This window comes from Hylobates moloch, unplaced genomic scaffold (assembly GCF_009828535.3).
Source record: "Hylobates moloch isolate HMO894 unplaced genomic scaffold, HMol_V3 SCAFFOLD_14, whole genome shotgun sequence".
NCBI lineage: Eukaryota > Metazoa > Chordata > Mammalia > Primates > Hylobatidae > Hylobates > Hylobates moloch.
The window spans coordinates 85,628,531-85,700,619 of NW_026652289.1; the positions used below are offsets into that span (position 1 = coordinate 85,628,531).

At 42.6% G+C, this 72,089-nt stretch overlaps 1 protein-coding gene, 1 non-coding gene and 1 pseudogene across 2 annotated transcripts; 1 reads left to right on the plus strand and 2 right to left on the minus strand.

Annotated features, from left to right (window-relative positions):
* The first annotated feature begins 31,769 nt into the window (after nucleotides 1-31,769).
* On the plus strand, nucleotides 31,770-31,871 carry LOC116482826 (small nucleolar RNA U13). Its single transcript, XR_004252087.1, has one exon. It is a non-coding gene; the product is annotated as a small nucleolar RNA U13 (small nucleolar RNA).
* Nucleotides 31,872-47,767: 15,896 nt separating this feature from the next.
* Nucleotides 47,768-48,673, minus strand: LOC116481981 (large ribosomal subunit protein uL18-like; annotated as a pseudogene).
* A 1,050-nt stretch (nucleotides 48,674-49,723) lies between these two features.
* Nucleotides 49,724-49,984, minus strand: LOC116481983 (small ribosomal subunit protein eS27-like). The gene has a single exon (XM_032175074.2). It carries the CDS (start codon nucleotides 49,976-49,978, stop codon nucleotides 49,724-49,726), a length of 255 nt encoding a protein of 84 aa, XP_032030965.1. The 5' UTR covers nucleotides 49,979-49,984.
* Between the last annotated feature and the right edge of the window lie 22,105 nt (nucleotides 49,985-72,089).

Genomic DNA, 72,089 nt, shown 5'->3' on the forward strand with positions numbered 1-72,089 from the left:
GGGGAGGGAAAGGGAAGACGAAACAGTGTGTCTGGCACAGGTCAGGGCATGAGATAAGGGCAGTGGGTTGGAAGGATTGCTGGGATGAGTAATATATGAGGAAGCAGGAGCAGGAAGGACAGACCATAAAGGGCCTGGGCAGGGGAGGGAGGACAGCTCTGGAAGTGATGCAGAGGCTGCTCCCTGAGGACTGCATTCTGTGGGGAGGAGTTCGAATGCCTTTTCTTCTTTTAAGTGTTACTCACAGTCCATGAGATCTACCGACAAGGAAGACAGTTGGAACAAGTAAGGATAGTCCTTGTTTGATGGGAAGGAGCAGTAGCATTACCAGGAGGGGTTGGTGTTGGGGAGGGGCAAGGGTGGGGAAGGGCAGAGAAGTTTCTGTCCCCTCAGCCATTTTGCAGATGTAGGTTGGATCACTGGATCACAAATGCACAGTGGCTGGCTCATGGCCACCTTGCATCAGAGGGTGAGAGCAGCCTCACAGGAAACTGCAGATAAGTGGGGTTCCCAGCTGCACAGAAGAAGGACCCCAGGTAACTTTCAGTCAAGGTTGGCAGGGGGCTGCAGAGGTGGCAGCAATGATGACGGTGGGCAGTGTGCAGCCTTGTAGGGCACTGTCTCCATGAACATACAGATTTGCACGCATGTGTGTCTGCATGTCCTCTTCGGTGTTTTGACATTCTTATAAAATCCTCATGAATTTCTCATTGTTCTGAGACCATAACATGTATTTTGACTTTTTTCTACCACATGTATCCTTTCTTGTGTACCTAGCAAAATTTACCTAAATTCCTTATTCGTGGATTAGTCATAGCTACAGTACTTTCCAGCTTAATAACTAAATGAATTGCCCTGCTTTGTATGCTTTTGCTTAATCATTCCTGAAGATTCATGTCTCCTCATTTCAGGGGGAGCCACCCCTGCATGTTGATAAGCAGGAGTTCAGTTTAGGGTGTTCTGTTTTCCTTGTTAACTGTGGACATTTCTATGTTCTGGAAACTATTAAACTCTGAATACTCATTTGAAAATTCCAGTTGCTTTATCTTTTACTTAGCTTTCACTTTATTTACAGTACTCTCTCTTTTCTCCTGCTTACTTTGGATTTAGTTTGCTCTACTTTAAGTTTCCTATGGAGGAAATTTAGATTATTGATTTTTAGATGTTTTCTTTTTCTTTTTAATTTTATTTATTTATTTATTTATTTTTAATTATTTTATTTTATTATTATTATTTTTTTTTTGAAACTGATTCTCACTCTGTCGCCCAGGCTGGAGTGCAGTGGTGGATCTCGGCTCACTGCAAGCTCCGCCTCCCAGGTTCCTGCCATTCTCCTGCCTCAGCCTCCTGAGTAGCTGGGACTACAGGCGCCCGCCACCACACACGGCTAATTTCTTTGTATTTTTAGTAGAGACGGGGTTTCACCGCCTTAGCCAGGATGGTCTCGATCTCCTGACCTCGTGATCCGCCCGCCTTGGCCTCCCAAAGTGATAGGATTACAGGTGAGAACCACCCCGCCCGGCCCTTTTTTTTTTTTTTTGGTGGAATTTTGCTTTTGTCACACAGGCTAGAGTACAATGGTGCAATCTCTGCTCGCTGCAACCTCTGCCTCCCGAGTTCAAGCGATTCTCCTGCCTCAGCCTCCCTAGTAGCTGGGATTACAGGTGCCTGCCACCATGCCCAGCTAATTTTTGTATTTTTAGTAGAAACGGGGTTTCACCATATTGGTCAGGCTGGTCTCCAACTCCTGACCTCAGGTGACCTGCCTCCCAAAGTTCTGGGATTACAGGTGTGAGCCACTGTGCCTGGCCAATGTTTTTTTGTTTGTTTGTTTGCATTGTTTTTAATAGATACATTTTCCCCCTACGCTCCCTCACTGCATTCTACAAATTTCGATAAGATGCATTTTAATTTAAACTTAGTTCAAAATGTTGTTTAGTTTTCTCTTGAGATTTCTTGCATCATGTGTTATTTAAAAGTTTGTTAGTTAATCTTCATGTATTTTGAAGTTTACCAGTTATGTGCCTTTTATTGATTTCTATCTTAATTTTATTGAGGTTTTAGGATATATATTTGTTAACATAAAAATAATGAGATCTATAAACTTGGAAAGAAAAAGAACTATAAATATTCTTGAAGGTAGCCCTACAGCATGTGTACTGAGCAAACATGCATGTAACCTATGACTCTTTTTTTTTTTTTTTTTGAGACAGAGTCTTACTCTGTCCCCCAGGCTGGAGTGCTATGGCACCATCATGGCTCACTGCAATCTCTGCCTCCCGGGTTCAAGCGATTCACCTGCCTCAGCCTCCCAAATAACTGGGATTACGGGCACCTGCCACCATGTCCAGCTAATTTTTGTATTTTTAGTAGAGACGGTTTCACCACGTTGGCCAAGCTGGTCTTCAACTCCTGACCTCAGGTAATCCACCCGCCTTGGCCTCCCAAAGTGCTATGATTACAGGTGTGAGTCACCACGCCGGGCCAAGACATAACATTTAAATGTATTACATTTAGGCCCTACACACAAAAGCCCCTTTCAGGACACAAAGGCAGACAAGTACAAAATCTCTATAAACCAGTCAGACCCAGTCCATGTTTGGTGGGCTCTTATCAGGAGAAAGTTACTGAAATCAGTCTCTTGTGCAATCAAGGCTGTAGCTATGGCTGGTGGATCAGAGGCTGGAGTCAGCGTCTGGCGGTGGATGAGCTGCAAATTGTTTTAAGATTGTTTATGTGGAAGTCAGTGCTTGCTTAGCTGCTAGAGAAAATGATAAACCTCCTGTCAGTTAGAACATAGTTTATTCTTCAAGTATAGGGGTGAGTGACTTAACCCTTGCCTGGCATGGCCTTAGGTCTTGTTTATAATTTGGTATCTTATTGCCACCAAGAAGAGTTCATTCCTTCATTCTTATGATCTCTATTTTAACATGAATGCTGGTCAGTTGTTGTGTCTAAACTGCAAAAGAGACAGATGATAATGAGGCATGTCCTACTTCCTGTCCCATCATGGCTGGAAGCTCAGTTTGTATGGCTTCCCTGGGGTCCTGTCTGTTCAGTCAGTTGGGGGCCTTAGGATTTTATTTTTAATTCTCATAGAGGAGTGTTGAAGTCACTGACTATAATAGTGGATTCATCTATTATTCCTGTTTTAACCATTTCTGCCTGATAGTTTTATGTTCTGTGGCTACATGTTAGAATTACTATATCTTCTTGGAAAATTGACCCCACTATTATTATGTAATGCCTTTCTATTTCCCTGATAATTTTTCTGACTCTATAGTCAGCTTTTTCTGAAATTAATATAGCTACTCCTGCTTTTTCTATTTGCTTGCTACATTTTGTTCCATCTATTTACTTTCAGTTAATATGTGTCTCCATTTTTATTAAATAACAGATAAAATGAGATGTATGTACTATGTATAACATGAGGTTTGAATAATAACGTGCATTGTGGAATGGCTAAACCCAGCTAATTAACATGTGTATTACCTCACATAGTTATCATTTTTGCGGAGAGAACATTTTCTATCCACTTTTTAAGCATTTTTTTTAAAGACACAGGCTCTCCCTCTGCACCTAGGCTGGAGTGCAGTGGTTTGATCATAGCTCACTGCAGTATAGACCTCCTGAGCACAAGCAATCCTCCCGCCTCAGCTTCCTGAGTAGCTGGGACTACAGGTGCACACCACCATGCCCAGCTAATTTTTAGCATTTTAAAAATAAGACTGTATGTTTTTAACTATAGAGACCATATTGTACAATAGATCTCTTGAAATTATTCCTCCTTTCTGACTGAAATTTTGTATCCATCCACAAACATCTGCCCAACCCCACCCCCAACCCCAGGCCCTGGTAACTACTGTTCTATACCCCCACTTACACGAAATCACATTTTTTACATTTCACCTGAGTAAGATCTTGAGGTATTTATCTTTGTACGCTTAACATTTCAGTTAACATAATGTACTCCAGGTTCAGCCATGGTGTTGCAAATGACAGGATTTCCTTTTTATATGCCTCAGTAGTATTCCATTGGGGATATATATATATATATATATATCATTTTCTTTATCTGTCAACGGACACATAGGTTGATTCCATATCTTGGCTATCGTGAACAATGCTAAACACTTCTCATTGAGGAGTGTTGAAGTCACCAACTATAATAGTAGATTCATCTATTTTTCCTGTTTTAACAGTTTCTGCCTCATAGTGTTTGAACAATACTAAAATACATGAGAGTGTGGATATCTCTTCAACATACTGATTTCATTTTCTTTGAATATATAGCCAGCGTTGGGATTGCTAGATCTTATGGTAGTTCTGTTTTTAATTTTTTGAGGGGCCTCTATACTTTTTTCCATAATGGCTGTACCAATTAACATTCTCATCAACAGTGTGCAGGGGTTTCCTGTACATCCTCACCAACACCTGTTATCTTTACTCTTTTTGATAATAGCCTTGTAACAGGTATAATGTGATATCTCATTTTGATTTTAATTTACATTTCCCTATATCTGTCTTTATATTTAAATAAGTTTTCTTTAGAGAGCATGTAGTTAGGTCTTGTTTTTTTATCCACTCCATCAATCTGTGTCTTTTCATTGGTGGTTTTGGACCATTGACAGTCAACGTGATTATTGATATAGCAGATTGATATCCACCATATTTATTTCTGCTTTTCATTTGCTGCCCTTGTTCTTTGTTCTTCCTCCTGTCTTCCATTTGTTTGCTTCCCTTTATGGTTTTAATTGAGAATTTTATATGATCCAATTTTCTCTTCTTAGTATATCATTATATTTTCTTTTTATTTTTAAATATTTTAGTAGTTGCCATATGAAATAAAAACTTTTTCATATTGTAGTTGATATAACAAATAAGTTTGCTAAAAACAAAAATTGTAACCATTTATTTGATGAGGTATTCTTATGTTTATAGTTTGAGTGTGTGTGCATATATATGGGTGTGTGTGTGTGTGTGTGTATATATATATACAAATATGCATGAATTCTCATATATAAATGCAATGAATGACAGCAATAGTACAAATTACCAAAGGTACAAATTAGGATTGTTTCCTTATTAAAAGCAACTCACACTACTTGTGAACTGATAGAGTGTTATTTGAAGGGGAGTTTGAATTAACTGTAAATTTAGGGACTGGCTATTGGATTAAGGTCCTCCATTCCTTGGCTGGCTGTTGTCCAGAGGCTACATTCAGCCCCTTCCCATGTTGGCTTCTCCCACATGGCAGAATGCTCCATCAAAGCTACAAAGGGAGAGTTTGCCAGCAAGACAGAATTAACGATTTTACATAGCATAGTTACCCATGTGACATACCTTCAGCTGGGCTCTATTCTCTTGTTTCAAAATAAGTCAAGGTTCCTGCCCACACTTACAGGGAGAGGATTAGAATGCAAGGTTGTGTTCACCAGCAGGTAGGAATCATTGGGTGCCAATCTAGGGTCTGCCTGCTCTGTCAGATCTTCTCCAACCTGCAACAGTTTCTCAGCATTCAATTATTTTGTATAACCTGAACTCTTTTGAGAAGTACCAATCAGGTATTTTGTGGAATGTCCCACAAAATGGATTAGTCTCATGGGTCTCATTATTACAATAGAGATATACAGTAATTTAGACACATGTATCTAAGTGTTAAGAAAAACTGAACAATATATTACTTAGAAATACAAAAGGAGAGGCCAGGTGCAATAGCTCACACCCATAATCCCGGCACTTTGGGAGGATGATGTGGGAGGATCACTTGAGGCCAGGAGTTCCAGACTAGCCTAGGCAACATAGCCAGACCCTATCTCTAACAACAACAACAACGAAAGTTAAAAATTGGCCAGGCATGGTGGTGCACGTCTGTGGTCCCAGCTACTAGGGAGGCTGAGGCAGGAGGATGTCTTGAGCCCGGGAGGTCGAGACTAAAGTGAGCCATGATCACACGACTGTGCTCCAGCCTGAGCTACAGAGTGATACCCTGTCTCAAAAAAAAATGGGGATATGCACTCAGGGGTATTCAACAATATTGACAAGGTTTGGCTTATTGTACCAGGAAGGGAATTTATAAAAAAAGAAACTTGTTAAATTTTAGAATAGTTTAGATTTACACAGCAGTTGCCAAGATAATACAGATCATTTCCTTATGCCTGGCATATAGTTTCCCTTATTATTAATCCCTTACATTAGTGGGTGATATTTGTCACAATTCATAATTCAATAGTATACATTATCCTTCTCTATGATTCACATTTTATTTAGAATTTTTCATCTACTTAATGAACACTTTATGTTCCAGGATCCCCTCCAGGAGACCACATCACATTTAGAAATCCCATCTCATTAGGTTCCTTCTGCCTGTGACAGTTTCTCAGACTTTCCTTGTTACTGATGACATTAACATGCCCAATTTGGGATTTCTCTGACATTTTTCTCATGATTATACTGGAGTTGGGTTTGGGGAAGGAAGATCACTGAGAGAACCACATCATATAACGGGTGTCTACTATCAACATTGCAACCACATCATATAACGGGTGTCTACTATCAACATGATTCACGCCTGCTGATAGCAATTTGATTACCCGGACAAGGTAGCTTTTGTCAAATTTCTTTATTGTAAAATTATTTCTTTCTCTACTTTCCCTGTTTTACTTTTTGAAAATAAGTCAGCATACATAGCACATACTTAAGAACAAGAAATTTATGCTCTACCTCCTTATGAACTGAGTACCTAAAACAAGAGTTGAGAACTCTCTACTGTATACAGTTGGCCTGTTCTCCACCATTATTTCATACCATTTATTTATACCATATTGAATATGATATGAAATTATATATATTCACTTTACATCTCCCTTATACTCCTTTATTTCATTGCTCAAATTGTTCCATTGTTGGCCATTGGAAGGTCTCTCGGTTGGCTCCTGTATCATTTTGAAATAGCCACAATATTTTGGTTAGATTTTGCTTGTTTCGTGGTTCAATTGTAATGTTTCATATTTTCTTACTTTCAGGCACTACAGGGTCCTCCAGGCCAATTGTGTTTATTTCATGCCCAATCCTGGTACCCATCATTTCTTCAAGGGTCCTAGTTTCTTTTATTGGAAAACGGCTTTTAAAACAAAGATACAGACCCAGGTACATTCATTGATATTGGGTCATCTGTCGATTTGAGGAGTAGTCAGCTGACAAAACAATGAAACATACCTGTGTATACTAACCCACACATATACACATATGTGTAAATATTTCCTCATGTGTTCATATATAGCTTGATTAACTTAAACATAAATTCCTACTAATGTCTCCAGCACTACATGAATATAATATAACTTGAATCAATCTCCCCATTCCCACTACTTGGTTGTAACCCCCACTCTAACAGTGAGTGAGGTGGCCTTGTTAACTTAATCACCAAGTTACAGGCTACATGCATAGTGGCTTCAGAATTGTTAATCCACACTCTCATGAAGAACAACATTACCAACTAAAGTACAGTGCTCATAGACAACTCCTTGAACCTTTAGATGCAGAATCTTCGCTTTGTACCCAAGTTACTTAGGGCAGCTTCCTTTAGTGAGGTTGTATCATACATTTCTTATTCATTTTTCTTATTTTCTCTCTATTCCTCCATGGGATCCCTCAACCTACAAATAATTTTTATTTTTTTTGGTTTTTGTTTGTTTGTTTGTTTGTTTTTTGAGATGGAGTCTCACTCTGTCACCCAGCCTGGAGTACAGTAGTGTGTGTTCTTGGCTCACTGCAGCCTCCGCCTCCTAGGTTCCAGCAATTCTCTTGCCTCAGCTTCCCAGGTAGCTGAGATTACAGGCACGCACCACTACGCCCAGCTAATTATTTAGTATTTTTAGCAGAGATGGGGTTTCACTATGTTGGCCAAGCTGGTCTCATTCCTGACCTCAGATAATCCACCCGCCTCGGTCTCCCAAGTGCTAGGATTACAGGCATGAGCCACCACGCCTGGCTTACAAATAATATTTTTAATTTCCGTACATTTAGGTTCATGTTTGTATTACAAAGTTATGCAGGGTTTCAAAAACAATATGATGTAGCGACCATGCAGGAAGATTTTATTACCCTAAAGAAATTCCATCGCCGGGCGTGGTGGCTCACGCCTGTAATCCCAGCACTTTGGGAGGCCGAGGGGGGTGGATCACGAGGTCAGGAGATCGAGACCATCCTGGCTAACACAGTGAAACCCTGTCTCTACTAAAAATACAAAAAATTAGCCGGGCGTGGTGGCGGGCGCCTGTAGTCCCAGCTACTCAGGAGGCTGAGGCAGGAGAATGGCATGAACCCCGGGGGCGGAGCCTGCAGTAAGCCAAGATCGCGCCACTGCACTCCAGCCTGGGCGACAGCGAGACTCCATCTCAAAAAAAAAAAAAAAAAAAGAAATTCCATCTACTTCACCTATTTCACTGTCCTCCTTGGAGAGTCCCTAGTTAGCATTAATCTGTTTACTATCTCTATTATTTTACCTTTCCCAGGGTATCATATACATGGAATTGCAGTCTGTCATCTTTTCAAACTGGCTTCCTTAACTTAAAAATATGCCTTTAATTTTATGAAGTATATCTTACGGTGATTTAGATTTGCATTGCTGAAGGCCTAATGATGTCGATCATCTTTTTATGTGCCCTTTGGGGATACATATTCTTTGAAGAAATGTCTATTTATACAATTTACCCATTTTTAGTTGGTATTTGTCTTTTATTTTTTGAGATGTGACAATCTTTTATATATTCTGAGTAGTAGATCATCATTATCTATATGACTAGCAAATATTTTGTCTTTTTTTTTTTTTGGAGACGGAGTCTCGCTCTGTCACCCAGGCTGGAGTGCAGTGGTGCAATCTCGGCTCACTGCAAGCTCCGCCTCCCAGGTTCACACCATTCTCCTGCCTCAGCCTCCCAAGCAGCTGGGACTACAGGCCCCCGCCACCACGCCTGGCTAATTTTTTTGTACTTTTAGTAGAGACGGGGTTTCACCGTGTTAGCCAGGATGGTCTCAATCTCCTGACCTCGTGATTCGCCCACCTCAGCCTCCCAAAGTGCTAGGATTACAGGCGTGAGCCACTGCACCTGGCCTTTTGTCCTTTTTTAGGGTTGTTTTATACTTCTTGATAGTATATGTTGAATGACAAACATTTTAAAAAATAGATCAATTTATCTATTTTTGCTTCTGTTACTTATGTTTTTTGTGTTGTATCTTTTTTTTTTTTTTTTTTGAGATGGAGTCTCGCTCTGTCACCCAGGCTGGAGTGCAGTGGCGCGATCTCGGCTCACTGCAAGCTCCGCCTCCTGGGTTCACGCCATTCTCCTGCCTCAGCCTCTCCAAGTAGCTGGGACTACAGGTGCCTGCCACCACACCCGGCTAATTTTTTTGTATTTTTAGTAGAGACGGGGTTTCACCGTGGTCTCGATCTCCTGAACTCATGATCCACCTGCCTCGGCCTACCAAAGTGCTGGGATTACAAGCGTGAGCCACCGCGCCCGGCCTGTGTTATATCTTAGAAACTATTAATTTCAGACCATGAAGATACGTCTTTAAAATAACTTTTTTTTCTGAGACATGAGTATCACTTTTGTTGCCCAGGTTGGAGTGCAGTGGCACAATCTCAGCTCACTGCAACCCCCGCCTCCCGGGTTCAAGCGATTCTCCTGCCTCAGCCTCCCAAGAGGCTAGGATTACAGGCGCCTGCCACCATACTAGGCTAATTTTGTATTTTTAGTAGAGGCAGTGTTTCACCATTTTGGACAGGCTGGTCTCAAACTCCTGACCTCAGATGATCCACCCACCTACCATATCCAGTCAAAAATAAATTTTTTTTTGGAAAATATACTCTAGGCTGGGCGCAGTGGCTCACGCCTGTAATCCCAGCACTTTGGGAGGCCAAGGCGGGCGGATCACCTGAGGTTGGGAGTTCAAGACCAGCCTGACCAACATGGAGAAACGTCATCTCTACTAAAAATAAAAAAAATTAGCTGAGCGTGGTGGCGCATGCCTGTAATCCCAGCTACTTGGCAGGCTGAGACAGCAGAATCACTTGAACCTAGGAGGCGGAGGTTGTGGTGAGCTGAGATCGTACCATTACACTCCAGCCTGGGCAATAAGAGTGAAACTCCGTCTCAAAAAAAAAAAAAAAAAAAAGGCTGGGTGCGGTGGCTTACACCTGTAATCCCAGCACTTTGTGAGGCTGAGGTGGGCGGATCACACTGCACTCCAGCCTGGGTGACAGAGCAAGACTCCGTCTCAAAAAAAAAAATAGTTTTCCTCATTGAATTGCCTTGGCAACTTTTGAAATCCATAGACCATAAATGTCAGGGTTAATCTTTGGACAGTCACTTATATTCCATTGACCTTTATCACTGTCCTTATGCTAATACCACAGTGTTCTTATTACTATCACTTTATATTGTTTTGAAATCCCATAATCCAACTTTGTTCTGCTTCTCATTATCAGTGTGGTTCTTTTAGATCTCATGAATTTCCATATGAATTTTAGAATCAGCTTACCAATTACTCCCCCCTCGCCCGCAAAAAAAGAACAGGGATTCCCATAGCACAACGACATCACTCTGCTGGACAGCAAGAGGTTGTGTTCAGGAACCATACCTAGTCTACAAAGCCATGGGACTACATACCACACTCCCAGAGACAACCACAAAATCAAGACTCTTCTTTTGTTTTTGTTTTTGTTTTTTTGAAACAGAGTATTGCTCTGTCACCCAGGCTGGAGTGCAATGGCACGATCTTGACTCACTGCAACCTCTGCCTCCTGGGTTCAAGCAATTCTCCTGCCACAGCCTCCCGAGTAGCTGGGACTACAAGCCCCCAGCACCACGCCTGGCTAATTTTTTGTATTTTTAGTAGAGACGGGGTTTCACCGTGTTAGCCAGGATGGCCTCGATCTCCTGACCTTGTGGTCCACCCGCCTCGGCCTCTCAAAGTGCTGGGATTACAGGCGTGAGCCACCGTGCCTGGCCGACTCTTCTTTTTATGGTCTGAAATCACAGAGTATATTCTCCACATCTCATTCCTACCTTCAATGAGTAAATTAGTTTCTGGGATCTGATGACCTGGAGTGAGAGATGCAGCTGATCTAGACCACATTTCTCACTTCTGAGATCAGAATAGCAAATATGTATGTACTAGTAATTTGGACATTTGCAATTCAGGAAACCTCACACCTCCCAGAGCATACTTCATTCACTCTATGAGAATAAAACAAACTCACTTAAATATTCATCTTCAGAAAAAAAAAAAAAGGGCAGCTGGGCGCGGTGGCTCAAGCCTGTAATCCCAGCACTTTGGGAGGCCGAGACGGGCAGATCACGAGGTCAGGAGATTGAGATTATCCTGGCTAGCACAGTGAAACCTCATCTCTACTAAAAATACAAAAAATTAGCCGGGTGTGGTGGCAGGCACCTGTAGTCCCAGCTACTCAGGAGGCTGAGGCAGGAGAATGGCGTGAACCCGGGAGGTGGAGCTTGCAGTGAGCTGAGACAGCGCCACTGCACTCCAGCCTGGGCGACACAGTGAGACTCCGTCTCAAAAAAAAAAAAAAAAAGGCAGAGTGGCAGACCAAAAACGAGCCATATGTCAATCTGGAGTAGGAGTGACCACTGTCAGAGTGGAAAATGAGGGCTGATGAGTTTTGGTTCTCAGACTTTAGAGTAAGGGTGGTAGATGCAAAACTTGTCTATCCACCATGGGTTTATACTGATAAGTGGGCAGTAAATGAAAGAATAGTGTAATCAGCTGATGTTAGAGTGCACCTTTTAACAACGTTCAAGTACAGATGCATCTTAAAATTGACATTGTAAAAACAAAGTTTGCCAGAATCTAGACATAATATGGCTGTCCTTGTCTGCACATGCATGAACTTGATCTAAAAAACCTTTGATTGACGTCTTCCGGTGATATGATCACCACCAAAGCTTACAGAGGTGCTGTCAGTAGGTTGAATAGATAATCTCACAAATAGGAGAGTAGGACTCTGTCAAGAAATGTGATGTCACCAAAGTTCCTGATTAGCAAAGATGATGATAATGTGGGGAAAATCATGGACAGGGTGTATTGTGGTGATTCAGAAGAGTTTGATCTGAGTGACAGGAATTTTAGGAATGCTGCTGTTAGTGTATTCTGCTTATATTTTCCATCTTTGTCATCATAGAAATGATATGACTAATACCTGCATTTATAGTAGTTGAAAGTTTTTTTCAGTAATAATATAAAATTATAAGTGATAAGATGTATTTGTCCTATAGTCTACAAATTTATTCCTATATTGTGACATAAAATAATGATGCATTTTACAATTGACTCAAATAATAACTATTTCAATTCCTTAGAAAACATTGTATTAGAAAATGCTGACTTTGTGTTTAGTATAGATGTGCTATTAGTCTACAGGTTTTAAGTATTATTAGTTCATTCAATTCTCACAACATTTCAAGAGGTAGGCAATATTACCACTCCCAAGTTCCAGTTGTGAGTATGATCTAAAGCCTTACAGGAAAGGAGTAGAAGAACCTGAGCTTGACTTTGTCTGTCTCCAGAATCTTTGTTTACATCAACTATGTTAGCATATCTTTTATATGATAAATGCATCCTAAGTCTAGTTTTAGAAATCGCCCTTTACACAATAGTCATGAAATTATATTTCTCAATTTCAATCTAAATGCTACATTACATTGTTTTTATGTTCAGGTCAATGAGCCATCTGGTGATCATTTTGTATGTAATGTGAGGTCAAAGGTCAGATTTTTATTCCCCCCTGCCCCACAGAGGGATATTCAATTACCTAGAACATTGATAGAAAAATCAATTTTCCCCCCATTGAACTTTCTTTAATATGTATGTATAAGAGTTTTCCACTGGGAATGGTAGCTCACACCTGTAATCCCAGCAATTTAAGTAGCTGTAGTGTGAGGTCTGCTTGAGCCCAGGAGTTTGAGAAAGGCCTAGGCAACATAGTGAAACACTGTCTCTACAGAAATAAAAATTTTAGGCCGGGTGCGGTAGTTCATGCCTGTAATCCCAGCACTTTGGGAGGCTGAGGTGGGTGGATCACCTGAGGTCAGGTGTTTGAGACCAGCCTGGCCAACATAGTGAAACCCCGTCTCTACCAAAAATACAAAAACTAGCCAGACATGGTGGTGCATGCCTGCAGTCCTAGCTACTCGGGAGGCTGAGGCAGGAGAATCGCTTGAACCCGGCAAGCAGAGGTTGCAGTGAGCCGAGATTGTGCCACTGCACTCCAGCTTGGGCGACAGAGCGATACTTCTTCTCAAAAAAAAAAAAAAAAGAAAAATTTAAAAAATAAGGAATGTTTGACACTCATTCTACTTGCTAACAGTATGCAGCTTCAAATCTTGCCTTTTAATATTTGTTTTTAATTTGTCTTGCAGACTAATGTCTTTATCACTTGTGTACATTTTCTTTCCTTTGGCCACATAAATATCATCTACAACCCAAAATACATTTCTCCTTTATTTAAAGCATAAGTCAAGCAGATGTTCAACAAATAGGCAATAAAAATCAGATTAAAGATACTGTAGGTCCAGGAGCTGTGGCTCACACCTTTAATCCCAACACTTTGGGAAGCTGAGGTGGTGGATCACCTGAGGTCAGGAGTTTGAGACCAGCCTGGCGAACATGGTAAAACCTCTTCTCTGCTAAAAATACAAAAATTAGCTGAGTGTGCTGGCGCGCACCTGTAATCTCAGCTACTCAGGAGGCTGAGGCAGGAGAATCGCTTGAGCCCAGGAGACGGAGGTTGCAGTGAGCTGAGATTGCTCCACTGCACTCCAGCCTGGGCCACAGAGCGAGACTCCATCTCAAAAAAAAAAAAAAAAAAGATGCTGTAGTAGGAAATGTGCATTACTCTGTTGAAATCCACAAAATGCATGAGCATACAACCCAAATTTAAGTGGTAATTGAAGGTTTCCTGGAAGAGGCAGTTTGTGATTGAATAGATGAAGAGTAAGTAGCTGAAAACCATGTAAATTAGAGCTAATAAATACAAAGGATGATTAGTATTGAGGTAGAGAATGGGAATGTATAGAGTGCAAAAAAAATTGAGACATCGCAAGGAGAGCAGCAATTTCAGCACACTTGAAGGAAGCTGGAAATATATACCAGGGCTAGATTTTTAAGATATTTAATGCCGTGCCAATGTGTTGGTATTTTATAATTTTCTGTTGTTCCGGACATTAGCTAGGGTGTGCTCACTTAGGAACACAGCTGTTGAAGTTGTAAAATGAGAATTTGGGTCTCATACATTTGAAGAAAAAAATATATGGGGTTTAGGTTCAGATTCTGTATAGACAAAGGAAAAGTATGGGTGGGGAAAATGTGAGACAGCCTGAGGTCCAGGAAAAATGGCCACAGAAAATTTTCGTATTTTCAGATAAAATCTACTCTTCAAGTTAGACCTCCCTATGAAAGATGCTGGTTCGATAATGAACTCTCCACCTGGAAAAGTACATTTCAGCTCCAAGTCCAGGTTGCTTTCATGCCTTAAAGTCACCTTATTTGTATTTCAGAAGCACATGCTACACTAGCTTTAGGGAATGAGGAACCGTGTGCTGACAGTGCCATCTAGCATCAACAGAAACAGGAACCAATGACAACTTTAATAAGTACAGAAAAAAAGGTGGGGTCCAGGAACCAAGAATGACTGCTCATTTGAGCAGGATTTTTACAATTTATTTTAAAACTTAAACATAATGCATAGATGCTGTGGAATTAAAGAATGCAACCTAGGCCGGGCGCCGTGGCCGACGCCTGTAATCCCAGCACTTTGGGAGGCCAAGGCGGGCGGATCACCTGAGGTCAGGAGTTCAAGACCAGCCTGGCCAACATGGTGAAACCTCATCTCTACAAAACACACACACACACACACACACACACTAGCGCGCGCATGTAATCCCAGCTACTCGGGAGGCTGGGGCAGGAGAATCGCTTGAACCCGGGAAGAGGATGTTGTGGTGAGCCAAGATCGGGCCACTGCCTGCCTGGGCGACAGAGCGAAACTCCGTCTAAATAAAAAAAAGAAAAAAATGCAATCTAATAATGTCCAGCAATGATACGGGGAAGCCTGGCCATGCTCACTTTTCCAGTCACCTGCTCTTAAGTAATGCACGGGTTAAAGAACGATGTGAGTGCTAGTGGCTGATTCTTTCACTGACAAACATGGATCTACACGATTGTGTTACCATGGACAAACACATAAAATTTGATTGTAAAACTATTTGACTCTTAACTGTGACACATTAAATCCTTGAGTAACTGAGTGTGTGTTTCCATACATATACTCAGTACCACTACAGTTCACAAAATGAACGGGACTTCTTAGGTTAAAGCCTTGTTAAGTTATTCTTTAAAACGTTTTCCAATCTGATAGACAGCTCTGGCGTATTCGCTCAAGTCTCCGTGGCGGGTCCGGGGCTCCTGAAGCCCCGCGGGTCTCACTGCCGCCCCCATGGCTATTAGCGCGACCACAGCTGCTAAGCAGCCCGCAGGAAACGCGCCATCGTTCTGAGCTGCTGACAAACCCACAGTGCGCTATCGGAAGGTCACCTGACAGTTGGGGAGAACGGCAGCCCGCAGGGGCCGATCTTCTGCGCTCCTGCACAGCGCAGGCGGAATTGTGACGCCTCTTCTCCTTCCGGTTTCCGTTTCCGCGCGCCCCGAGGGTCTGTTCCGCTTATGGCGCCCGCCAGAAGTCTCCCTTTCGTCGCAAGCGTTAACCTGCGTTTTACCCGTAGAAATTTCCTCTCTAGGCTTCGTATAATTGTTCTGGTCTTGCACTTTATGTATGCATTAGCCTTGAGTTTGCTTGTTGTTTTCCCATGAAAAATTGTATTTCTATAACATCCCCTCCTCTTGTTATATAAACATTGACCAGTAATTGTATATCCTTCCCTCTCAATATTAACAATTTTATCTTTTTTGCGTTCTTTGAAAAAAACGAAATCCTTTTCAAAAATACTGAACTTGTCATTTTTAAGAAATGAGATACTACTTTAATCATTTCTGTATTGTCCTTAAGATTCTCTATATATTCTTTATTGTTTATCTTTTCCAGTAATATACCTTTAATATGAGAGGACTTGTAGAGGCTTCAGGGTCACACTTTCGAAACCCAGAGTTTTAGTATCTCATTATAGAATATTTGTAATTTAAAAAAAATTATACAAGGTTGAATTTTCAAAAATATATTTTTAAATATAGTCCTCCAGAATGCATAAGGACAATACTACTTTCAGCTAGTACTTTTTCAGTGATTATTTTCTGCCACGTATTCTTTTGAAATTATGCATTTAGGCTGGGCGCGGTGGCTCACGCCTGTAATCCTAGCACTTTGGGCGGCCGAGGCAGGCAGATTGCCTGAGCTCGGGGGTTCGAGACCAGCCTGGGCAACACGGTGAAATCCTGTCTCTACTAAAATACAAAAGAAATTAGCCTGGCGTGGTGGTGGTCGCCTGTAGTCCCAGCTATTCGGGAGGCTGAGGCAGGAGAATTGCTTGAACCTGGGAGGCAGAGGTTGCAGTGAGCCGAGATCGCGCGACTGCACTCTAGCCTGGAGGACAGAGCGCGATTCCATCTCTACAAAAAAAAAAGAAAAAGAAAAAAAGAAATTATGCATTTAATTGAAGCTCAGAAAATATATGTGTAATGTGTTCTATGAAATGAAACATTGTTTAGATGAGAAAATAAACGTAAAATGCATTTGCCTTTTCAAAGCAGCAATTAGTGGTGAAGTGTGAATACAAAACCAGTCTTCTTTCTGCAGAGACCATGTCTGTCACCCTTGTGCTGGAATGAACAACATCACATATTTTTTTTTGTTTGCATATGGCCTGAGGGTCAAATTCTGCCCAGCATGTTTGCTTTCTTTTTTAAATAAATATTTATTGGAACACAGCTATGCTGTTCATTTTTGTATTGCCGATAGCTGCCTTAATGCTACAATGGCAGTAGTTGCAAAAGAGACAAAATGACCCATAAAACCTAAATTACATAGTCTTTAGCCTTCCTATCACCCACTGTTCTGTCTGGTGTTGGGGCAATTCAGTCTTTGGTATGCTAATCTGGATGAGATTCACACTTGGGCTGTTGGAGAGGAGTGGGTGAACCTGTGAGTTAATCAGCAACTCCAAGAGGTCCATTTCCCAAGCATCTTTCCTTCCATAACTTCACAGTAATTTTGGTTTCCTTTTGTCTCCTCTGGCCAATATTTTTCTACTTCTGGGGTAGGCGGTCAGAGGAAAGAGAAAAAAAGGAAAATGATGAAGTTGGACCCACTGTCTTGGACCTATGACGACTCCTGGCAGAGAAAGGTTTTCCCACTTTTAGTTTTTGTTCTGGTGAACTCCCCTGAGCAGCCACTGTCATGACAACATGATGGCCTGAGAGGTGGAGTAGAAGAGATTGGAGAAAAGGGCGACAGAGTGAGACCTTGTCTCTAAAAGAGGGGGATGGTGGTGAAGGGATGGGAGGAAAGGGGGATTCTTCACTCTGAGTTCTGTTTTCAATCCTTCAACTTTTCCTGGAGCCCTCAGTCTGCACCACAGACTCACTTCTGGGTTTCTGCCTGTCTTAAATTCAGGCCTGGGGATAAGTGAGAGGCAAAAATTAAAATTCATCACCAATTTAGTAGTATTTCACAATCCAGTGTTATTCCTTCATTTCTGTTACTACTTAGTCCTCAAACAGCTGTTCCATACATTTTATCCAAGTGTTATGGCTATATTCAGTAGGAGAGACGGCAGAATATACTTTATCTTTCCTGAAAATGGAACCCTAATGGGAGCCTGATGAATTTTTTAATTGAAGCCAAAATAAGAAACAAAAGAAATTAATATGTGCTCATAAATTCATATTTATACTCATAAAATATGACATTCAACCCAAGTTCTTCATTTTAACACTTACGTCTTTTTTTTTTTTTAGACAGAGTCTTGCTCTGTTGTCCAGGCTGGAGTGGAATGGCACAATCTTGGCTCCCTGCAACCTCCGTCTTTAGCGTTCAAGCGATTCTTGTGCCTCACTACCGGGTCTTACTACATTGCCCAGGCTGGTCTTGAACTTCTGGGCTCAAGTGATCCTCCCGCCTTGACCTCCCACAATGCTGGGATTACAGGCATAAGCCCCCACGCCTGGCCCCAACGAATTTTAATCTACAAAAAAACAAAATTATATTTGCTTTACCTGTGTGACATTTGAATAATGACGGTTCATGCAGGCTTTACATTTCACTTTTATGAACTAAAAAAAAAATTGAGCTTCCACAGGGCAAGTCCTCTGCTCTACATGGAAGATAGGCAGGTGTTCAGAGCATAGAAAGGTACTGCTGCCCCAGGTAATGCAGTCAAGAGGGAATTCAAGCATATGGAGGTGATTTTCATTGCTATCAAGAGTGTGGTTTAAAAAGTCACAGTAAGGGCTGGATGTGGTGGCTCATACCTGTAATCTCAGCACTTTGGGAGGCCAAGGTGGTTGGATCACCTGAGGTCAGGAGTTCAAGACCAGCCTGACCAACATGATGAAACCCCGTCTCTACTAAAAATACAAAAAAAAAAACAATGAGCTGGGCATGAGGGTGGACACCTGTAATCCCAGCTACTTGGGAGGCTGAGGCAGGAGAATTGCTTGAACCTGGGAGGCAGAGGTTGCAGTGTGCTGAGATTGTGCCATTGCACTCCAGCCTGGGCAACAAGAGCGAAACTCCATCGAGAAAGAGAGAGAGAAAGGGAGAGAGAGAGAGAAAAGTCACAGGCACCCTAGCAGAGTGAAACAAAAACTAAAAAAAAAATTGTGTTCCAGCATAGGCCTGAGCATTTAAAAATCGAAGAACCGTGGAAATATTAACAATTACATAAAGCACATCTAGATTTTGAAGTCATTTCATGCAATATTCATGAGTTCTGGGTTTATCAATTATTCCTCAGCTTTATTTGGTGTATCAGTTTTAGGAATGTGTATGTATAATTGTCAAGTCTTCTATCTGAAAGGTGTCAAAACAAAGCCTGGCTTTAGGGTCAGATCCTGGGCAGGCAAAAGAGAGCTAGAGGCACAACAAGATATCCTTCCTATCTGAAGTGGCCATGAGTTTTCAATTGACAGCCTTCTCCTCATCCACTTCCACCTTCCCCTGATGCTCTCAGAGGTAGACTGCTAAGGCCTCTCCCTAACCACATTCTAGCTGCCTCTTCATATCCTTAGTGTATCATTTCTCCAAGCTGTAGGTGTCCTGCTAATTGATTTTGAATTTTTATGTTCTTCTGTGTGCGAATGATTAAATATTAAATACAAAAGTCGGTTCATTTGTTTGTTTTTTCCAGGCTCATAATCTCTAACTTCTGTTTTTGCTACAAAGCCTTTAAAAAAAAATTCAGTAACTCTAGATTCAGATTTTAATTAAAATTTATTTTTGAAGGTAAACATCTTACATAAAATTAGGCTAAAATGGAAGAAAAAAACTAAAGTTTATGTGGTCATCCTACTTGCAATATTTTAGCAAGCATGATTTTTATTTAATGAGTTTCAAAAATTTTGACAGTGAATACTGTTACAGAGACTAAGAGTGTGTGATTTCTTCCACTTTCATAGCACAGATGCTCCTCGACTTACAATGGGGTTATGTCCCCAATAAACCCATCACAAATTGAAAATATCGTAAGTTGGCCAGGCGCGGTGGCTTATGCCTGTAATTCCAGCACTTTGGGAGGCTGAGGCAGACCGATCATGAGGTCAGGAGTTCGAGACCAGCCTGACCAACATGATTAAACCCCGTCTCTACTAAAAATACAAAAATTAGCTGGGCGTGGTGGTGTACATCTGTAATCCCAGCTACTCAGGAGGCTGAGGGAGAAGAATCACTTGAACCCAGGAGGCGGATGTTGCAGTGAGCCAAGATCACACCACTGCACTCCTGCTTGGGCGACAGAGCGAGGCTCCATCTGAAAAAAAAAAAATACATATATATATACATATATATGTATGTATATCATAAGTTGAAATGCATTGAATATACCTAATCTATTGAATATCATTGATTGGCCCAGCCTTGAGCACTTAAATTTGCTCAAAACACTTACATTAGCATACATTTGGGCAAAATCATCAAACACAAAGTCTATTTTATAATAAAGTGTTGAATATCTCATGTAATTCATTAAATACTGGAAGTGAAAAACAGAATGGTTGTGTGAATTCTCAAAGTTCAGTTTCTACTGAATGCTTATCACGGTCACACCATCATAAAGTTGAAAAATTGTAAGTTGAACCATCTTAAGTTGGGGACCATCTGTACTGTGAAATTCCAACTTCTGGACAGTCAAGAAGGAAGCCAGGAAAATCGGAAACCAGCGGCTTTGCAGCCAACTAAGCAGGGAGGCCAAGCGTGTTCCTTGGATGGTCTGCGGTGGGCAGTCTCTGCCAAGATGTGCCCACTTAGCACGCACAGCCCTGTACATCAGCCTGCAGGAAAGACACCTTGGCCACAGCCTCGGGCTCACCCTAGAGCACTATAGAAAGGTCATCTGGCTGTGTGGGAGGACAGTAGCCCACAGGGGCTGAAGCTGGCCACACCCACTGGGTGTAGGCTCAGGGCCAGTTTTATAATCCCTACCCCCTCAACAAACACACTCCACTCTTGACCACTGCATTCCAACCCCTGTCCCTGCATCCTCCACCAGGCTGTACACCTGCAATTGCACTTTGGATAATAACAGGCATCATTGGCAGAATCTTACACTCTATCATTTCAGATAAAGGCTTGAAAAATATATGTGCAATTATATCTGTGCTTCTTTGTGGATATATGCTTTATTATATTCACTATATGATTGTAATAATATTAGTTACTGCTAGTATTTATCAAGAATGTAGGGCTGAAGCTGGGCGCAGTGGCTCATACCTGTAATTCCAGCATTTTGGGAGGCTGAGGCAGGTGTATCACTTGAGGTCAGGAATTCGAGACCAGCCTGGCCAACATGGCAAAACCTGATCTCTACTGAAAATACAAAAATTAACTAGGCTTGGTGGCTTATGTCTGTAGTCTCAGCTACTCGGGAGGCTGAGGCACGAGAATTGCTTGAGCCTGGGAGGTGGAGGTTGCAGTGAGCTGAGATCGTGTCACTGCACTGCAGCTGGGACAACAGAGCCCCACTCTGTCTAAAAAAAGAAAAAAAAAGAATGTAGGACTGGGCATGGTGGCTCACACCTGTAATCCCAGCATTTTGGGAGGCTGAAGCAGGAAGATTGCTTGAGCTCAGGAGATCAAGACCAGCCTGGGCAACATGGCGTAACCCTGCCTCTACAAAAAAAAAAAAAAAAAAAAAAAAAAGATCTATATACACACACACACGCCAGGCATGGTGACACATGCCTGTGGTCCCAGCTACTTGAAAGGCTGAGGTGGGAGGATCGCTTGAGCCCAGAAGGTCGAGGCTGCAGTGAGGCATGATGGATCCACGGCACTTCAGCCTGGGTGAAAGAGCGAGACCCTGTCTCAAAACACAAACAAACAAAAAGGGTGTAGTGTATTCCTGGTATTGATTGTGCTTTTCATATTTTAAAAGTAAGACTTGATGTAGGCCAGGCGCGGTGGCTCAAGCCTGTAATCCCAGCACTTTGGGAGGCTGAGGCCGGCAGATCACGAGGTCAGGAGATTGAGATCATCCTGGCTAACATGGTGAAACCCTGTCTCTACTAAAAATAGAAAAAAATTAGCCGGGCGTGGTGGCAGGCGCCTGTAGTCCCAGCTACTTGGAGAGGCTGAGGCAGGAGAATGGCGTGAACCCGGGAGGCGGAGCTTGCAGTGAGCCGAGATCGTGCCACTGCACTCCAGCCTGGGCGACAGAGCGAGACTCCATCTCAAAAAAAAAAAAAAAAAAAGACTTGGTGTAAAGGTATGCATTGTGTAGTATAAATGCACAGAGAGGGAAGGAGAGATTGGGTACAAATTAAGGAAGGCACGAAGTGTTGATGTCATGACAGCCCATCCTTGCTCTGCACAGACCACGTTTCTCACCACTGTGCTGGTATATTGACACGGCATGATCTTCTGAAGCCTCGGATAATTTGGTGTGGACAGCTTTCTTTTGGATTCTTTTATTTATTTATTTATTTATTTATTGAGACGGAGTCTCGCTCTCTCACCCAGGCTGGAGTGCAGTGGCACAATCTCCGCTCACTGCAAGCTCTGCCTCCCGGGTTCACACCATTCTCCTGCCTCTGCCTCTCCGAGTAGCTGGGACTACAGGCGCCCGCCACCACGCCCGGCTAATTTTTTGTATTTTTAGTAGAGACGGGGTTTCACCGTGATCTCGATCTCCTGACCTCGTGATCCACCCGCCTCAGCCTCCCGAAGTGCTGGGATTACAGGCGTGAGCCACCACGCCCGGCCGTATTTAAGTTTTTTAATGTAAGTGTCTTGTCTATGTAAAGACTAAACTAAGCTGTCTCTACGTGCAGATGGGTTGACAGCATGACAAAATTTACTATTCTGTTGATTTAAAGAAAGTGGTCCTTGACATTTTAGTAATTACATGAAAGCCATAACTGTAAGTAACTTGAAAGCATATATTGTTATGGGTATTGGGACATCTGGATTTTGCGTTTTTGTAGGAGTGTGTCCTTGCACGAGTAGCCTAGGTATTGTTAAGCTGTTTCCTCAATTATAAACATGAATATGGGTTGTGACCAGCAAGGAATGTGCCTTAGTTAATCTCAAGAGGGAGCTGAACTTAAAATGCCAAATGCCATTACTTTGTCTCTAACCAGCTCCTGCTTCCCTAACAATAGGGTCAAAAGTGTTCCTTTAAAATCTTCCTAGACACTGCCAAATTGCTTTTGGAAACTTCTCACCTGGTGAGATGGCATGATTATCTTTGGCTCATTTTTCTACATAGACTTGGAAACAGTTTTATGTTTATAAAATATGTATCATCTCATTTATAAATTTGTTTGAATAATTTAACCATTTTGCTTTTATTAGCTATTTTGCTACTCTTTGTTTTCCTTGCCTGAGTCTTTCCCACATCTCTGCAACATTGTATCATTTTCCCACACCTAAAACCAAAGAGGAACAGGCAAGCCAGTGGAGAGGGCAGAGGTTGATGAGAAGGAAGGATTTTCCAGGAAGGAATCTGAGGCCGTGTGTGTGTGTGTGTGTGTGTGTGTGTGTGTGTGTGTGTCTGGGTGTGTGAGTATTGTTATTATTAGAGTGTTGCCCACGTGTTGCATGGCCATATTTTTACTATCAGGATATAAAACACACTTACACACAGCTGCATACAGATGCAATGAGTTTATTTTTCATATGCATTTCAAAATAATAGTGTGAACAGACCAGAACTCTTCTTCAAAGTTGAAGAATGTCCTCATGGATCCAGCATCCGTCTGGTTTCTGTTTCTGCATTCTCAATAGATAGCCTCACTTCTCTTTCTCCAATTTTGGAGGATGTGTAAAAAAATTTATTCTTAACCAAACATTAGTCAGGCTCCGGAACATTCTCTTAACTCCACCCATGCACTTTCTTGTAAAATGCAATTTTAACAAGAACACTGCTAAGTTAGTTTAGCAAGACCCCCACACCTTAGACATCTGATCACCTTCTATATCTTATCAGGTTCCTCATCCTCCACCATCCCTTAAGTGATCATCCCAGCTTGTCTTCAGCAAGAATCCTGTTAGATCAGTTTAGCCAGAATCCCTCTTGCCCCTGATGTTAATTCTTAGTAATTTTCCAACCACCAGTCCCCACCCTGTTCCTTGGTTATAAATTGCCACTTGCCCATGCTGTACTTAGAGTTACTTAGAGTTGAGTCTAACTCTCTCCCACACTGCAAGGCCCCATTGCGGCGGTCCCTAAATCTATTGCAGTGTTCCTGGATAAAGTCTTCCTTACTGTGCATTAACACATATCATTGAATATGATTTTTTCTTTAACAGATACTTTGACGAAGGTAATTGGGACTCCCATCAAATCTCCACACAGCTAGCAGCCACGTGGGGCACTTCTCCAGGTAAGGATTGTCCCTGTTCCGCTTACGTTCCTGTCAGTAAAATGGTAGGTTCAGTGTCGGGCTTTACCATTTTCTTCAGAAGAGACCCATCTGATGTTCAGTCAGCCATCAGATGGGTCCAGCCATAGCACACATTAGCTGTGACATGACATCGTTTATGACCGTGACTTTGAGCAGAGTTGCACACCTAAAAAGGGACAAAATTTAAATTATCATTCATTTTAGTTATTTCTCACATGCATTTATTATTTCCATTTTCCAAAACCCTTAATGTTACATTTCTTCTTCACATGTTAGATATGAACAAAGTAAGACTAACTGTGGCCACATCCTCTTTACTTGGGACCCTACCCAAAGTGGCAGGAATGGGATGTAAAGTGACATAATCAGACACAGTCAAACTGGCTTTTAATTGTTAAGTATCATTGTCATCTCAAAGCACTTGGCATAGTTATTGACCCCTTAAATGTCCTTTCTCCATCTTATCTTCTCCTTTGTTCCCTGTATCATCTTCCGGTCCTATAGCAATATATCCCCATGAGCACACACTGCGGTTTTTTTTTTTTTTTTTTTTTGAGACAGCGTCTTGCTCTGTTGCCCAGACTGGAGTGCAGTGGCATGATCTCGGCTCACTGCAAGTTCTGCCTCTCGAGTTCAAGCGATTCTCCTGCCTCAGGCTCCCATGTAGCTGGGATTACAGGCATGCGCCACCATGCCTGGCTAATTTTTGTATTTTTAGTAGAGACAAGGTTTCACCATGTTGGTCAGGCTGCTCTTGAACTCCTAACCTCAGGTTATCTTCCCGCCTCGGCCCCCCAAAGTGCTGGGATTACCAGCGTGAGCCACCGCACCTGGCCTCACTGAGGTCTTAATGCTGAGTTGAACTTTGTCTCTGGCCATGAGCATCAGTCCATGTATTATAATAGGTTTGGGTTGGGTGTGGTGGCTCACACCTGTAATCCCAGAACTTTGGGAGGCCAAGGCAGGCTCACAGGTAAACAATTTAGACAAAGTTTTCATATTCTCGGCCGGGCGCGGTGGCTCACGCTTGTAATCCCAGCACTTTGGGAGGCCGAGGCAGGTGGATCACGAGGTCAGGAGATCGAGACCGCGGTGAAAGTCTGTCTCTACTAAAAATACAAAAAATTAGCCGGGCGTGGTGGCGGGCGCCTGTAGTCCCAGCTACTCGGAGAGGCTGAGGCAGGAGAATGGCATGAACCCGAGAGGCGGAGCTTGCAGTGAGCCCAGATTGCGCCACTGCACTCCAGCCCTGGGCGACAGAGCAAGACTCTGTCTCAAAAAACAAAAAAAAGAAGTTTTCATATTCTCTGAGATTTGTGTACATTGAAGATTCAGAAAAATGTAACCGAAAATTAAACTATAGGTGGATTAGCTGCCTTTGGGGGCTGAGAGGATAGGCATCAGACCCGGGATAGACAAGGGAGGCCTCTTCTTCCTTGAAATGATACCCCAGCCCATGAGGTCTGCATGCCAGGAAGCCAAATGAGTGAGGATGGTCTGTGTCCACTGGGGAGGTCCCTGGATGTTGCCAAGAGGGATAGGGTCTGGGAAAGAGTGAGGGTGGAGTCACACAGAGACGACCCCCCAGGCTTGTGGATGGACCGACCTGAGGACTTATATTAAGTCATAGGACAGTAGAGAAAGTAAGAGCCAAGCATAATGTAATCCCAACAATGTAAAAAGTATGAATCATGTTATTATTAGTTAATGTCACTGAACTGTACATTTAAAATGGCTAAAAAGGTAAATTTTAGGTTACATATATTTTACCATAATATAAAATGACAAATATATTAGAAATGACTTTTTTTTTTTGAGATGGAGTCTTGCTCTGTTGCCCAGGCTAGCATGCAGTGGCACAATCTTGGCTCACTGCAACCTCTGCCTCCCAGGTTCAAGTGATTCTCCTGCCTCAGCCTCCCAAGTAGCTGGGATTACAAGTACCTGCCACCATGTCCGGCTAATTTTTGTATTTTTAGTAGAGACGGTTTCACTGTCTTGGCCAGGCTGGTCTTGAACTCCAGACCTCATGATCCACCTGCCTCGGGTTCCCAAAGTGCTGAGATTACAGGCGTGAGCCACTACGCCTGGCCAGGAATGACTTTCAACTATATTTTCTTAACATATGTATTCCTACACAACATCAGTTTTGTAATAGTTTATTTTTGTTTTGTTTTGCAATATTTTTCTTTCATTGTAAGGAAAGAAGTACATTTTTTCAGTGTGTAAGAATGCAAAAGTAATTATCAGACATTTATCACACCTTAACAAAAAGGGACCTTATTTTCCTAGATGTTGCTGCATTCAGTCCCTTTCTTGGTATGGTAAAAGCACCAATCAGCCAGGGAGGCGACTATAAATACAGAAGAGCAGTTTCCTACAAATAGTCAACCATGCTACCCCTCTTACTGACTTAATTTTAATATTGGAGCCTGGCACAATTAACCTAGTTTCGTCGTAAACACAAGAACAACAATGTACTGCAATCAATGTAGGCATATACACGCCTTTAAAGTTCTGAGAAGCAGCAAGTAAGTTCATCATTTACTAAGATCCTTGATATTCTTCTGTTTCTGTGAAATTTTATGCGTCTGTGAGAAGTTTCTTTTCTTTTTTGATTTTTTTGAGACAGAGTCTCACTCTGTCACCCAGGCTAGAGTGCTGTGGCACAATCTTGGCTCACTGCAACCTGAACCTCTGGGGTTCATGCCATTCTCCTGCCTCAGTCTCCCGAGTAGTGGAAATACAGGCACATGCCATCACACCTGGCTAATTTTTATATTTTTAATAGAGACAGGATTTCACCATGTTGGCCAGGCTGGTCTCGAACTCCTGACAACAGGTGATCCATCCACCTCGGCCTTTCAAAGTGCTGGGATTACAGGCGTGAGCCACCATGCCCAGCCGAGAAGTTTCTTATACTAGAAGAAAAAGAAAATCTGATTTATTTTAAAATATAATGGTTTAGTCTGTAGCAAGTAATATGAATTTTTTTATTATTTTATTTTTGAGACGGAGTCTCGTTCTGTCACCCAGACTGGAGTTCAGTGGCACGATCTCGGCTCACTGCAAGCTCCACCTCCCGGGTTCAGGCCATTCTCCTGCCTCAGCTTCCTGAATAGCTGGGACTACAGGCGCCTGCCACCACGCCCGGCTAATTTTTTTTTTGTATTTTTAGTAGAGACAGGGTTTCGCTGTGTTAGCCAGGATGGCCTTGATCTCCTGACCTCGTGATCCACCCACCTCCGCCTCCCAAAGTGCTGGGATTACAGGCATGAGCCACCGTGCCTGGCCCTAACATGAATTCTTAAGAGAGGTGAACCAGGGATGGGATTGTGGATCAATCATGCAAGACCTACTCCTCTGGGCTTCATTTCCTCCATACTGAATGTGCATCCCTACACATTCATGTTGTTGTTTCATAGGTAGTGCAAGGGATCAGAATAGGATACCCCCGGCTGGATGTGGTGGCTCACGCCTGTAATCTCAGCACTTTGGGAGGCCAAGGCAGGTGGATCACCTCACGTCAAGAGTTTGAAACCAGCCTGGCCAACATGGTGAAACTCCATCTCTACTAAAAATACAAAAATTAGCCGGGTGTGGTGGTACACACCTGTAGTCCCAGCTAGTCGGGAGACTGAGGCAGGAGAATCGCTTGAACCTGAGAGGCAGAGGTTGCAGTGAGCTGAGATCGCGCCTCTGCACTCCAGCCTGGGTGAGATTGAGACTCCATTTCAAAAAAAAAAAAAAGGATATCCACAACTGCGGTGCTCTGGCATACTGAGTATTTTAAGCTAAAGGAAATTGAGAAAACCACGGAAGCAGGAAGGCCCTCTCTGATTTGCTCCCACTTTTCTCCCCTGAAGCAGGTCATAAAAGAATTATCTGCCCTACCTGTCCTGAAAGTAGGTCATAATGAGACCCTCATTTCAGAGGAGTTCTGCCCTATACCTGGATGCCAACAAAGATCTGAACAAACAGGTCTTATGAATTTCTCCCCAGATAATTACTATTAGATGATACCCTTTGTTCCCCAAAGCTATTTCTTCAAAACTGTCCATAAAAATACACCTATCCAGCCAGGCGCAGTGGCTCACACCTGTAATCCCAGTACTTTGGGTGGCTGAGGCGGGTGGCTCATGAGGTCAGGAGTTCAAGACCAGCCTGACCAACATGGGGAAACCCCGTCTCTACTAAAAATACAAAAAACAATTAGCTGGGTGTGGTGGCACAAGCCTGTAGTCCCAGTTACTCAGGAGGCTGAGGCAGGAGAATCGCTTGAACCCAGGAGGCAGAGGTTGCAGTGAGCCGAGATCGCGCCACTGCACTCCAGCCTGGGCAACAGAGCGAGACTCTGTCTCAAAAAACAAAAACAAAAACACCCCACCTTTGCATCTTGATTTCTGAAGACTCACATGTCATGTAAAACTTACATTAAGTAAACATATTATGTTTTTCTCTTGTTAGTCTGTCTTTTGTAATCAGGATCTCAGCTATGCTGCATTTTGGCTTGTCAGGAATAATCACAACATGTGAAGAAATAGATAAAATGCCATTTTTAAAATTATTATTATTTTTTATTTTTTTGATAGAGTCTCATTCTATTGCCCAGGCTGCAGTGCAGTGGCATGATCTCGGCTCACTGCAACCTCCACCTCCTAGGTCCAATCAGTTCTTGTGACTCAGCCTCCCCAGTAGCTGCGATTACAGGCATGCACCACCATGCTCGGCTAATGTCTGTATTTTTAGTCGCGATGGGATCTTGCTATGTTGGCCAGGCTAGGCTGGAACTCCTGGCCTCAAGTGATCTGTCTGCCTTCGCCTCCTTAAATGCTGGGATTACAGGTGTGTAATGGTATTTTTTTTTTTTTTGAGACAAGGTCTCAAAATGGCATTTTTTTTTTTTTGAGACAGGGTTGTTGCTTTATTTACCAAAGACTATACAAGATTTTGTGAACTTAAAATAATATTCAGGTTAATTTCTGTATTTCTAAGTTTTAGGAATACTTAGTTATGTAAGCATTTACTTCCCTTTAAGTCAATTAAATCCTCTTTTAAGGAACTTTATAAATTAATTTGGTAGTATCATTGGGCCCAGTAGAGTTTTTTTTTTTTTTTTTTTTTGAGATGGATTCTCGCTGTGTTGCCCAGGCTGGAGTGCAATGGCACAATCTCAGCTCACTGCAACCTCTGCCTCCTGGGTTCAAGCGATTCTCCTGCCTCAGCCTCCCAAGTAGCTGGGATTATAGGCGCCCGCCACCATGTCCAGCTAATTTTTGTAGTTTTAGTAGAGATGGTGTTTTACCATGTTGATCAGGCTGGTTTCGAACTCCTGACCTCAGGTTATCCACCCTCCTCGCCCTCCCAAAGTGTTGGGATTACAGGGATGAGCCACTGCACCTGGCAAATTTCTTCTAAGATATTTTATAAATTAATTTGGTAATACCATCAGAGGTAGAAAAATTTCACACAGATAGAGAGACATACATAAACATACAGGCAAATATCAAAAGAGATCTTCTAGCTATCATTCCAAAATCTTAGCCATGAATCAGAAACACATAGTAATACAAAGTCATTTTTTTATATATAACAGTTATCTCTCATATTTTCTCCATTTCATATTTTTTCCCTATTGTACCTGGTAAATGGGACAAGTTAAGGCTATGTACTAAATATTAGGCCTAATGCTTTTTACCAATATTCAGGGAGAAGGTTTTTAAGATCTTCATTTGCCCTGTGAAGCCCTTTTGAAGGCTGTGGACTAAATTTTAAATGAGTCACTGCAAAGACTTCTAACAGCTATCGGAATGTCTCCACCACCCATCTGAGTGGATAAAATATCCAGTCTATTTCCAAATAGTCTTTTTTTCCTCTTCAGCCTTGGTACTTACTTTTGGAGGACTCTGAGTCCCTTGACAGCAGGGTGGACTAAAGTTTAAGAGAAGTCTGACAGGGGAGGAAGACAGAGAGATGGAGAAGGTAGGAGTTTGAAGGGATCATATCCAGGATTCAAAGGAACTGAATGGAAGATTGAAGGTGGCAAGAGTAGGAAGGAGGAACAGAAAGAGGGGGACGGAAGAGGTCTTAAGGGAACCAGCTGGGGGAGATATTAAATTCCCCAAAGAGGCCAGTGAAGCTCCAAATTATCCTTAGCGAAGTCAGGCCGGATGTGGTGGGTCACTTGAGGTCAGGAGTTTGAGACCAGCCTGGCCAACATCGTGTAACCCCATCTCTACTAAAAATGCAAAAATTAGCTGGGTGTGGTGGCACATGGCTGTAATTCCAGCTACTTGGGAGGCTGAGGCAGGAGAATCGCTTGAACCTGGGAGGTGGAAGCTGCAGTAAGCCAAGATAGCACCACTGTACTCCAGTCTGGGCGACAGAGTGAGACTCCATCTCAACAAATAAATAAATAAATATCCTTAACAAAATCATGCCAAAAAGAGGGAGTTAGGCAGAATTGTGAAAGCATATAGCCAACAGAGGTTCAAGAAAAGGGTTTTTGTCAACTGATAAGTTTCCATGGGAAGATCAGGATCAAAAGGAGAGAACAGAGAGGCCTTAAGAAAATTGTTCCTATTGGCTGGGTGCGGTGGCTTATGCCTGTAATCCCAGAACTTTGGGAGGCTGAGGCAGGTGGATCACCTGAGGTCAGGAGTTCAAGACCAGCCTGACCAACACGGTGAAACCCCGTCTCTACTAAAAATACAAAAATTAGCTGGGCATGGAGGTGCATGTCTGTAATCCCAGTTATTTGGAGGCTGAGGCAGGAGAATTGCTTGAATCTGAGAGGCAGAGATTTCAGTGAGCCGAAATCGAGCCACTGCACTCCAGCCTGGGTGACAGAGTGAGACTATGTCTCAGAATAAACAAACAAACAGAAAAGAAGAAAAGAAAGTTTTTCCTGTAAGTCTGTAACTATCAGCTTCCCATTAGGCCAACTATTGATCATAGGGGTCTTAAAAAATCCTTTCAGGCTGGGTGCCGTGGTTCATGCCTGTAATCCCAGCACATTGGGAACCTAAGGCAGTAGGATTGGTTGAGCCCAAGAGTTCCACACCAGCCTGGGCAACGTATTGAGACCTCATCTTTACTAAAAAGAAACAAAATTAGCTGGGTGTGGTGGCATGCTCCCGTAGTCCCAGCTACTCGGGAGGCTGAGGTGAGAGGATCACCTGAGCCCAGGAGGTCAAGGCTGCAGTGAGCTGTGATTGCGCCACTGCACTCCAGCCTGGGTGACAGAGCAAGACACCATCTCAAATATATATAATTTTTTTCAAATATCTTATCAGGTTTTGGTCAACAGAAAAGGTAAATATTCCTGATAGTACATTCTCATTTAAAAAAAAATGTACCCGGCCGGGCATGGCGGCTCACGCCTGTAATCCCAGCACTTTGGAAGGCCGAGGCGGGTGGATCACGAGGTCAGGAGATCAAGACCACGGTGAAACCCCATCTCTACTAAAAATACAAAAAAATTAGCTGGGCGCAGTGGCGGGCGCCTGTAGTCCCAGGTACTCGGAAGGCTGAGGCAGGAGAATGGCGTGAACCCGGGAGGCGGAGCTTGCAGTGAGCCGAGATCGCGCCACTGCACTCCAGCCTGGGCGACAGCGAGACTCCGTCTCAAAAAAAAAAAGTACCCATTACAAGTGACTTGGAACCAAAATCCATAGATTCTTTCACGGTTCTTTATCGGTATGGTGATAGGATTTTCATATTCGTGTGTGAGATGTGCCTCCCTCAGTCCTTGTTATGACATCATTACGTGTCTGACATAACAAAAAGAAAAAGAGAAAAAGGTGGAGAAAGGTAAAAAATAAGAAAAGAAAAACTGAAGGAAAAAGGAAAAAATCCCAATCCATAAGCCTTTTATGACTTACCCATGAATGCAGAGGCATCTTCAAAGAGGGTGGGTGCAAAAAATGCAGCCCTCTAAAGATGCCAAACCACTCTCAAAGATAGCCAAAAGAAAGGCAGGCCTAGATAATCCCCGAGAGCTGGCAATAGATGTTAGCTGCAAATGGGTTGCAACCTACATGTCTGTCCAGCTGTATTCCCACAGCCCCCCAACCTGATGGTTGGCTGCCTGCACACACAAGAACCAACAACTTGTATGCCCCGTCAAGTGGAAAACCAAGCCAAAATCTTTTTTTTTTTTTTTTTTTGAGACGGAGTCTTGCTCTGTTGCCCAGGCTGGAGTGCAGTGGAGTGATCTCGGCTCCCTGCAAGCTCCGCCTCCTGGGTTCACGCCATTCTCCTGCCTCAGCCTCCTGAGTAGCTGGGACTACAGGTGCCCACCACCACGCCCAGCTAATTTTTTGTATTTTTAGTAGAGATGGGGTTTCACCATGTTAGCCAGGATGGTGTTGATCTCCTGACCTCATGATCCGCCTGCCTCGGCCTCCCAAAGTGCTGGGATTACAGGCGTGAGCCACTGTGCCTGGCAGAAACCAAGCCAAATTCTTGACACAAAATGACAGAAACAGAAAAGCAATAGCTGCTCCTGGGAGGGAAAGGATCAATAACCAATAGGCACCACAAAATCAAACTACAGTCACAATCTAGATAACAAATTTTTATAATTTTTTTCCTATCCATCTGCATTGAGAAAATAAGAGACAAGGGGTTTTTACTTTCTTCTCTTGACCAGGAACTACTGACAGAGATCTGGGAGAACTGACTTTGGGGAAAATTCTCACCTTGCACAGGCTTGTGTCTGTTTTCCAGAATCCCACCTGCAGACTCCGAGTGAAGTGTCCCAGCTGTCCCTTTCACATTGCCAGAAACTTCTACCCTTCTCATTCCTTTGCTTGTACCCCTGTAACAAGAGACAGATTAATGAGAGAAAATCATGCAAGTTGATTTACTGTATGTTTTATGTGACACGAGTCTTCATAAGAAAACTAAGCCCAAAAGAAGCAGTTAAACCTGAGTGTCTTTTTGCTGGTTTGATGAAGAGTGAAGAGTCATGGAGAAATGTAATGGGACCAAAAGGTGTCAGCTAAGTGTAATAAACTGGGGGAAACAGCAAGGGCTGTTCATTCAGATTCCTCTCAGGGTCCCTGTGTCTTCAGAGATAAAGATCTTTTCCTCTGGGTAAAGTGTGGCAGCTCTCACATGAGGGTTTTATTACTTGCTTCAGTAGAAGGTCAAAAAGCCCTTCCCAGGTTTTATGACCTGTTTCAGGGAAAGGTGAGAAAGTCCTTCCTACACATTTGGTTTCTGAAATTCCTTCAGCTTAAACTATTCATTATGCCAAGTTTCCATATTTTGGGGTGGCATGTCCTGAATATATTGTCAGAGCTTTACGGAAAAAATACACCCAAACACACACACACACACACACACACACACACTCAAAGACAACACATTCCCTATGACTATCTTAAAATTGATTAACCTCAAACATTTAATTTTGGATGACTGAGTCAAAAAGAGAATTGAAATTGCCATCACATATCTGGTCAAGCTGAAAGATGGCATTTGGTATTGGAAATTGATGGCTGCTGGTCATTTAACACCCATGCCTCAGTTACATATCTGGCCCATGAGATGAGAATGCTAAACAGTATAAACAAGACACCTCAGTGTGAAAACATTCTGCCATTACAAAGGTACTCTCTTTGTGTTACTCTGCATTCTCTCCCAGCCCTGTAGCAATTTATCCTTTGTCCATATACTGAAGATTTGTTTACATCTACTCTTAGCCTTCCTGAATATCCTTTGCTCCAGTAGAGCCTTAAGCCAAGGGTAGAAATGACAAGACAGACTATATTTGCAGAACACCACATAGTCATAGCGATGCATGTGGAAAGGAAAATATGAGAACAAGGTCTTTCAAGCCAGATCTGGACTATGTTTGTATTAAAGGTGTTATTCCCACGTAAGACCTTAAGACATAATATTAATAATAATTCAGCTATGAACGGTTCACGTTGAGTTCTACTTGCATGGGCAAGCTATTAGGTAGAAGTCAAAGACGGACAGAACACATAAGTTCTTTCTAGGTATATCCTTAGCAGAGCAAAATTGCAACCCAAGTTAGAACAGGAAAAACTTAATGAAGCATGAAATTACCGGCTGGTCTGATGGGAGATATGATGTGGCCCTAAAGTACAGTAGGTGGTGCCTGAAACATGGTGACAGTAGTGGAAATACCTTAGGGTGACCCACAATTAGTCACTCTCATGCAATTCCGTTTCCTTGGGTGTGGGAAGAAACTGCCAATAGCATGTGGCAAAGGATATCATTACTGTGTTTATGCTATGTTATATGTCAAAAGTGAAGATATAGTGCAGCTGTAATTAAAGTACTCAGTTGACTTTGAGTTCATTAAAAGGCAGAATAGCATATGTGGACCTCCCCTTATCAGATGAGCCACCTAAATTGGCTCATAGGTGGATCACAAGGTCAGGAGATCGAGACCCACCCTGGTTAACATGGTGAAACCTCATCTGTACTAAAACTACAAAAAAACTAGCCAGGCGTGGTGGCAGGCGCCTGTAGTCCCAGCTACTCGGGAGACTGAGGCAGGAGAATGGCATAAACCCGGGAGGCAGAGCTTGCAGTGAGCCGAGAACATGCCACTGCACTCTAGCCTGGGCAACAGAGCGAGACTCCATCTAAAAAAAAAAAAAAAAGGTCTCCTAGGCATTCCCTGATGTCAGGCAAAATAGAAAAAGACTCTGTCTTTTCATTGTTGCCTTTGAAGAAGCAAGCTGCCATGAATTATATAGCCATTGGAAAATGAATTCTGCCAACAAGCAAATGAGCTTAAAAAGTAACACAGTCTGGGCACAGTGGCTCACGACTGTAATCCCATCACTTTGGGAGGCTGAGGTGGGTAGATTGCTTCAGCCCAGGAGTTTGAGACCAGCCTGGGCAACATGGTAAAACTTCATCTCTATAGTAAAATACAAAAATTATCCAGGCACAGTGGCATGCACCTGTAGTCCTAGCTACTCAGGAGGCTGAGGTGAAAGGATGGTTTGGGTCCGGGAGGCAGAGGTTGCAATGAGTCAAAATCACCGCACTGCACTCCAGCCTGAGTGAGAGCCAGACTCTGTCTAAAAAAAAACAAAAACAAAAACAAAAACGTAATACAGGCCACTGACATCTTGATTGCATCCTTGTGAAATGTTTCACCTGAAAATCTAGCTAACCTGTGCCCACTGACCAACAGGAATGGAGATAATATATTTACATTGTTGTAAACTGCTAAATTGACTGTGTGTGGTGGCTCACACCTGTAATCCCAGCATCTTGGGAAATCAAGGTGCGGGGAATCACTTGAGGCCAGGAGTTTGAGACTAGCCTGAGCAATGTAGCAAGACCCTGTCTCTACAAAATTAAAAAATTAGCCAAGTGTGGTGGTGTGTGCTTGTAGTCCTAGCTATTCTGGAGGCTGAATGGGAAGATCTCTTTAGCCCAGGAGTTCGTGGTTACAATGAGCTATGATCACACCACTGCACTCCAGAATGGACGACAAAGTGAGACCTTGTGATATGGTTTGGCTGTGTCCCCACCCAAATCTCACCTTGAATTATAATAATTGCATGTGTCAAGGGTGGGGCCAGGTGGAGATAATTGCATCATGGGGGGTGATTTCCCCTATTCTGTTCTCTTGGTAGTGAGTAAGTCTCATTAGATCTGATGGTTTTATAAATGGGAGTTCCCCTGCACAAACGCTCTTGCCTGCCGCCATGTAAGATATGCCTTTGTTTCTCCTTTGCTTTCCTCCATGATGGTGAGGCTTTCCCAGCCATGTGGAACTGTGAGTCCATTAAACTTCTTTCTTTATAAATTACCCAGTCTCAGATATGTCTTTATTAGCAGGCTGAGAATCAACTAATACACCTTGTATTAACGTATTAATACATGAATAAAAAAGTTGCTAAATATGTAGAACTACACTCTCTGTCTTCCCTTTGGTGTTAGGAAGATCAGATAGGCACTACAAGAGCATTTTCTTGCTAAATGGTATCTAAATTCCCTCTTATCAATGGCAATTACTCATTTAGACTGCTAACACCATAGGGGCAAAAATCCTGACATGTATGAGTCTTATAGCAGAAGCACCTGGAAAAAAAACAAAAACAAAAACAAAAAAACAGAGACAAACATTTCTGAGCAAAAATGCAAGCTTTTTAAACAAATAGTTTGTTTTGATCAGTTCACATCATGTAGGTCATTTCATCCAGCCTCACTGGCACATAAGTAGTACATATTGAGCTAGGCACGGTGGCCGACGCCTGTAATCCCAGCACTTTGGGAGGCCGAGGCAGGTGGATCATGAGGTCAGGGGTTCGAGACCATCGTGGCTAACATGGTGAAACCCCATCTCTACTAAAAAATACAAAAATTAGCTGGGCATGGTGGCGGGCTCCTGTAATCCCAGCTACTCAGGAGACTGAGGCAGGAGAATCACTTGAACTCGGGAGGCAGAGGTTGCAGTGAGCCAAGATCGCACCTCTGCACTCCATCCTGGCGACAGAGTGAGATCTGTCTAAAAAAAAAAAAGTAGTATATATTGAAAGTATAAAGGAGTGAACCACTTTGAATTGTGTATGACGAAAGAAGCTCAGAGTTCAGGTGAAAAATGTGTTATTACAAACTCAACTATCAATTTAATCTATCTTTAATGTATGAATCAAAATTAAGTGTTTTCTGTTGGGGTGATTGGACCCAACACCAGGCTGTGGGGCGACGAAGTCCAGAGGAGTCAAAGGAATGAGAAAAGACAAGTTAAGAGAGAAACTGGGACCAGGGGCCAACGCTAGTATGGAGGCTGGGTGATCAAACAAAGAAACAGGTGGTGAGGATGTGGGGGTTGAAAGGAAGTGGTGTATCAAGGGAATGAGCCACAGCTGTGATGGTTTAGCATTTTCTTTGAAACATATGGCTACTTGAGATAATGGGAGTGCTAGAAGCAAGGAGCCAGCAAGTCTAGACACGTTCCAAAGGCCACAAGGGGTTTTAGACCCTGGACCCCAGACATGTTCCAAGACTCTTTTACATTGTGTCAGACATGCAAGCCCTGCTTCAAATTCTCTCCCAATACTCAGCTTTTCTCCCAACATTTTCTATTACAAACATCAATGGAAAAATCAATGATCTATTTAAAATATTGTAAATACCGTCACTATGTTTGAAGATATGTTTTAATTTTTTATTATTCCTTTAATTGAAAGAACTGTATGCCACTTAATAAGGTGTTGCCTTTTAGATCAAAATTAATCATTCATTGCCTGCTCTGTCAAAATCGAGTCAGATACCCTTAAAAATATATTGTGCTGCAACAGTAAGCTTTGTCAGTAGTTGAAGGTGGTTGGACATTGTAAAAAGAGATTTTCCTTTCTGGTTCCACTGTGGTCTCTCAGCAGTTTCCCATAGCATGCATGCCCTTCTCCAGCACAAGGTTTCTACAGTATGTGTGGGCAATCCTGCAGCAACAATGGCTTTTCTAGCATCAGACTCCTACAGTGCATGACAGCAGCACTAGTGGTCAGCCACTTCTGATATCCCGTACCCTTAGGTGGTTTCTAGTGTAGTGATTCCAGTAAGACACCTACCTGTGAATGCCTTTCCCTGGCACCTAAGTGGGAAGATTTCTGGAAAGTTCCATGGGTGCCACACACTGTGACTATTCTATGTACCCTCTAACAAGCTCTGGATTGCAATCCACTTATAGTAAATAAATGTCCATTTCAAACATTCCCTCCTCAAATTCTTGTGTTTTGTCTGCCTCCTGATTGGACCCTTACTGAAAGAATTAATACTAGCATTATTCCAAGAGGTATTTCCACAGAGATGAGTCTGGGAGGTTGTGTTGGTTATTCCTTTATGTTAGAGCACATTCCACAGCTCTTTGTCAATGTGCAACGGGATACTAGTAACCTATGACATGCAGTGGTATCACAATCAAGCAATAACCTGTGGTTGATTGTGACGAAGTGCCAACTGAAACACGTGCCTTGGGAGCCCAAGTGACTGCCGCACTGAATGTTATGGTAGTCAAGATTACTGTAAGGACTGTGGGATGGAATGGATTCAGCTGAGGGTCCTTGAGTGATTAGGAACAGAAAATAACAAGCTTAGGTTCCTTAATTCTCAGTTCAAGCCACGGTTTGAAAACCTGAGAACTTCCATGGCGACTATAAAGGAAACTCATTTCTTGTAGCTGCAGGGCTGATATTATTGAATATCAAAAAAGAAAAATGAGATCCTGAAACTTGGACTGGGGGAATCTGTTTAGACTCAGTTGAAACTGACGATCTGGATACAGAAAGTCAGGCTGAGCCTTTCTTACCAGTGGAAGTAGTTTCTTTCTATTGTTTGAAGAAAATATCTTTCCTCTGCACGAAAGCTTCGTTAGATACCATTAAAGGGGGTGCCCATTTTTCTTAAAGTCCCCCACAAATCATTACTTTTTGCTAGTAGCATGACTAGACCCCATAACTAGGGTTGAATATCAACCTATTCCTAAGGGACAGGTACACATTATGACCTGTAGGAAACAGCTACATGCAAAAGGAATTGTAACATATATTGGAAGAAACCTGGGGAATGTTGGAAGAGCATGCTAAGGTCGTTATACTAAGGAGGACAAAATATAACAGTAGATTGGGTTAATTAATCTCAGCACTATTACCGAGGATTCAAGATTTACTGTGCTGCGGGCATGTGGCTCACACCTATAATCCCAGCACTTTGGAGGCCAAGGCAGGAGGATAACATGAGTCCATAAATTTAAGACCGGTTTGGGCAACATAATGAGACCTTGTATCTACAAAAAATAAATAAATAAATTAGCCAGGGAGAGTGGTACACCTGTAGTCCCAGCTACTTGGGGGGCTGAGATCAGAGGATCACTTGAGCCCTGGAGGTTGAGGCTGCAGTGAGCCGTGATCATGCAACTGCAGTCCAGCCTGGGCAACAGAGCCAGATCCTGTCTCAAAAAATAAAATAAAAAAAAAGATTTATTGTGCTGTCTTATGTAGAGGAAGAGGACTCCAACATCTTGCTCATGTGATAACTTTGCCAAAGACACAATGTACAATTTGTTTTTAAGGCCAGTGGGGGCTGTACCAGTAATCAGAATGTTTTGGCAAACAGAAGACTTTGGTGGTAGCTGACTAATCACAGGGTCCCTAGAATGAAATAGATGAGAAGCGTACCTAGAGTATTGTTTGATCTCTATATGAAGAAAAGTTCCAAGTCTGGTAGTCAAATGTTCAACAGATGCCTACCTAGCTTTCTTTTTTTTTTTTTTTAATTATACTTTAAGTTCTAGGGTACATGTGCACAACGTGAGGGTTTGTTACATACGTATACATGTGCCATGTTGGTTTGCTGCACCCACTAACTCGTCATTTAACATTAGGTGTATCTCCTAATGCTATCCCTCCCTCCTGCCCCCACCCCACAACAGGCCCTGGTGTGTGATGTTCCCCTTCCTGTGTCCATGTGTTCTCATTGTTCAATTCCCACCTATGAGTGAGAACATGCAGTGTTTGGTTTTTTGTCCTTGTGATAGTTTGCTGAGAATGATGGTTTCCAGCTTCATCCATGTCCCTATAAAGGACATGAACTCATCCTTTTTTATGGCTGCATAGTATTCCATGGCGTATATGTGCCACATTTTCTTAATCCAGTCTATCATTGTTGGACATCTGAGTTGGTTCCAAGTCTTTGCTATTGTGAATAGTGCCACAATAAACATATGTGTGTATGTGTCTTTATAGCAGCATGATTGATAATCTTTTGGGTATATACCCAGTAATGGGATGGCTGGGTCAAATGGTATTTCTAGTTTTAGATCCATGAGGAATCACCACACTGACTTCCACAATGGTTGAACTAGTTTACAGTCCCACCAGCAGTGTAAAAGTGTTCCTATTTCTCCACATCCTCTCCAGCACCTGTTGTTTCCTGACTTTTTAATGATGGCCATTCTAGCTGGTGTGAGATGGTATTTCATTGTGGTTTTGATTTTTATTTCTCTGATGGCCAGTGATGATGAGCATTTTTTCATGTGTCTTTTGGCTGCATAAATGTCTTCTTTCGAGAAGTGTCTGTTCATATCCTTCACCCACTTTTTGATGGGGTTGTTTGTTTTTTTCTTGTAAATTTGTTTGAGTTCATTGTAGATTCTGGATATTAGCCCTTTGTCAGATGTGTAGATTGCAAAATTTTCTCCCATTCTGTAGGTTACTTATTCACGCTGATGGTAGTTTCTTTTGCTGTGCAGAAGCTCTTTAGTTTAATTAGATCCCATTTGTCAATTTTGGCTTTTGTTGCCATTGCTTTTGGTGTTTTAGACATGAGGTCCTTGCCCATGCCTATGTCCTGAATGGTATTGCCTAGGTTTTCTTCTAGGGTTTTCATGGTTTTAAGTCTAACATGTAAGTCTTTAATCCATCTTGAATTAATTTTTGTATAAGGTGTAAGGAAGGGATCCAGTTTCAGCTTACTACATATGGCTAGCCAGTTTTCCCAGCACCATTTATTAAAGAGGGAATCTTTTCCCTCTTTCTTGTTTTTGTCAGGTTTGTCAAAGATCAGATAGTTGTAGATATGTGGCATTATTTCTGAGGGCTCTGTTCTATTCCATTGGTCTATATCTCTGTTTTGGAACCAGTACCATGCTGTTTTGGTTACTGTAACCTTGTAGTATAGTTTGAAGTCAGGTAGTGTGATGCCTCCAGCTTTGTTCTTTTGGCTTAGGATTGACTTGGCAATGCAGGCTCTTTTTTGGGTCCATATGAACTTTAAAGTAGTTTTTTCCAATTCTGTGAAGAAAGTCATTGGTAGCTTGAAGGGGATGGCATTGAATCTATAAATTATCTTGGGCAGTATGACCACTTTCACAATATTGATTCTTCCTACCCATGAGCATGGAATGTTCTTCCATTTGTTTGTATCCTCTTTTATTTCGTTGAGCAGCCTACCTTTCAACCCTAAGTCAATTCACAGTTGCAGAGTGATACTACATAGACGATGAAAAGAACACTTGTTTGTATGACTGAGAGAAAAAAGAATGTCATCGTGTTCTACCTTACCTGGGAATATGCTCAATTGGTGACCAAATTGTTGCCACTCTGTGCATGACCACAAAAGTACCACAGGTATTGATTTTGAAGTTACACATAAACTTTAGTGAGTGGGCATATTTGCAAATATGTAACCTGAGAATAATGAAGATTGACTATCTTTAAACAACATAAGGAGTCAACATCAGTTTCTGAAGTAAAATAATGACTCAGTAAATTTTCAAGGGCAAATTCAGATTTCAAGTGCACAGAACATAGGAAGGAAAGGACATGAAAATCAGAAAAATTCACAAGTGTAATGAGGTGAGAAGGGACGTGGCGCACCGATTACAAAGGAATCAGAATGATCTGTTCATAGAGTTGTAAATGGGATTGTGGAGGAAGAAATGAGGAGGAACAGATAGGCAGGACAAGTTCTTTTCCTTCTATGTAAATAAGAGAAACTGAGAAATTGTAACGTAAGACAAGATCTAATATTATTTTGGGACTTCAGAATGGTATTGCATAAATGCTTAATTGTTCCTAATTTCGGGAGGGGAAAATGGAAATAGCATTTCCATTGCATTTTTGTGAACAAAATTTGAGTGATCATGTTGTTTGTTGCATGTTGTAGATGGAAAGGTGAATGAAAGAGTCAGCTTTCTTCCTGTACTTGAGGCATCTGTGAATTGGGAATTCAGACAAACAAATAAGCAACTAATTCTGGATAGAAAGTTTGTGATTTAGACTATGCATTCTACTGGGGAATTTCAGACGAATAGGAATGTAGTTGAAATTTAAGTGGTCAGGGAGTGCTATCTGGAGGAAGAAAATTATGATTAGAGACAACAATAAATAGTAGTAACTTAAAAAAATATGTATCAGGGAAGAAAAAACAGATTTATGTTCCAGGAAAGAAACTAAGTATGAACAGATGATGAAATATTTCAGGAACTGTGTCCAGAATTGGTTCCTTCCAGTGGGTTCTTGGTCTCGCTGACTTCAAGAATGAAGCCACAGACCCTGGCACTGAGTGTTACAGTTCTTAAAGACGTGTCCAGAGTTTGTTCCTTCAGATGTTCAGATGTGTCTGGAGTTTCGTCCTTCTGGTGGGTTCGTGGTCTTGCTGACTTCAGGAGTGAAGCCACAGACCTTCGCAGTCAGTGTTACAGCTCTTAAAAGTGGCGCGTCCAGAGTTGTTCGTTCCTCCAGGTGGGTTCATGATCTCGCGGGCTTCAGGAGTGAAGCTGCAGACCTTTGTGGTGTTACAAGCGTTACAAGCTCATAAAGGTAGTGTGGACCCAAAGAGTGAGCAGCAGCAAGATTTATTGCAAAAACCAAAAGAACAATGCTTCCAAAGTGTGGAAAGGGACCCCACCGGGTTGCCCCTGCTAGCTCGGGTGGCCAGCTTTTATTCCCTTATTTGGCCCTGCCCATGTCCTGCTGATTGGTTCATTTTACAGAGTGCTGACTGGTCCATTTTTACAGGGTGCTGATTGGTGCATTTACAAACCTTTAGCTAGACACAGAGCACTGATTGGTGTGTTTACAATCCTTTAGCTAGATAGAAAAGTTTTCCAAGTCCCCACCCAACCCAGAAGCCCAGCTGGCTTCACCTCTCAGAACCACAGATAGAGATTATTTTATTTATCTGAATCAATCTGAAAGTATATGCTGGGACTAGATGTTGAGGATACTTAATGGCACATTAATTCTTTGATTTTATATATATGTAGATACATTCATTAGCTACAGTTGGCAGCTTCCTAATAGGGATGCCACAGATATGACTGTAAATTGAGAATTTTGGTTTCCTAGTGTCTGAAAAGTGGTTAACCCAAAGTTTTGGCTTTAGAGAGTCTATACAGGCAAAAGTGTAGAGGGTTTGGCAGAGAAAAAACAAAAACAAAAACAAATCATCCTAAGGGCCAAAGGAAATGGTCACAAGGAAAATGGTCAAAAACTTGCATCATTCTCTTCATCCACTCACACCACTCTATGCAGGATCCCAAATCAGTCCTTGAATGTTTCGGCACAGGTTCCATTCATGCTCTCCAGTGGAAATTTCATTTGGTTTATAGGATTCAGGCTTGTGGAACCATCTGGTATCAAGAAAATAAGAGGCCATGAAAAAGCTTACAGAATGTTGGTACAAGCAGCTGCTAGGGATGTTACTGAGTTTTAATGGGAGAGATAGTCCCAGAAAGCTGGAAGAAGAAAGGTCAGGGCCAAGTGCGGTGGCTCACACTCGTAATCCCATCACTTTGGAGGCAGAGAAGGGCGGATCACTTGAGTTCAGGAGTTCGAGACCAGCTCGGGCAATGTGGATAAACCCCATCTCTACAAAAACATACAAAAAAAAATTGCTGTGTGTGGTGGTGCACGCCTGTGGTCCCAGGTATTTGGGAGGCTGAGGTGGGAAGATCACCTGAGCCCAGGAGGTGGCAGTTGCAGTGAGCAGAGCTGAGGTCTGGCCACTGCATTCCAGCCTGGGCTACAGAGCAAAGTCCTGTCTCAAAAAAAAAAAAAAAAAAAGAAAAGATCGGAACAAGAAAAAGGAAAAAGATGGGTAAAAACATAGAAATGACTAAGTTCATTTCAGCAGGAACTTTTTAAAATATATTTCAAAACTGAAACAATGCTATGTTTTGCTACAGTGTGTGAGGGGAACACAATTCAGGATAATGCACAGTACAAATGCAGGGAAGCCTGGCCCCGTATCCACTTTTAATACCACATACTACAGTTAACAGTTGGTGTGAACCCTATTAGGCTGATTTCAATTACAAACATGGATGTACAGGAGTGTGTTTTAATGGCATACATGCATAGTTTATATTTTATTAGAAAATCTGTTCAGGGCGGCCACAGTGGCTAACGCCTGTAATCCTAGCACTTTGGGAGGCTGAGGCGGGTGGATCACCTGAGGTTAGGAGCTCAAGACCAGCCTGGCCAACATGGTGAAACCCCATCTCTACTAAAAAAGAATGGTGTGATCCCGGCAAGTGGATCTTGCAGTGAGCTGAGATCGCGCCACTGCACTCCAGCCTGGACTCCGTCTCAAAAAAAAAAAAAAAATTATCTGGGCATGGTGGCACGTGCCTATAAAATCCCAGCTACTTGGAAGGCTGAGGCAGGAGAATCTCTTGAACCCAGAATTCAGAGGTTTCAGTGAGCTGAGATCCTGCCACTGCACTCCAGCCTGAGTGAGAGAGCAAGACTCCATCTCAAAAAAAAAAAAAAATTAAAAATTAGATCCAACAAATTAGCTCAAGAACACTTCCTTGACTGGCTCAGAAATCTCACCCAATTTTAAGATGGATGTTAAAAAATAACAGGGAGGGCCAGGTGTGGTGGCTCACACGTGTAATCCCAGCACTTTGGGAGGCCGAGGTGGGGGGATTATGAGGTCAGGAGTTCGAGACCAGCCTCGCCAATATGGTGAAACCCCGTCTCCACTAAATATACAAAAATTAGCTGGGCGTGGTGGCGTGCGCCTGTAGTCCTAGCTGCTGAGGAGGCTGAGGCAGGACAGTCTCTTGAACCCAGGAGGCGGAGGTTGCAGTGAGCCGAGATCAAGCCACTGCACTCCAGCCTGGGTGACAGAGTAAGACTCCATCTCAAAAAAAAAAAAAAAAAAGACACATTCTTTCATTTGAATAATGTTAGTCTTTTGTTGTTGTTGTTGTTGTTGTTGTTGAGTTGCCTTTTGTTCATTAAGAACCAGCTGTAACATTTGTTGGGACTTGGTAGAAGATAACTGCTAGGTGGTCATAGCTGTCAGGCTTTTAATGAGAGGAGCTTAGTTTATGTGAAAAAAAAAAAAAAAACAAAGATTAATATTTGGAATAAACTGTAAACTCAGCTTCTGAGTCCAGAGTCAGCCAGTCAAGATTGTTTAGACTTGAGCTTATCTTTAGATGGTGAAGTTAGGAAGGCAGTGACAGTCTAATGAGTTTTCCTAGTTTACAGTTTGTATGTCTTTGGCGATGACATCCAGTGTTCTGGTGAACTTCTTGAGTGGCCCACCCAGCAGCAGACACAAAAGTGATTTATTTGAAATTGTAGGAACAAAAAAGTAATATATTTTCATCACCCATTTACAAGGTTAATGAGTGAGACTCCTATAACAAAAGACATATTAATCAGAAAAAATCATATCAAATGTAGTTACTAAAAGTATTATGTGACATGGGAGCTTTTAGAAATGAAGATCAAAAGAACCAGGGAGAACCCTGGGTTTTTTTGTTTTTGTTTTTGTTTTGTTTTTTTTAATTGAGACAAGGTCTGGCTTTGTCACCCTGGCTGGAGTTCAGTGACATGATCTCAGGTCACTTCAACCTCCACCTCCCTGGGCTCAAGCCATACTCCACCTCAGCCTCCTGAGTAGCTGGGACTACAGGTGGGTGCCACCACACCTGGCTAATTTTTGTTTTGTTTTGTTTTTGTAGAGATGGGGTTTTGCCTTGTTGCCCAGGCTGGTCTTGAACTCCTGAGCTCAACCGATTCACCCACCTTGACCTCCCAAAGTGCTGGGATTACAGACATGAGCCACTGTGCATGGCTGGAAAAATCTATTTTTACAGAGACCTATGCAAATGTGTGATTGGAAAACAAATGGATACAACCTAGTGGCAATAATCTGAGGAGAACTTAGCAAGACCTGTTCAGATTCTTCTTGGTCTCTGGGTATAGAAAAGGACCCCTCTTGAATGAGGATTTTATGACCTACTTTCAGGGGAGGTAGGTCAGAGAATTCTTTTATGACCCACTTCAGGGGGAAGAGGTCAAAGAGTGTGCTTCCTGCATCTATTATCTCAATTTCTGAAGTGCCATATTTGGGGGCATTATTTACAGAAACTCAAGGGGGTGTAAGTTCCTATTATCAGAGGTCATTCTTATGGAGGCTATTAACTAAATTTTAGGTGAATGGCTGAGCAGACATCTAGAAGTTGTCATTCAGTCTATTTCTAATTAGCTTTTTTCTTTTCTGACTCAGGTAGTTGATTTTGCAGGATCTTCCATCCCTTAGGCGAAGAGGGCCCTAAAGTTCAAGTGATTGCGAGACTGGAGGAGATAAAAGGCTGGCAGGGGAGGGCAGAGGGAGGAAGGACGAAGCAGGTAGGGGCTTGAAGGGGGAAATATCAAAGGAGGCAAGAGAACCGAAGGGTGAAATAATGCCAAAAAAGAGGTGGACAAAGTTGGCAAAGCATATCATAAGCAGGGATTTGAGAAGAGGGGATTCAGATGACAGAGAACATCCCAAGGGAGAAACAGAATCCAATATAGAGAATGGAGCGGTCTTAAATAGAGCTAGGAATAGGAGATTTGCAGCCCAGGAAGTCAGGGATTAATACCTATGGAGGAAGGACTTCCAGGCCAAGTATCCAGGGAATAATCCCCACTGCTATGGTTCTAATGATGGTGCCCTCTCAAACATTCATGTTGAGGCCAGGCATGGTGGCTCATGCCTGTAATCCCAGCACTTTGGGAGGCCGAGGCAGGCGGTTCACAAGGTCAGGAGATTGAGACCATCCTGGCTAACATAGTGAAACCCCGTCTCTACTAAAAATACAAAAAAATTAGCCGGCTGTGTTGGCAGGCGCCTGTAGTCCCAGCTACTCGGGAGGCTGAAGCAGGAGAATGGCATGAACCCAGGAGGCAGAGCTTGCAGTGAGCTGAGATGGTGCCACTGCACTCCAGCCTGGGCAGCAGAGCTAGACTCCATCTCAAAAAAAAAAAAAAAAAGAAAAAAAGAGAGAAAGAGAGAAAGGAAAGAAAAAGAAAGAAAGAAAGAAAAAGAAAGAAAGAAAAAGAAAAGAAAGAAAGAGAGAAAGAAAAGCTCTTACCAGACACCAATTATGCCAGTGACTTGATGGCATAATTGGACTTCCTGACTCCAGAACTGTGAGAAACAAATTTCTGTTCTTTATAGATTTCCTAGTCTCAGATATTATGCTTAGCAGCACAACTGACTAAGATAGAAATTGGTACTGAGAAGTGGTGGTGTTGCTATAACAAATACCTAAAAATGTAGAGGCTGCTTTGGAACTGAGTAATGGGTAGAGGCTGGAAGAGTTTGGAAGTGCATGCTAGAAGAAGGCTAGTTTGCCATGCATTAAGGTGATTCTGGTGAGGCTTCAGAAGAAGATGAAAGCCATAGAGAAAGCCTCCATCTTTGAGATTATCTAGGTGGTTGTGAACAGAATGTTGGAAAAAATATGGACAGTAAAGGCCATTCTGATGAAGTCTTAGATGGAAATGAGGAATATCTTATTGGAAACTGGAGGAAAATCTATCCTTGTTATAAAGTGGCAGAGGATTTGTTCCTGGAAAGAACAAGGTCTGGGAAAGAAGGGAGTGTATTTCTGCAGCTGGTTACAGGGAGAAGGCCGGAGTAACTCACCATACCAACTCAAAGTTACAAGTTTTTTTCTAGTGCTTACATACATTTTAAGCTCCATGCTACGAGTGGAATTGCACCTCCACACAGGAATGTTTCTTTCAATCTATATCTAACCTTTAACTAGGACCTAGGGTCTGGAAATCTTTCTCTAGAGTCTTGGAAAGCTTTTTAATCTTTTTTTGTTCTGTCCATAAGTTTATTGTATCTGGAAAATCATCATAGAAAATTGTTTGGTTTAGCTCTCAGCAGCCTGCTTCTGAGCTCTGAGGAAACTTGCATTCTTTTGAGCTACCCGATCCTTCTGAGCAAGGGACATTTTAGGATGGTTCCACCTCTTCTTTTTAACTTCTTTCTTGGGCTTATTTTCATAGACTGGTTTCTCTCGTATAGCAGCATCAGCTTTCTTATACATCTCCTCCATCATGTCTGGAGTTACCCTGTTCTTTATGTATTGAGAGAACTGTTTCTTGTAAGCATCTTCATCTTCTTCCATTAAGTAGCACATGTAATCTGCAACATTCTGGCCCATGATGTGCTTCCGGTGTACTTCTGCATTAAATTCCTTGCTTTCAGAACCATAACCAGGGAATCGTTTGGTGCTGTGAGGGATAGGCAAGCCTCCATCCACAGCTCCCTTCAGGGCGCCAAAAACTTTATTGCCAGTGGTGGTTCTGGCAAGGCCTGCATCCAAACAGCAGGTAAAGACACTTGGCTGACCATCAGTGCTTTCCACACTGTATTCATCGCCAGTCATCTCCACTTGGCCTTCATAGATCTTGTCCATGCCAAATCTATTGAGAAGCCTGCGGACCAGCAGCAGGCCAGTACAATATGCTGCAGCATAATTTGTCAGGTCAACCTTCGCACCATATTTTGGCAGTTCATGTGCATATGCTGCACAGACTATCATATCTCCCTCTATATGGGCATAAGCAATCTGACAAATGATATATCTGTTTGTTACACAAACTATCATCCTGTATTTGGGTGTGTTGTATTTATTTTTATCCTGTATCACCAAGCATTTCTGAGCACAGTAATCAGTTTTACCCTCTCGTCGTCTTCTAAATTTCACTTAGTATCTCTTAAAGTAGGCCTTATTCTTAACAACTTTAACAAACCCCATCCTGTGGAACAGAGACCCACGTCTGCAGCTCGACAGAGACCTGCAGGCCCAGCGGTGCTGGTGGGGGGGGAATGGGAAAACTTTTTAATCTTAAGTGGGCACCTGGAACAAGGTATCTGTGTAAAATGCTTTTATTATTCAACCAGACTTTAGGCTAAGGAAGCTCATTTTAATGAGTTTATTTTAATATTCCAGCCCTCATGCTCAGTCACCTGTTTCTCCAGTTCTTTAATGTTTAACTTATACATTCATTAGAATTATAACAGATGGTCAGTGGAAACTGACTGTTCTGATTGCTAATGGGAGCCTGCCCTGCCACAAAATTGGTGGAAGTATTTCTGTGTCTTAATAGTTTTTTGGAGGGTAGAATGTAAGAGCGATGAACTAGGACATTTGGCAGAAGAAATCTCTAAGCCAAGTTTTCAGGGTACTGCATGGCTTCTCTTAACTGCTTATAGTAAACTGTGAGGAGAGAAAATCGAGTTAAAGATATAACTTATAATCAAAAGGGAAGCAGATTAGCTGGGCATGGTGGCACACACTTGTAGTCCCAGCTACTCTGCAGGCTGAGGTAGGAGGGTTGCTTCAGCACAGGAGATCAAGGCTGCAGTGAGCTATGATCGTACCACAGTCTGGGCAACAGAGTGAGGCCCCCATCTCAAAAAAAAATGGTAATTATTATTATTATTATTATTATTATTATTATTGAGATGGAGTCTTGCTTTGTTGCCCAGGCAGGAGTGCAATGGTATGATCTCGGCTCACTGCAACCTCTGCCTCCCGGGCTCAAGTGATTCTCCTGACTCAGCCTCCTGAGCAGCTGGGATTACAGGCACCCACCACCACACCCGGCTAATTTTTGTATTTTTAGTAGAGATGGGGTTTCATCATATTGGCCAGGCTGATCTCGAACTCCTGACTTCATGTTCCACCCACCTCAGCCTCCCAAAGTGCTAGGACTACAGGCGTGAGGCACCTCACCTGGCCAAAGATTATTATTATTACTATTTTATCCAAAATGTGTTTATTGAGATGGTTTCCCACTCATCTTGATTAAGGGTGCTTTTAGTGCTGCTTCCTCCTGAAGGAACATCCTTCCATAAGCCTTGCTTTTCCTCCTGTAGGCTGGCAGAGGAGAGTGCGGCAGCCAACACACAAAACTACCGTTGGTGCATGGCTAAAGACCGTGGTGATTTTATAGCATCCTGGGCATTTTACATCCATGAAGTAGGAATTGGGGCTCTGCACCAGGCGTTTCTTCTTGTGTTTCCTCTTCTTCTCTTCTGCAGAGGGATGAAGGAGATCCTTTGCGAGAGGCATGTTCTTGTGGGTAGGTTGTCACTGCTGGAAAGGGCCAAAGAAAATAATTTTTAAAGGGAAGTTGAACATAAAGATTTGGAAAATTAACAGCCTGGCCTTGTCAAGAATTTTTAAAATATGTTTAGGAGACAAAACCAACTGTGTGGCCAACTGACCATTTGATAAGGAGATTAGTATGACTAGAATGCCAGATGCTATTCATTAAGACAATGGGAGAATGACCCTGAAGACATTTCAGAGAACACTGAGGATGCCACAACCATCACAGGCCCAAAGTGCCAGGTCCTTGAGGGAATAACAAGTTTAAGGAAGGAGCCCAGGGTTCCAGTGAAACCCATGATGCCTGTGGAAACTTGGGGTTCACTGACTATGCTGCCTCATGTATCTGCCCCCTGAAGTCAAGCAAAGCTTCCCCATCTGTGGTTCAGGTGGGCCCAGGTACAGCTCAGATCACTCCTCCAGAAAACACAAGTAGTAAAATGGGGTAGCATGCTTGTGGTGCTAACTGCAGGCATGCTAAATCCACAGCCATGAAGGCATGGCTTTCTCCACCTAATTTCCAAGGAAGCCTTGAAGAATGCCTCAGGGCCCAATCAGAGAACTGCTGTAGGGGCAGGGCTGCCATAGAAAGTTCCCACTACGGCAATGTCCAGCAGAACTATTGGGTTGGGGCCACCACAGAGTGCCCTCACTAGGGCAATACTCAGTGGAGCCATGGGGGCAGGGCCACCCCTGAGTTCCCAGACCCAGACCTGTAGATCCAGTAGTGCATATTCCAACCTGTGATAGACATAGACACCTGACTACAACCTGCAGAACTGTGGCATGGGCTGACTCCAGCAGTCATGGCAGCAGGGTCCCCTGGAGGCTTGGGAACCTAAGCACTCCCCCAGTGTCTCTGTAAGGTAAGAGGTAGAATCAAAAAAGCTGATTCTCACACCTCAAGATTGAATTTTGTTGGCCTTGTTGGGTTTTGAAGTTATATGGGACATGTTACCCCTATCTTCTTGCCTATTTCCTCCACCAACCTTTTGTTTTTGCCATGGGGTCTAGCTATGTCAACCAGGCTGGTCTCAAATTCCTGGGCTCAAGAGATCCTCCTGTCTCAGCCTCCTGAATAGCTAAGACTGCAGGCATGAGCCACCATGCCTAGCTTATTTCTGACTTTTGTAAAGAGAGTGTTTATCCTGTGCCTGTCCCACCATTGTATTTTGGAAACACATAATCTGTTTGACTTCACAGGTTCACAGCTGGAGAGCCATTGTCTCAGGATTAATTGTACCTTGAGCATCACCTATATCTGATTTAGATGATATTTACATGCGACTTTCGACTTAGACTTGAAAGTTGAGCCATGGGGAATGAGTTAAGATATTTTGAGGCCGGGCATGGTGGCTCAAGCCTGTAATCCCAGAACTTTGGGAGGCCGAGGCAGGCGGATCACGAGGTCAGGAGATAGAGACCATCCTGGCTAACATGGTGAAACCCTGTCTCTACTAAAAATACAAAAAATTAGCCAGGCGTGTTGGCAGGCGCCTGTAGTCCCAGCTACTTGGGAGGCTGAGGCAGGAGAATGGCGTGAACTCAGGAGGTGGAGGTTGCGGTGAGCCGAGATCGCGCCACTGCACTCCAGCCTGGGGGACAGAGAAAGACTCCATCTCAAAAAAAAAAAAAAAAAAAAAAGACATTTTGGAGTTATTAAAGTGGAATGGACATATTCTTGTATGTGAGAAGGACATGAATTTTGCGGTGGCAAGGGTGGAGTGCTATGGTTTGAATAATGGTGTCCCTTCTAAAATTCGTGTGGAAAGTTAATGCCCAATGCAACAGTATTAAGAAGTTTGGCAATTGCGTGGTGACTAAGCCATGAGGGCTCTGCTCTAATGCATGAGATTAACACCTCTATAAAATTGTATTTATTTAAAGTGAGCATTTCTTGCCCTTCTGCCCCATTCACCATGTGAGGACATAGTTATGGCTCCTCCACAGGATGCAGCAACAAGACATCATCTTGGAAACAGACAGCAGCCCTGTTGAGACCTCCTTCTGGTGCTTTGATCTTGGACCTCTCATCCTCCAGAAACATGACAAATAAATTTATGTTCTTTATAAGTTACTCATTATCAGGTATTTATTTATTTATTTTTTTGAGACAGAGTCTCGCTTTGTTGCCCAGGCTGGAGTACAGTGGTGTGATCTCGGCTCACTGCAACCTCCGCCTCCTGGGTTCAAGTGATTCTCCTGCCTCAGCCTCCTGAGTAGCTGGGATTACAGGCATGCACTACCACACCCGGCTAATTTTTGTATTTTTAGTAGAGACAGGGTTTCACCATGTTTGCCAGTCTGATCTCAAACCCCTGACCTTAGGTGATCTGACCCCCTCTGCCTCCCAAAGTGCTGGGATTACAGACATGAGCCACTGCGTGTGGCCAATATCAGGTATTTTTTTTTTTTTTTGAGATGGAGTCTCGCTCTGTCGCCCAGGTTGGAGTGCAGTGGCACAATCTCGGCTCACTGCAAGCTCCGCCTCCCGGGTTCACGCCATCCACCTGCCTCAGCCTCCCGAGTAGCTGGGACTACAGGCGCCTGCCACCACGCCTGGCTAATTTTTTTTTTTTTTGTATTTGTGGTAGAGACAGGGTTTCACTGTGTTAGCCCGGATGGTTTCGATCTCCTGACCTCGTGATCTGCCCACCTCGGCCTCCCAAAGTGCTGGGATTACAGGCGTGAGCCACTACGCCCGGCCAGTATCAGGTATTTCTAATAGCAGTACAACGGACTAAGATACTCAGGAAAACAGAGCCAGGAGGAAAAATATTCTATCTGAGGGAGTTAGGGAATCATGACCACTCAAGAAAGAGCATAAGGCCTGGGCATATTGGCTCACGCCTGTAATCTCAGCACTTTGGGAGGACAAGGTGGGCGGGTCACCTGAGGTCAGGAGTTTGAGACCAGCCTGGCCAACATGGTGAAAGACCGCCTCTACTAAAAATACAAAAATTAGCCAGGTGTGGTGGCACATGCCTGTAATTCCAGCTACTTGGCAGGCTAAGGCTGGAGAATTGCTTAAACCTGGTGGGAGGCAGAGACTACAGTGAGCCAAGATCGCGCCACTGCACTTCAGCCTAGGTGACATAGTGAGACTCTGTCTCAAAAAAAAAAAAAAAGAAAAAGAAAGAAAGAAAGAAAAAGAGTATAGGGGAAAAATAACACTCGTAAGTTATTTTTAGTCCAAACAGACCCCTTTAACAAAATAAAGGTTAACAAGAGAAAAGCAAACAAGTTTATTAATGTGTATATTTCATCTACACATGGAAAATACCCAGAGAATGAATAGTTATCAAAGAAGTGCTTTGAATTCCAGCATATATAGCATCTTCAGCAGAGAACTGTACATTTTTAGAGAAGTGAAAAGAAAAAGGAGATTGTGTCTATAGGGGTGACAACTTATGGAAAGGCAAATAAATTGCAGATAAATTCAGTTAATAAGCATGTTACTATAAATTCCTTTGGTATCATTTCCAGGCTGATCAGGGTTTAAAGTTTTCTTCAGTGGTTAGCCTTTGTTCTCCCTGGTAAAAGTGTAAGTGTGGGGAGTGGGGAGGGAGAGGGTACCTTTTGTCTTCGCAACTCTATGTCTTGCTTTTCGGCCAGTAAAGGAAGAACAAAAAACTTTCCTGCATCTGCTTCTTCTTAATTGTCTTCAGCTCAACAATGCTTCCTATTTTAGGGTGGCATATTCTGGCCTCCCTCAAGAGCCAGGAAGAACAGATGTGCAGTCCAAGGGTCAGGAAATAATTTTCACCCTACAAAGAGCCAGGAAAAAGACCTTCCATTCCAGGAAGTACCTTTCAAAAGATGCCTGGGAATCTAATCCAGCTTCAGACTATACTCTGAATCTTAAGAATCAAGGCCAGGTGTGGTGGCTCATGCCTGTAATCCCAGCATTTTGGGAGGCTGAGGCGAGGGGACCGATCACTTGAGCCCAGGGTTTGAGACCAGTCTGGGATAGTGACATAACGGGATAGTGAGATCCTCTCCACCCACAGACAAAAAAAAATAAAAATAAATAAAAAAATAAAAACCTATCCTTACAAGCTTCAATGGACACTTGTCCACAGCAATCAATGGCTCTAGAATCTAATTCACCAGTGGATCCCCAATCAATTTGTTAGGAGTGAAGACAAGGTTTCAAAGGTGCACACTAAGGTCTTGGGTAAGAGGTCCAGGGGACCAAAAATGAATAACTGAAAAAATTATATATTCAGTGATACTTATTAAAGCATGGTAAAGAAGACTTTATTCAGGACCACTGTGATAGATCTAGGGACCAATGCAATGGGATTTTGCAATGGAATAGATTGCTCTGAACTCCAAATACACCATGGCAAAAAGGGACTTTATAACCAAGAAGCAGGGTTGGGGTGTGGGGGGTCAAGGAATGGAAAATTACTAAAAGGAAACATCAGGGATAAGGGAGATTCTGGCTAAACTGACATCTAACAAGATTCTTGTTAAAGGTGGGCCAGCGAGGTCATATATCGCTTGGAAGATGGTGGAAGATGAACCTGATCAGACATCAAGGAGAAGAGGGTTCTTTCTTATTTATTTTTATTTATTTATTTATTTTTGAGATGGAGTCTCGCTCTGTCACCCAGGCTGGAGTGTAGTGGCACGATCTTGGCTCACTGTAACCTCCGCCTCCTGGTTTCAAGTGATTCTCCTGCCTCAGCTTCCTGAGTAGCTGGGATTACAGGCGTGTGCCACCATACCAGGCTAATTTTTGTATTTTTAGTAGAGATAGGGTTTCACCATGTTGGTCAGGCTAGTCTCAAACTCCTGACCTTGTGATCTGCCCGCCTCGGCCTCCCAAGGTGCTGGGATTACAGGGGTGAGCCACCTCGCCCGGCCGAGAAGAGAGTTCTTGATAAACAGACTTTCTTGTTAAAACTAGATTTTATAATGAGATCCACGGATGGGTGGAGGAGAAGCCTGAGTAAATTTTGGTTAAGCAGAGAAACTTTGTCATCCCTCCTGTATGCATTATGCTCCCTTTTCTCCAACGGAGCTCTCTTCCACCTTGATGTTATTGTCCAATCAATTTGTTTTCCTAGTGTTGATGTTCTGATTTCATCTTACAAAAATATAGCATAAACTTTTATTTGTTGCATTATACAACATAAGCCTGACAATATAACAAATTGTTCCCAAAGTTATAAATTCCTCGTCTTTTTATTTGTAATTTTACTTTAAAAAAATCTATGTAATTATAGAAGAATGTTGCTATTATAAAAATTTTAAGGGGTGGCAGGGAATAATTCCAAAATTATAAAACTCCTTGTGACAAATTTAGGAATGATATTCAGCTAGTTCTATAGTTTTTTATTCCTTGAATAATCAGAGATATACACCTGATTATACACACACATTGTGGTTTTTCCTTTGGCCAGGTTGACTTTTTTTTTTTTTTTTTTTTTTGAGATGGAGTCTCACTCTGCTGCCCAGGCTGGAGTGCAATGGTGCAATCTCAGCTCACTGTAACCTCTGCCTCCCGAATTCAAGTGATTCTCCTGCCTCAGCCTCCCATTATAGGCACCCGCCACCACGCCCGGCTAATTTTTGTATTTTTAGTACAGATGGGGTTTCACTATGTTGGCCAGGCCGATCTTGAACTCCTGACCTCGTGATCCACCCACCTCGGCCTCCCAAAGTGCTGTGATTACAGGCATGAGCCACCGTGCCCGGCCTTGGTTGACTTATTCTTTTAAGGAGCAATGTGGGTTAATGTTTCAAAGTGAAAAAATTTAAAAACTTAGGGGAAAGTCGGGGGAGAGAGAGAGAGAGACAAAGACAGAGAGAGAGAGAGAGATTGACAGAGATCAGACAGGTACATAAGCTTAGTGACTCAGCCTGTAGTCCCAGTTACTTAGGAGGCTAAGGCAGGAGGATTGCTTGAGCCCAGAAACTCAAGTTTTCAGTGAGCGGTGATCTGCAACACTGCACTCCAGCCCATGTGATAGAACCAGATCGTCTCTAGAAAAAAAAAAAGAAGAAAAAAATACATATACATATATACATTGGTGTTTGTTTCTACATATGCTTCATAGTGTATGTGCACATGGATTATAGGTAGATCATATAATGGTAACAGTATTAAATTAGGTGTCAGCATTTGTTGAGGAAGTAGTATGTGCCATGTTTGAAATTTTAATTAAGAATTGTGTACGGAGTTGGTTCCTTCTGGTGGGTTTGTGGGTTTGTGGTCTCGCTGACTTCAAGAATGAAGCCACAAACCTTCTGAACCTTCGCGGTAAGTGTTACAACTCTTAAAAGTGGCACAGACCCAGAGTGAGCCGCAGCAAGATTTATTCTGAAGATCAAAAGAACAAAACTTCCACACCATAAGAGCAGACTGAGCAGGTTGCCACTGGTGGCTCGGGTGGAGTGGCCAGCTTTTATTCCTTATTTGTCCCCGCCCATATCCTGCTGATTGGTCCATTTTACAGGGTGCTGATTGGTCCATTTTACAAACCTCTAGCTAGCTACAGAGCATCTATTGGTGCGTTTTTACAGAGCACTGATTGATGCATTTTACAAACCTCTTGTAAGACAGAAAAGTTCTCCAAGTCCCCACCCGACCTAGGAAGTCCAGCTGGCTTCACCTCTCAGAATCAGCTTTTAAAGGCCATAAATTTCCAGGTAAGTAGGAATAGAAGAAACGAACATTTCCTTTGAGAGCTATGATGTCATATTTTTTTCTCCATCAATGATTTAGTTCCTTCTGGGTCAAATACTTTTTAAATGGATGTATGTTTTATAGTAGATGTTATGTTGTCTTAATTATTTTAAAACTCCTATTCCTGGACTCTCCTGAAAAGGAGAATTTAGTAATTTCGAAGTATTTTTTGAGGCTAGGGAAGAAAAAGCAAGATTACTGCGTAAAGTTTCAGGGGATGTTCCATGCCTGCCACCTGGTGAAAATGAGGGCGCTTTCCTCCTACCCGCCACAATTATAGCAGCCTGTATAGCAGCCTGCAGGTAATAACGCCATCATTTCAGCGCGGCCGGCTCGCCCCGGGGTTTTCTGGGAAGGTGATGTGTGGGGGCGCAGTGACCGCTAGCAGGGGCCAAACCCGCCCTGGTCTGCGCCGCAGTGTGCAGTGAGGATGTTGGTGCTGCTCTTCAGGGTTTTCTTTCCAAAGCCGCGGGAAGCCTGTGTTGCATATTTGTTTTTCATGTTCTCTCGTTTTTATGTTGTGGGTTTAGTTTTTTAAAAAACAAATGTTCCTCTACAGTCTTAACAATGTACCCTATAAAATAAGATTTTAAAAGATCCAACTTTCCCTATTAATCTTATACTTTTTTCTTTTCGTTCTGGCTTTACAAATGTGACCTAAAGAGAGCTCTTGATTTTATGTAGAACAATACAAAAATAGTTTTACATTAATCTTATGGTTACAAAAATCGTTTATGGGCAAATTTGTTCCTGTGCCTTACTTTTAAAATATTGTGTTGTCTTTAATTTCCAAAATACTTTAAATATTTTTCAGTAAGTTTGAGGGTAGAATTTATTTTAATGAAACTCCTCTTATAAAAAGTACTTATGTGTATGTGCATATGCGTATACTGAATTTGCTTTGCTTTTGATTCTATCATTCTGTCACTTTTCTACCAAAATATCTCTAATGGACAGAGGCCAGAGACAAGGGCTTTTACAATAAATTTGCCACAGTACCACACATTTTATCTTAAAAGATGGTATGGATTTTGCATAACATATATATGCAAACATATATTTATAACATAAAAAACGTATATATATTACATAGCCGTTTGGTTTCTTTTATGTGTGTGCATTAAAAAATTATTCAGTTGCTGGGCGCGGTGGCTCCTGCCTGTAATCCCAGCACTTTGGGAGGCCGAGGCGGGCGGATCACCAGGTCAGGAGATCGAGACCATCCTGGCTAACACGGTGAAACCCCGTCTCTACTAAAAACACAAAAAATTAGCCAGGCGTGGTGGCAGGTGCTTGTAGTCCCAGCTTCGGGAGGCTGAGGCAGGAGAATGGCGTGAACCCGGGAGGCGGAGCTTGCAGCGAGCCGAGATTGCGCCACTGCACTCCAGCCTGGGTGACAGAGCAAGACTCTGTCTCAAAAAAAAAAAAAATTATTCAATTATGTTTGTTAAAGCAAGGTAAGGGTCACCATGGTGATAGGTACAGGGACCTCTGCAGATAGAGATTGGGATAACTCTAAATACAGCGTGGGAAAGTGGGAATTTATAACTAAAGTGCAGGCTGGGAGGTCTGTGCATGGAAAATTACCAAGGATAAACCTCAAAGGTTAGGGGGATTCTGGCTAAACCAGCCGAACAGGATTTTTGCTGAAGACAGGCCAGGGTGATCAAACATCACTTGGGGGATGGTGCAGGATGATGAACCTGGTAAGATATTAAGGGTGATCAGATATCAAAGGTAAGGAGGTTCTTGCTAAAGCTGGGTTTCACAAGGAAGTGCACAGACCGGAGAAGGTTCAGGTGCCTGACTAAAGTTTGAACAAGCAAAGAATCTTTGTCAGTGTATAGAAAACTACGTTTTTATAAAATGTTCTTCTGCCCCATCTGTATCTCCCCTTTTCATGGAACACAAAGCACATTTTGCATAACTTCTAGATACATGTAGTTGTATTTTGAATGACCTGATATATCTTTTTTCTTTACAATTCTCAACCTCAGCATATATAAGTGGAACTTAGAAGGCAACATTCCTTGAACATACTCTTCCACCAGAATCTCCTCTACAGATTTTTGCTGCCCCTTTTACCAGTGGCTGAAGCTACTTTCTCTTATGTAAGTAGAAATGTTACATATCTCCAGCCTCTTCTTCCTTACCTTCCACTTGCATGCACACCCTGTCTAGTCCATGACCTCCTGTTATAAATGCTTATAAACCTTTTTTTCTGAATCAGAAACGTGTTGTGTTGCTCAAGCCATGTTCATTTTAATTATGATTTAACTGCATAATTTAATTATTTCCCCATTTTTTGGATACAGTGTTTGCTTTTCTCCAGTGGTTCTACTTTGTTCTAGTATATCCCTCTGGCAAGAGCAGTCATTTCCCCACTTGAGTGTGCATTAGTATCACCTGGGGGCTTGTTAAACACAGCGTGCAAGCTCCATCCCGGGGTTTCTAATTCTCAGGATTTGGGTTGCGGCGTAAGAATTTGCATTTCGAACAAGTGCCAGGATTGGTCTGAGGAACACACCTTGAGAGAGGTGGGATTCGGGTTCACTAACCTGGGTTAGAGAACATCACAGTAGTGTGCCAAATCTGAGGAGGGAGCAGAGCTGAAGCCCAGTTTCAATATGTGAATGAGTGCTTTACACACTCAAACCCCCTGAAGGGCTGTGGAGTAAGGGAGAACGTGGGCGGGCAGGGGGCTTGGATAGAGGCATAAACTCAATCCCAGACCTATGGATTCAGAATCACATGTTAATAATTCTTCCAGTGTTTTGTATGTTTATTATAGTTTGAGAATGACTGGACCAAATTGCCTCCAAAATCTTAAGTCCCAGCAGCGAAGCGAAGCTCAGACAGCATTTGGATAGCTATTGCTTTGTGTCTGTGTTTTAGGTCAGCTGTTGTTAAAGGTTTGTTTTGGAGAGTTACCCAGGTGTAGTACCCTTACAAGTAGATAATGATTGAAAGAGTATGTCCTGGAGGCGTATGATATTTTCCATCCACTTCAGCACATTTTTCTGATGGGTCAGTGACAGTCCATGATATGTCTGGTGTAATACAAATTCTAGAAGTGGCATATATCCAAGGACAGCCATAATATTCCACTTGGCCAAGGCTCTTCTGACAGGCTCATGTTCATGCAGGATCAGATCTGACCCAGAATCAACAGAACTGAAGCTGCAAATTCAGCTTTGTGAAGGCTTCAGATGTAGCCATGGTTAAAGAAGATTGACATTAAGCAGGTGAGCAGAGTTTGCTTGAGGTTCACCCAGGGAATTCGTGAGGCTGCAGGTGCATTTTTTTATGGCCTGAAAAGCAGAGTTTTTGAGCAGTTACAGTCCCTCTCAGAAAATGTTCCTGCAGAGTAGCTCTGGAAGCATGTTTGTCTGCATTCAAGAAAGATCTTCCTTCTGTTCATATAAAGGAAGCCCAACTTATTTCCCAGGTAAGGGAGTGGAAGCAACTGTGATACAGAATCCTAAGGCATGGGGGTTAGTTGTAATCCAGGCAACATGCAGGGTCAGGTTCTCCAAGTCACCTTGTGGTTAAAGGGCTCCACCCTAGGAAAGTGAGCCACCCAGAGCTTGATAAATAACCTTATGATCAGCCCTTGGCCTGTTAACATGTTGTAACTGAGGCACAGGACCAGATTCTTGGTTTGAATTTGCCAGTCAAATGGCCAGTGCAGAAAGGGAAGAAAGCACAGTCCTTCAGGCCAACTCATTTGGCCTATTGAAACATTTGCTTTTCTGAGCAGAGCCTAGCATTGTTGCGGATTAAATACAGCAGAGGATGTAAGCTACCAATATTAGTCACCATCAATTGAGTACTTATTCTGTATCTGCCACTGTTCCTCTTGCTCTCCATTTCCACCTGTTATATGTTAGCAACGATAAAAATACCATACAGAACGGGCGCGGTGGCTCATGCCTGTAATCCCAGCACTTGGGGAGGCCAAGGCAGGTGGACCACCTGAGATCAGGAGTTTGAGACCAGCCTGGCCAACGTGGTGAAACCCCTCTGTCTCTACTAAAAATAAATAAATAAATAAATAATTAGCCGGGCACAGTGGCGGGCTCCTGTAATCCCAGCTACTAGGGAGGCTAAGGCAGGAGAATCGCTTGAACCTGGGAGGCGGAGGTTGCAGTGAGCCGAGATCGTGCCATTGCACTCTAGCATGGGCAACAAAAGTGAAACTCCATCTCAAAAAAGACAAAAGAAAAAGCCATACAAAAAGGCTAAGAGCCTTGTTCAACCTCACACAGGAAAGTGGCAGGGCTGGGATATTAATTCAGGCATTCACAATCCAGATCTTCTACACATTTCACTGACATGAAACCCAGAAATTTCAGGTCTACTACCTTGAACCCAGAACTATTTTTCTCAAACTTGTTTTCTTGTGAGCTATATATAGGGAAAAAATTGCATACAATACAGTACTGCTTTACAAATATATAATCTAATACCCAAGTCAAGAAAGAAATGATCCTGAGGTCCCTCAAAACTCGTGGGTATCCCTTCTGAATCTTGACCTTTATTCTGACTGAGATGAATCCTCCATGCTGCTCTTTGTAATTTTATTCCTCGTGATTACATATTTAAGCTACAGGAATACATCTTACGTAGTTTTGCTTATTCTTAAATGTATGTATTTTTTTGTCTTTTCCACTTGATATTGCATTCTCTGTATTTATCCATGTTGTGTGTAATTCCAGCCTCTTAATTTTTATTGGTAGTGTTCTCTCATTATATATAATATATACAGCATGTAGCATGTATCTTTCTCACTATGTATGTACACAGAGTGTATGTATATCACTATAGGTATACAGACATATCATTATCCTAGTATTTCCATATCTATGCCACAGTAGGCAGATCCCGCCTTTTTTTTTTTTGTAAGACAGAGTCTCGCTCTATTGCTCAAGCTGGATGGAGTGCAATGGCGCAATCTCAGCTCACTGCAACCTCCGCCTTCTGGGTTGAAGCGATTCTCCTGCCTCAGACCCCAATGTAACTGGGATTACAGGCACCTGCCACCACACCCAGCTAATTTTTGTATTTTTAGCAGAGGCGGGGTTTTACCATGTTGTCCAGGCTGGTCTCCAACTCCTGACCTCGGGTGATCTGCCCGCCTCAGCCTCCCAAACTGCTGGGATTACAGGCGTGAGCCACCATGCTCGGCTGTAGATCCCTTCTATACCTGATGATTGTTTGGGTTGTGTCTAGTCTGCAGTTATCACCAATACTGCAATCGTAATCACTGAAGTATGTGTATCCTGATTTGTATAGGTACACATCTCTCAAGGATCTGTAACTGGAAGTGGAATTCATGGATCTTCAATTCAAATGTTGCTCGCTCATGGCAGTATTAATTATAACAACCACTTTGGTAAACTATCTGCTATTACCTACAAAACCATGTGTACCTTACACACGCACCGTCCATTCTATTGTGTGGAGTAGGCCACAGAAAAGTACATGCGCAATTGATGAAAAGACATGTATTTAAATGTTTATAGCAGCATATTTGTAATAGCCAAAAACTGGAAATAAAGCAGAGTGGGTAAGTAAATGGTGGTATATGAATTCAATGGAATTCAACTATAAATAAAAAATAATGAACGGTATCTACATGTAAAAACCTTGATGAATTTTATAAACACAAAGTTGAGCAAAATAATCTAGGCAAAAACGTACTTGTCTGAGTCCATCTCTAACATTCAGAAATCGGTATGACAAGTCAGGATGGTGGTTACCTGTGACAGCAGAGAGGCTGTTTTGGGAAGGGCTCACTTGGGTCTTCTCAGTTGCTGGAGTTTACTGTGATAAATTTAGGATTTGTTTCTTTTTAGTGCCATATGTGTGTGTGTGTGTGTGTGTGTATATATATATATATATATTTTTTTTTTTTTTTTTTTTTGAGATGGAATCTCACTCTGTCACCCAGGCTGGATGCCCAGCTTTTTGTAGTTTAGTAGAAACAAGGTTTCAGCATGTAGTCCTGGCTGATCTCAAACTCCTGAACTCAGGAGTCTTTCCTCCTGTACAGGAGGGAAGACCTTTCCTCTACTTTTTGAGAATTCAATAATTGAGTCCATGAAAGAAATTGACAGTAGTCAGATTAACGGGAGAAAAGGTATACAAATTAGATATGGACACAGGGACATCACATGAAAGAAAAGCGAATATTCCAGAACCCAGTGAGATTCAGAAGCTTGTGTAGCCTTTTCTTAGGACAGAGGGTATAGGTGATTAGGTAACTTAGGGGAGAGTAAACAGTTTGGGGGAAAGATAAACGGACTGTCAGAAGAACAGGTAACAACGGGTGACAAAGTCTGTGTGTTATCAAGGTCTACTCGCCTCTCCTGTGATAGGGGCCAACCTTCCCTGGTTGGTGAGTTTCCTGGGGAGGGGATTCATGACAATTAAGTTCCTTTTAGATAAACTGTCTTTAGATAAGGAAGCTCAGAGAAAACCTCTGCCTGTATGAGCTGCTCCCCACATACCCTCAGTTGAAAGTAATCAGCACACCAAAGCATCATATTTTGGGGTGGAGATCCTCATGCCTCAGTCTCTCAAGTAGCTAGGACCACAGGCATGCACCATCATGCCCAGCTAATTTTTTTGTATTTTTTGCAGAGACAGAGTCTCACCATGTTGCCTAGGCTGGTCTCCAATTCCTCACCTCAAGTGATCCTCTTATCTCTGTCTCCCAAACAGCTGGGATTACAGGCATAAGTTACCATGCCCAGGCTAGGGGTGGCATTTCCTGAACTCCTTCGGCCCTCTTGGGAAACATGCAGGCAGGAAGAAAGAAAAGAATACCCCTGTCCACAGCCAGGTCTTGTTGAGCTTATGCTTGGCCGAATAGAACCTTACACCCAGCCACGTGAAAACTGGGATGATAAATGTCTGCATGTCTGACAGAAGGTTTGGCCTCTGATTCAGCTGTGGTGATTTTTCCATCTACCTAACTCCAAATTCCATTAGCTAGTTTAAACTCTCTATTGGACTATGAACACAGTAAGTACACAATCATATGATTATTTTGTCTATTGACTTAAATAGAATTGTGTATGAAGGCTGTACTGAAGTTATTCAGGGTTGAGTCGGGAAAGGCTAAATTTCAACCTCTTTTAAGAAAAATATTGATGCCTCCAAATCCATAGTATATATGTGGCTTACTAGTTTATAAAGGGCCCCTGGAAGAAAGGACATTTCCAGTGTTCTATGTCAATCACAGGAAAATAAGCTATATGCTTTTGGTAATTCTTTGATTCTCAAAAGTAGGACTGTGGCCAGGCATGGTGGCTCACACTGGTACAGCACTTTGGGAGGCTGAGATGGGAAGATCGCTCAAGGCCAGGAGTTCGAGACCAGCCTGGGTAACAAAGCAAGACCCCATCTCTACAAAAAGAAAAATGTATGACTTCTTCCCCCCACCATTCCCCAACACTTCCCTGGCTCCACACCCCAGTTCCTCTGCTTTCATTTCTGCTGTGTCGTACTCTATGAAGCTTTCAAAACTGCCTTTCTAGAGTCCTCCTTTTCTTTTTTATAAATTTATTATTGTTGTTGTTTAATTAAAAGACAGGGTCTCACTCTGTTGCCCAGGCTGGGGTGCAGTTGTGCGATCACTACTGCCTCAATCTCCAAGTGATGCTCCCATCTCAGCCTCCACAGTGGCTGGGACCATAGGTGCATACCACCATGCCCAGCTAATTTTTTTTTTTTTGAGACGGAGTCTTGCACTGTTGCCCAGGCTGGAGTGCAGTGGCATGATCTCGGCTCACTGCAAGCTCTGCCTCCCAGGTTCACGCCATTCTCTGGCCTCAGCCTCCCGAGTAGTGGTAGCGCCCGCCACTCACACCCAGCTAATTTTTTGAATTTTTAATAGAGACGGGGTTTCACTGTGTTGGGCAGGATGGTCTCGATCTTCTTACCTTGTGATCTGCCCGCCTCGGCCTCCCAAAGTGGTGGGATTACAGGCCTGAGCCACCGCTCCTGGCCCACTAATTTTTATATCTTTTTGTAGAGATGGGATCTCACTATGTTAACCAATCTAGTTTCAAACTCCTGGCATCAAGCAATCCTTCTGTCCAAAGTGCTGAGATTACAGGCATGAGCCACTGTGCCAGGCCCCTCATTCTTTAAATAGCTACTTTAGATTCTATTGTGAGGATATTTTAATAATTTTCCAACTTTTATTATATTGAGTAGGTGATTCCTTTTTAAATTATATATGTAAATTTTTATTTATATATTTGAATAATATGTTTACATAGTTAAAAATCAAAATATACCAAAGGCATACAGTGAGAAGTCATCTCTTTCCACCCATAATGACAATATATCCCCTTTTGTCTGGCACAGATGCACACATAAATTATTGTCCTGACATGATTATGAATAATCCTGCTTTCTCTCAGAAGTGTGCTACTTTGAATGATAAATTATGCAGACATTCTGCTTATATCCCTGCTTCTTCATCATGCTGTTACATTCCTTCCAACTCAGAGGCAAATGTGGTATCATTGCCTATGTGTCTTCCAGAGGAATTTTATTTATATTTTGTAAGTACATACATGGATTCTGGGGGTTTTTTTTTGCACTTTTAAACAAATGGATGTATCTATGCTATTTTAATTTAAATTTTTACTTTGTAACAACTTTAAACTTACAGAAGTTAAAAGAATATTAGTAGCAGGTGTGCTGGCTCACGGGCATAAGCCCAGCGCTGTGGGAAGCTGAGATGGGTGGATTGCTTGAGGCCAGGATTTCGAGACCAGCCTGGGCAGCATAATGAGACCTCCTCTCTACAAAAAAAAAAATATATATATATATATATATAAAAGTTAGTTGGGTGTGGTGTTGCACGCCTATAGTCCCAGCCACTCAGGAGGCTGAGGCAGGAGGATCGTTTGGGTCCAGGAGTTAGAGGCTGCACTGAACCATGATCACACCACTGCACTCCAGCCTAGGTGACAGAGTGAGACCCTGTTGCTTAAAAGAATATTAAAAAAAAAAAACCTACCCTTTACCCAGATTCACAAATACTAATATTTGTTCACATTATTTAGTATATCAATTTTTCTCCTTCCCTCCCCCTTTCGTTGACATGATCTTGGTTTGTCACCCAGGCTGGGGTGCAATGGCATAATCATAGCTCAATGGCATTTCAAACTCCTGGGTTCAAAGAAACCTCCTGCCCGAGCCTCCAGAATAGCTGGGACTACGGTCATATGCTACTGTACCTGGCTAATTTTTAAAATGTTTTATAGAGACAGGATCTTGCCATGTTGCCTAGGCTGGTCTCAAACTCCTGGGCTCAAGTGATCCTCCCACCTTGACATCCCAAAGTGTTTTGATTTCAGGCATGAGCCACCAAGCCTGGCCTCCTTTCCCTCTTTTTCTTCTCCCTCTGTTTCCTGCTGCTTATAAACTTTTTTATTTATTTATTTTTTTACTTTTGACCACTTTGAGAGAAGGTTGCAGACATCATGTCCCTAATGCATTTCCTGAGAACCGGGATATACATTGGGATAACCATAATAAAGATATTAATTCAGGAAATGTAACATTTATACAGTTATTTTATTTAATCTACAGGCCATAACCCAATTTCTTCATTTGCCCCAATAATGTTTTTTATAGCTTTTTCATGTTAAATATCTTGTTTAACACTATGTATCTTATCAGTCTGCCATAATGTTTAATATCTTTACTCTGGAACGGTTCCTCTGCCTGCATTTGCCTTTCATGTGTTTGTGACTTTTGAAGCATGCATGCTAGGTATGTTACAGAATGTCCTCAGCTTGAGTCCATCTGAAGTGTTCTTAAGACTGGATTCTACTGATGCTGTTTTGTTTGGCACAACACAGTGTTTACTATTGTGGTCGTCAAAATGATGTTTTATGGCTAAACCATTCTTTCAACATTTAATCATCAAGGAAATGTAAATCAAAACCACAATGAGATATCATCTCATCCCAGTTAGAATTGCTGTTATCACAAAGACATAAAAATAAATGCTGATGAGGATGCAGATGAAAGGGAACTCTCCTACACTTTTGGTGGGAATGTGAATTAGTATAGTCATTATGGAAAACAGTATGCAGAGTCCTCAAAAAACTACAAATGGAACTACCCTGTGAACCAGCAATTCCCTACTGAGTATTTATCCAAAGTTAAATCAGTGTATTGAAGAGATAGCTGCACTCTTGTGTTCATTGCAGCATTATTCACGATAGCCAAGATATGGAATCCACCGAAGTGTTCATCAGCAGACAAATAGATTTAAAAAAATGTGGTGCATATACACAGTGGAATACTATTTAGCCATAAAAAAGAATGAGATCTGGTCATTCACAGCAGCATGGATGGAACTGGAGGACATTATGTTAAATGAAATAAGCCGGGCACAGAAAGATAAATAGCTTAAAAAGTTGACCTCGTAGAAGTAGAGAGTAGAATTGTGATTAATAATCACAGTTATAAATAATGGTCAGTATCAAAAATATTGTCATTCTACAATGCTGAAGAACATTAGAACTTGTTTTTCCTATCTAGCTGTAATTTTCTCTCTTTAATTTTTTTTTGAAACAGGGTCTCGCCCTGTCACCCAGGCATGACATAATCACAGCTCACTGCAGCTTAAACAATCCTCCTGCCTCAGCTTCTGGAGTAGCTACAGGCACATGCCATCATGCCTAGCTATTTTTTTTTAATTTTCTATAAAGATGGGGTCTTGCCATGTTGCCCAGGCTAGTCTCAAACTCCTGGCCTAAAACAGTCCTCCCGCCATGGTCTCCCAAAGTGCTAGGATTACAGGTGTGAGCCATCACGCCCAGCTCCAATTTTTAGATACGGACCCCGGAACACATTCCAAGCTCATCTTGTATCTCTCCTGTCCCCACTATTGAATCAGCTGTGTTTTTTCCAAGGAATCCTGATTTCTATTGTGGAGAAAGGTACTTAGAAACCAGGGTCTTGGTGCTACTGGTATGTTATTGCTTTTAGGCCCTTCCAGATATACAGGATATAAAGATACAGCTATATGTATGTAACTATATGTATTGTGTATATATGTATATAACTCTATGTATGTGTATATCTATCTTCATGTATTTATAGTGATATTTTCCATCCCAGTCTACACCGTAGGGTTTTTCCTTGCCTTCCTATTTGTAGAGCTTCCTTCCACATTAAGAACCTTCTCTCCCAGTGAGTGTCACCCCATTTCTGTCTCATCTCTTTTCCTACTCTCCCCCTTGCCTCCTAGGGTCCCCTTTCCTCTCACCAGTTGCCAGACAAGAGGAGCATCATACACACATCACAGATTTAATATTAAACTTTTAAAATTTTCAGATAAATGTAAGCAGGCTTCTGCAGTGAAAGGGGCTAGGTCTAGGAAGATGGGGAATACTTGCAGGCACCTGGGAAGCTCAGGGAAGCTGCAGGTACCCTGTCAGTTGGGGGTCCCCTCGTGAGGGTGGCAGACTGTCTCCCTGAGTTCTGGGTGGCAGAAATGGCCCAGGACCCTGGGCTGAGACCCAGCCAACTCTCTATGGGGCTGCCACACCACTTCCTAAAAAGGCATAAACACATTTTCTTCCAAGTAGAGTCCAGCATAGTTTATTTTCCTGTTGAATGGTAGCATGAGAGCAGGGTCCATGTGATGATTTTTCTGTCAGTATCAGTTTCTGCAAGAGCAAAAATTACATACTTTTATTTTTCAAATAAAATATTCAATTGAGACAGTAACAAATTTGCTCAAAGAATCAACCTGAACACATGTACATCTATTATGTATCAATAAAAAAATGGCCAGGCACGGTGGCTCACACCTATAATCCCAGCACTTTGGGAGGCCGAGGCGGGCGGATCACGAGGTCAGGAGATCAAGACCCTCCTGGCTAATGCGGTGAAACCCTGTCTCCACCAAAAATACAAAAAATTCTCTGGGCGTGGTGGTGGGCACCTGTAGTCCCAACTACTCCAGAGGCTGAGGCAGGAGAATGGCGTGAACCCGGGAGGCGGAGCTTGCAGTGAGCTGAGATTGCGCCACTGCACTCCAGCCTGGGCGACAGAGCGAGACTACATCTCAAAAATAAAAATAAGAAAATAAATTTTTTTCTAGATAAAAAATATAAAAATTACACCACAGTCCAAAAAAAAACTGTTCAAGATTGATCTTTCATAGTGACTGAGTCTATGAGTAAATGTTAAATAGATGATTTATTGGGTTTCCTTTTATTTCGATGATGAGTTGGAGAAATATTTTACATAAGAGGGCAAAAAATATTTTATGCATAGGTATTTTTTATTTTGCCTATGTCCTTAAATTCTCAGAATATAGGTTATTGTCTTCAGAAATCTGTCTAGGTTCACCTATACCTTATTAGAACTCAGCTTTGCTGGCTGTGGTACACACACCTGTAATCCCAGCACTTTGGGAGACTAAGAAGGGAGGATCGCCTGAGCTCAAGAATTTGAGACCGGCCTGGGAAACATGGTGAAATCCTGTCTCTACAAAAATACAAAAAAAAAAAAAAGTCTGGGCGCAGTGGCTCATGCCTGTAATCCCAGTAAATCCCAGTACTTTGGGAGGCCAGGCAGATCACGAGGTCAGGAGTTCAAGACCAGACTGGCCAACATGGTGAAACCCCGTCTCTACTAAAAATACAAAAATTAGCAGGGCATGGTGGTGAGCATCTGTAATCCCAGCTACTCGGGAGGCTGAGGCAGGAGAATTGCTTGAACCTGGGAGGTGGAGGTTGCAGTGAGCCAAGATTGTGCCACTGTACTCCAGCTTGGGCAACAGAGCCGGAGTCTGTCTCAGAAAAAAAAAAAAATTAGCCGGGCATGGTGGTGCACACCTATAGTCCCAGCTACTCAAGAGGCTGAGATGGGGAGCCCTAGTGGGTGCTATGAGCCAAGAAGATCACACCACTGCACTCCAGTCTGGGCGACAGAGTGAGACTCTGTCTCAAAAAACAAAAAAGTGAGCTTTAATAAATTCTATAAAACTTTTTTCTAGTTGAGAGTACATTACTACAAGCTAACTTTTAAAAAAGTCATATTCTTTGATTACTAGGAACTTTGCAATTAGTTTTGCTTCTTCTGATTTTTATTTTTGCCTGGCACAACATTTCCCTCCTTGGCCCCTGTCTGTATTAATAATGCTGCCAGGATATACTGAATGATTTTATTCCAGTGTTTTCTACCTTGATTATGTTAAAGAAAAACAAAAGCTGGGTATTAGTTATAGTGGTAAGGACACATTTTAATCACTAATAACTATTGTAATCGTGAAGAGAGTCCAGCATGAACTGAACTCAACTTTGGTGAGTACAGAGGTGACTGGGTATTTTAAAGGAAGAATGAAGCTGGGTGTATACTGGACACTGGAATGAAGCTACTGCAGAGGCTGAGGCTGAAGGATTGCTAGAGCCAGGGGTTTGAGACCAGCCTGGGCAATATATCAAGACCTAGGCTGGGCGGAGTGCCTCACGCTTGTAATCCTACACTTTGGGAGGCGGAGGGGGTGGTGAATGGCTTGAGTTCTGGAGTTCAAGATCAGCCTGGGCAACATCGTGAAACACTGTCTCTATAAAAAATACAAAAATTAGCAAGGAATGGTGGCACATGGCTGTAGTCCCAGCTACTCAGGGGGCTGAGGTGGGAGAATCCCTTGAACTTGAGGAGACAGAGGTTGCAGTGAGCCAAGATCTCACCATTTCACTGTAGCCTGGGTGATAGAGTGAGAACCTGTCTCAAAAAAATAAAAAATAAAAAAAAAAAAGACTTTGCCTCACCCACAAAGGGAAAATCAGGGAATAGGAGGGAGTTGAGTTTGGGGGATACGGTATGCTCAGTTGAGTTGGAGAAGTAAAAATTTACCAAAAGTGGCGGGTCCATGTAAAACCTACCTGGGATTGCTAACTGGTGCTGTTTGAAGTTAGACTATGACCCTTGCACAGAGGCCAGGAGACAGGGGCCCTATCTTCTGGTGTTGGCTAGAACAAATAGTAAATTCATTTGGGAGGCTTCACTTTTTTCAGGCAGGCTATTTAAGGGGAATACAGTCAACCAGGGGATATGGCCTTGAGCTGCTAGAATCTATGTTAGTATTTCGTTCAAGTATTTATAGGCCAAAGTTAAGACCGACTTTGTTTCTTTGTTTTTTGAGATGGAGTTTTGCTCTTGTCACCCAGGCTGAAGTGCAATGGCGCGATCGTGGCTCACTGCAACCTCTGCCTCCTGGGTTCAAGTGATTCTCCTGCCTCAGCCTCCCGAGTTGTGGCATCACAGGTGCTCGCCACCATGACTGGCCAATTTTTGTATTTTTAGTAGAAACGGGGTTTCATCATGATATCCAGGCTGGTCTCGAACTCCTGACCTCAGGTGATCCACCCGCCTCAGCCTCCTGAAGTGCTGGGATTCCAGGCATGAGCCACTGTGCCCAGCCTAAGACCTAGTTGAGAAGGCAGCTCAGAGGAACCTGGCTAGAGTTTGGTCAAGAAGACTCTCTCTGTCAATTATAATGTGTATTCCACCAAAAAGAGTCATTGAGTCTGTAAATGTTTTTTTTTTTTTTTTTTCTTTGAGACAGAGTTTCACTCTTGTTGCCCAGGCTGGAGTGCAATGACACAATCTCTGCTCACTGCAACCTTGGCCTCTCAGGTTCAAGTGGTTCTCTTGCCTTAGCCTCTAAAGTAGCTGGGATTACAGGCATGCGCCACCACACCCAGCTAATTTTGTATTTTTAGTAGAGATGGGGTTTCACGATGTTGGTTAGGCTGGTCTCAAACTCCTGACCTCAGGTGACCCACCTGCCACAGCCTCCCAAAGTGCTGGGATTACAGGCGTGAGCCCCCATGCCTGGCCAAGTCTGTAATCTTGATTGAAAGTTTACTTTTGACTGGGTGTGGAGCTCATGCATGTAATCCCAGTGCTTTGGGAGGCTGGGGCAGGAGGATTACTTGAGTCCAGGAGTTTGAGACCAGCCTGGGCAACATAGGGAGACCTCTTCTCTACAAAAAATAAAATTAGCCGGGCTTGGAGGTTCGTGCTTACAGTCCTAGCTACTTGACAGACTGAAGTGTGAGAATCACTTGAGCCTGGGAAGTTGAGGCTGCAGTTAGCCAAGATCCGTGCCACTGTGCTCCAGCCTAGGCGACAGAATGAGACCCTGTCTCCAAAAAAAAAAGTTTACTTTTTGCCAGCTGTTAGGAAAACATCTATGGCTCTGGAGGGCAGCTGGTTTAAAGAAAAAAAAAAGCAAACAATCAGACATACCTGATATCTACAAGAGGATAATGAGCTTAGTATGGTGTGTGTAGGAGCCTAGAGGAGAGTGGCTGGGAG

Excerpts from the sequence above, each read along its gene's own strand:
- LOC116481983 (XM_032175074.2), bottom strand. The coding sequence starts at position 49,978 with ATGCCTCTCGCAAAGGATCTCCTTCATCCCTCTGCAGAAGAGAAGAAG.